A 72,089-nucleotide genomic window follows, 5' to 3' on the forward strand; every position below is an offset into this window, starting at 1 on the left:
CTTGCTAGTGGACCCAGATGGCTCCTGAGGAAAGAGTTTAGCTGCTGACTTTGCACAGTCTTGCCTCACTTAAATCCAGTTTACTTGCAAGTCAAGACAATGCCTTCCTGATGACATTGGTTCTCTTCAGGAACAAAGGACGGGGGCAGTGGTGGTGCAGTGGATAAAGCACTGGCCCTGGATTCAGGAGGACTTGAGTTCAAATATGGCCTCAGACACTTGACACTTACTAGCTGTGTGACCTTGGGCAAGGCACTTAACCCTCATTGCTCCACAAAAACAAAAACAAAAAGAAAACAAACAACAAAGGACAAACAACAACAACCTAACTGGTCTGCTAAGGGTCCAACTCCATATCCACCAGAGCCTACCAGAAGAAATCGGTAGATTTGAGCTAGAATGTTAGTAGAGCATAGTTGTGTAGTAACCAAACAATACCCAGATAGGCAAGGATGAAACTATATCTCTACTCTCTAGTGGGTTGATCTCACTATACTTGGGATTTGGCCACATTCCCTGATCAAGGCTTAAATTTTGGAGACAAATCTTCTAAAATGATGAATTAACTAGACTACCATTAGCGTCTATAAGTTTACATTCTTTAAATGATTACATTATGATTGGCATCAGATTTTTGTTAAAATTTGTATTATAGCACAACAATTTTGCAAGTATACATGGCTCAAAAATAAATGTTTTGAGAACTTCGTAAAATTATTTCCAAGTGGGAACATTTTGTAGTTTTGAAAAACTGATAGAATGAGTTTAAAGATGTGGCACTCTTAAGTAAATACTCTGAAAAATTAATTTTTTATAATGAAGATGGGGAGAGGAATTATTTATGGTATATTTTGTATAAATTAGAAAACTAGTTAAGAATTCTCTTATTTTCTAGAGGAACTGTATGAAAATGTGGTCTAATACATCAAAAATCCTTTGTGGTGATAGAGAGTGAACCTGTCTTGATATGCAAATAGTCAGAAATTCCTGATGACAAGAAAAACAGGTACCAAGCAGACTTTTGCTGAGACATTTGGGAATTTTTAATCTGTGAAGATACCTCTCTTCTTTGTGACCCTTCCCCTCCTCCCCCTAGCTCTTCAATTCCCCAATCACATTGTTTTCTTTCAAGGTTGGAACTGTCAGACTGATTTGCCTTGTGCATATGGAATTAAGAGCATCTTCTTGCAAACCAGGAAGTAAGGAGTTAATCAATTTAGGACTGACTGACATATCAGTAAATCTCAACTGTCCTGGGACTGCACAACAACCCCCCCCCCCCCAGCCCCAAATGTTTAAATATCTGCCTTCCCCAGGTTAGAGGGAGCCATTCTGAGAAGCTCCTATAGGTGTATGTATACAGGTGTTTTTTGTTTGTTTGTTTGTTTTTAAGAATTAATGATAATAAAATGGATGCTTGCCTTATTGAGCTGTCCACCCTGTTTTGTGGGGCTTTTTTTTTTTTTAACATTCCTCATTGGTTTGTGAAGGACACATTTTTTTGACTTCTCTTTGCTGTGGTTCATGGGGAACTTGGGGTTTCTAACTCTGGTTCCTAAGCCATGAGGGACACCTCACTCTGATACCATGAGTACACTTTAATGAACTGTGTTTCACTCTGGTTGTTGCTTACTCTGGGTTACCATGGGGACATTTTTATTTTTGAACAGTTTTAAATACCTGATTAGCTTCTTTTTGCTCTTAAACAAGCTTCTAGGTCATATTTCCTTTCTTATTTAGGAATGCGAACTAATTTGAACAATGATAATCAAACAATGATAATAAAAAATACATTTCAAAACTATTTTAAAAAATTATGCTGCTGCTCTCTCCAATTAGCATGAAAAACCAAGAGCAGACTGTATTATCTTAAGAATTGCTAATTTTAAAAAAAATTAAAGCAGAGCTTTTTTTGTTTTGTTTTTCAGTTCCAAATTCTCTCCTTTCCTCTCCTCCTCCCCTCCGCCACACAAGGAAGCAAAAAAACAAAACAAAAAAACCCCCCAAAACCCACCCCCCCAAAACCTATTAGAAATATATCTAGTACTGAAAAACAAATATTCACATTAACCAGGTTCCTTCCCGCCCCCCCCCAAAAAAAAGCAAGCAAGAAAAAAAAATGCTTCAATTGCCCTGAGTCTATCAGTTCTTGTTTGTTTTTTTGGTGAGGCAATTGGGGTTAAGTGACTTGTCCAGGGTCACACAGCTAGTAAGTGTTAAGTGTCTGAGGTCGGATTTGAACTCAGGTCCTCCTGACTCCAGGGCTGGTGCTCTATCCACTGTGCCACCTAGCTGCCCCTCCATCAGTTTTTTATCTGGAGGTGGATAGCATGTTTCATTATGAGTTCTTTGGAATTATGGTGGGTCATTGTATTGATCAGCACTGTCTTTTAAAGTTGATTATCAAAGATGATGGAGGACAGTCAGTGACTCCTTGGAGTTCTCCCCCAAATCCCTCCAAATCCCTTCAAATGTCATAAGACAATACCTGGAGCAGTAGAACCCACAAAAGGACAGGGTGAGATTATTTTCCAGCCAAATGCAGCTTAGAAGGTTGGCAGGAGGGATCTGCTGTGCTGGGGTGGGAGTGCAACCCAACCCCAAGGTCACACTGACATAGATCCAGCCTCAGGCAGACTGTGCCAGAGAAAGAGGACCCCCCCCCACCCCCCTTCCAGCCTCTGAATCAGCTGCAGCCCTGGATTCTTCTGGAACTAAGCTCACAGTCTGGTGAGAGGGCTGAGAAGTTGGCTGGGGGGAGATTACAGGGGTCTCTGCTGGTGCTGAGGCAGAGCTTGGTTGTTTTACCCCTGCTGGGAACCAGGAAGCAGCCCAGGTGGGAGAGGGGAGCAGGCTTGCCAGAGCTATCAACCCAGCAAGAAAAAATTTTTGTTTTCTGGTTAAAGAGCAAGTAGGCCTGGGGTTATTTACAGACCAGAGCACAGGCCAAGCGAGTGAAGAACCTGCCACTCCTTAAATTGTACCATCTTAGACCCCCTGAAGCTTGGGACAGTGTAGCCTGGAAGCAGTGCCCCACTTTAAGTAGGAGTTAAAAGTCAAGAAATAGGTGGGCTAGATGAGCAGACAAAGATGAGGACCATAGAAAGTTCCTTTAGTGACAAGGAAGATGGAGGAGCACCCTCAGAAGAGGATAGCAGCATCAGTGTTCCTATATCCAAAACTTGCAAGAAAAATATAAATTGATCTCAGGTCACAGAGGAGCTCAAAAAGGACTTTGAAGATAAGAGAGGTAGAGGAAAAAATGAAAAGAGAAATGAAAGTGATGCAGGAAAGTCATGAGAAAAAGTCAACAGCTTGAAAAGCCAAACAGAAAAGCTCTGCGAAGAAAATAATTACCTAAGAATTAGGATTGAACAAATGGAAGCTAATTACATTATGAAAAACCAAGACACAATAAAGCAAATCCAAATGAATAAAAACATAGAGGGCAATGTGAAATATCTTCTTGGACAAACAGCTGACTTGGAAAATAGATCCAGGAGAGATAATTTGAAAATTATTGGACTACCTGAAAACCACAATCAAGCAAAGAGCTTAGATTGTCAGAGAAAATTGCCCTGATATTCTAGAAACAGAAGGTAAGATAGAAATTGAAAGAATCCATTGACCACTTCCTGAAAGAGATCCCAAAAGGAAAACTTCCAGGAATATTATATCCATATTCCAAGGCTCCCAGGTCAAGGAGAAATTATTGAAAGCAGCTAGTTAGTACAAGTACTGTGGGGTGGTTGGGGTTGGGTGGCATGCCCAGGGTAGTGCAATGGATGTCTTGTGTCTGAGGCTGAATTTGAGCTTGGGTCCTCCTGGGTCCAGTGTGGGTGCTTTATCCACTGTTACCTAGCTGCCCCATCATGACATATTTAGGGTAAAATTGAGGGGAGAGAGGATTGCACTGGGGAGGGGGAAGAGGAGAGGTAGAATGTTGTGAAACCTTATATGAAAGAAGCAAGAAAGGGCTTATGGAGTGGGAGAGATGAGGGGGAGACACGGGGGTGAAGGGGAGAGATAGGGGAGGAGTGGGTCAGTGAATGAGCCTTACACTCAACAGAATTGGCTCAAAGATCTTAATCTCATCAGAGTAGGCTCAAGGACTCAATTGGGTGAGGTAATCTAACCCTGCAGGAAAGTAGGAAGGGCATAAGGAGGGGTGAAAGAAGGGAAGTCAGAATGGGGAAGGGAGCAGTCAGAAGCAAAACACTTTTGAGGAGGGATAGGGTGAAATTAGATAGAAAATAGAGTAAATATCAAGGGGGAGGGAATAGGATGGAGGGAAACAGTTAACAATAGTAACTTTGAAAAGTTTTGAAGCAGAGGCAAGCCAATGTAAGATAATGATGATTGATGGATTGATGAAGATAGATTGATGATGAGGACTGTGATGATGGTGAGGATTAATTGGTTAAATGGGGATTGACTGATGATGATAATTGATGACGATGATGGTGATGGTGACATTCTCTGATAGACTGGAAGCACCTCTGGGGCAGGGGCTATTAGCTAAAAAGCCTTTTCCTCTAATTTTCTTAAAATTTTTCCAATCTGTAATTTCTTATGGCACAATAATATTCCATTACATTTAACACAATTTGTTTAGCCATTCCCCAGTAGGACAACCCCTTAGTTTCCAATTTTGGGCCCTCTTGAAAAGAGTTGCTATAAATGTAGATACATATGAATCCTTTTCCTCTTTCTTTGGGGCATAGGTCTAGTTGAGATATAGCTATGTCAGAGTTGTTTCAATTTGTATTTCTCATAATGGTGAATTGAAGATTTTTAAAATATGATTTAAGCTTGGATTTCTTCCTTTGCTATCATTTGACCATTTGTTTATCGGAGAATGACTCTTCAGTCTTATAAATTTTAACCAGTTCTTATGTATCTTGGAAACACTTCATCAGACAAACTTGTTGCAAAGATTTTTCCCTATTTCCCTTTTTTTTAAACCATATTAAATGTTTATGCAAAAAACTTTTTAAAGAATCTTGTCCATTTTATCTTGTGATCCTATCACTTGTTTAGTCATAACATTTCCCCTTTTCATGGATATGAAAGGTAATGCCTTTGTTCTGCTTTGCTTTATGTCGATTTGCATTATGCATATTTGACTTCACATAAAAAATCTCGTTAAGAAATCCCATATTCCAAAAAATACCTAACTTTATCGTGCTCTGCCCCTCAGCTAGACACTCCAAGGCTTCCCACTCCCCTTCACAAGAACAACAAAAACTAAACTAAAAACCCCTTCTAGTGAATGCAGAAGATACCACCTCCAGTACTTCTGACTGGGGCTTGGCTTGAGACCCACAGTGCTGTGAGACCTTTGCTCTGTTCAGTCCACCAGCCCATGGTGCCATGTGTCCCTGCCCCCATGTTCTTTCTCCTGCTCTCATTCTCTGTTCCAGGCCACCATATGTCCTAGACCTATGCCAGATCCCTCCTTCCATATGCTCTCCTTTCCTGCTTGCCCCCTCCCCCCCATATCCTTGGGCAAATTCACATTAAGCAAAAAATCACTTTACATAGAGTTTTGCTGAACAGTCCACTTTCATAGAGCAGTAACTGTCTGCAGTTTGTGAGCATGAGCCTTTAATGTGGAGGTCACATATACATATTTGGAGCTTTTGTGGTATGTGGTCCGAGGAGGTAATCTAAACCAAATTTCTGCCAAACTGCTATCCTGTTAAGGTAGTAATTTTGTGAAGTCTTTCCCCACTCAGTAAAGGGGGTCATTGTGTTTATCAAGCATCATGCTGTGTTTGTTCATTTTTGTTGCATGCTTTTGTGTACTATTCCATTGATCTTCCTCTTTTCAAATTGGTGCCCGAGAATTTAAACGAATACTATCTTTTTTTTTTTTTTGCAGGGCAAAGGGGGTTAAGTTACTTGCCCAGGGTCACACAGTTAGAAAGTGTCAAGTGTCTGAGGCTGGATTTGAACTCAGGTCCTCCTGAATCCAGGACCGGTGCTTTATCCATTCACCTAGCTGCCCCAAATGAATACTATCTTAAGGTACTCTTTGAGATCTGGTACTGATAGACCCCCTTTTCCTTCCACTTTTTTCATTATTACCCTTGAAATTCTTGACCTTTTGTTCCTCCTTCCCTATGAATTTCATTATTGTCTTTTAGCTCTATAAATATCCTCTCTGAGAGTTTGGTACAGCCATGAATAAGTTTATTAATTTAGTTGGTATTGTCATTTTTATTGTATTGACTCAATGTCCTCATGAACAATTTTTAGGTCTGTATTTCTGCACTGCAAAAACTTGATTGCAAAAACTTTGAAAATTTAGTAGTCAAAATTATCCATCTTAACTTTGATATATCATGAGTCATACTTTCCCTCCCTCCATGAGAATAAATATTTATTTTTTACAGCTTTGAGTTCATAGGAAAACTTCTAATTAAAAAATAAAAAGTTAGTTTGTATTAAGTTGTGCTAACAACAAACTAGCCACAAAGTTGCTCTTTCCAGATGACTTACCTTTGATTTTATTAATGCTGGTTGTTACATTTGAAATCTACTACATTCATGCATGAAGACTCAAAATTATCAGGAATATGGGATCAAAACTTTAGGGGAAATTCTCCATCTGCTAAGTTGGACATTAAAATTAACACTAATAAAGCATGGGGAGAGGGGAAGGAAACATACAAACTAGACAGAAATAAGGAATTTGCCAAATTACAAAGTTTTCCATTGTACAGAAGAAAATTCAGCAAATAAATATAATACTGCAAATAAAATTATAAAGTAAAACAGAGAAAAATGATCAATATAAACTAGCTTCTCTAAGCAAAAAAAATTCATGTTTACAGAAAACTATCATAACATACTTCTAAAGATAGTATTAGGTATATGATATAGTCATATTTCTAAAATATTTAAAGATAAATATTTTAAGAGTTACAAAACTGGCTCATTTTAAAATAAGTAAATTACATTATTTCAGTAATTTGCCAAAGATCAATAGTTAAGACTAAAAACTATTAAATATTTTAAATATTTCTAATCCTCATAGAAATCTATGATATATTTTTTTAATTCCCTGGTGATTTATGAAATATTTCCAAAGAAATAAAGTCCTATTCAGGTACTTCTTCACTGTATGGAGGTGAACATGAGTTCTCAAATGTTATTTAAGTCTAGTATAAACTTTGGCAGGTCTTGGAAGGTTTTTAATACAGATGTGATGGACTGAATGTCAACAAAAGACAATTAAATTCAGAGAGGCTCAGCAGCAGCAGCAGCAGCAGCAAGTTGGTCACTAGATAATTAATTTTTTTTAAACAATAATTCATGAAGAATGTCCACTAAGATGTGGAGGGTTTTCAGTTTTCATCAGAGAAAGAAAGGTATACTCATATGAAGTCATAAATGTTTGAAATATTAGACACATTTGTTTTTGTCTAATAAGAATGTAAAATCCTTGAGTGTGCAAGACTGCTTTCCATTTCCAGTTATGCCTTGAACATAATGGGTGCTTAATAAATGCTGGCTGAGTTGTTTTCCACAAACACCTAAATTAGGTTTTTAGTACTTTCAACCCAAAGTATGTTTTGACTTGGAATCAAAGGTGAACTTTCCTTGAAAGTGTTTATATTATTAGAATTTGAAATAGCTATCTATTGGTTGTAATAAGACAGACAGAAAACAGATAAAAGGTTATAAAAATGGACAGTTACAATTTTATTTATCGATTTCTTTCCACTTATAGAAAAAAATACACACATACACATATATATGTACACAGCCCAATACATTAACTTAGTTTTCAAACTATGCAACAAAGTCATGCTAGCATTAATAGCATTAAGTAAAACAGTATGAACAAAAAACATGTAACAACTTCTCACTGTGGGGGGAAAAAACAAAGGCACTTCCATTAACTAATGGCAAGGCCAAAATAAACATTAAAGTTTCACGAAGTTGATCCACAGAATTCTAAGACTTCTGTAATAGTTAAATATTAAAGGCACTATATAATATTTTTTCCTAACTCCTCTCCCTAAGGAAGTTTAACCAATTAAACTTGGCACAAAGGAGTTTTAATTATTGTAAAGTGCATCACTTGGCTAAATAAATACATTTTGGAAAAAATAGGCTATAATGCACTGAAACATCTCAGCTACACTGAAATAAAAATGCACTGCAATCAGGATCAACCTAGTTATTAACTTGGCAGAAAGTATGGCTTTTTCTTTTGGTTATAAATCAGTTATCTTTAGATAATCTAAAATACATTTTCAAAAGAGCATATCTTAATTAGCAAGAAGAGGTAGTATTTGGGGAAAAAGGCAAACTCATTAAGTCTACATTTCAAGAATGAGAAAGTGTTGAGTGAAAAATACACATATAATACAGACTTATAATAAGGGGTATAAATAATACAATATCTGGATACCAATGAATTAGTTATTTTATCAATAATTATTTTTACTACTACTTTCCTTTCAAGAACCCTCAAGGGAAAGTCAATTATAACTATTTCAGGTATTTTTAATTTGGTATTAACAAGCCTTTCACTTTTAATACACTAAAGTGATTTAATAAAAATTAAGGTACTTAAAAATCAATGTTTTAATTTAATTGTTCTTATTTTTTACAATAAATTCCATTCTTAATTTAACCAATTAAAATATGTATAAGACAGAAACAAGTATTTTCCACACATGTAGTAAATTTCCATTTGACTAACATTACTGGTGAATTTATATAGGTTTAATATATATAGCTTAAAGCATATTGGCAAAATATCATAATCATTTATGTACAGTATTTAAGAATACGGGTCTAGGTTAATATAATCCTAACTAGACCTTTTAAATATATTAAATGTAAAGGCTCGATAAAAGCAAATCAAAAGCAGCATTGAATATATTTCCTATGCCAATAAGTTATGATTTTGTTTATGTAAACATTTCACATGTGCATCCTTTTGTTTTTTTAAAAATAAATGCTTTACAGCTACTATTCTATTAAAAAAAAGTCTTTGCTTAAACATAATCCAGTCCAAATTGCTAAATCTCCACAGATTATGGCACCTGCTGCTGTTCTCTTACTCTTCTTCAGCAGCATAGGCCACTTCAGCTACCTCTACTTCGGCTACTGAATTTTCAGGTTCACAATCACTCCAGCCCGCCTTGGGAATCTTATCAGACCTAGAACAAAAGCAAAACTTACCTAATAAAGGAACTCAATGTATGGTATGTTCTTATCACCTTTAAAAGTCTTATCAAAACTGTTAAATGAACTCTCTAACACCACACTTAAGAGAGTACAAAACTACATCATGTATTCACTGCTGTGAAAGCAATTTTCTAAGTATACTAACCTTTGTTTTGCAAAGAACCTATAAAAAGAACTCATGTAACAGTAAAACTAGTCATATTTGACTGGTTAGCATGAAGCACTTTCTTAATTATTGGCACCAAAATATTAGTATTACCTTGGGTGCTATAATGCTTCAATGTATATTATGCATACATTTCACTTTAACATTCCCAGAATTCTTCTGGAACACACTGTTATAAAGTTCAGCCATGGCGCAGGCAGGTTAATTGTCCACATTTACAAAATTAACAAAAGTGAGAGTCAGAAGAAAATGCCAACACTTAAATTCTAATCCAGAGTTCTATATGCAACATCAATGATAAGAAGCCTATGACTTGTGGGCTGGATCTGGCCCCATGTGAAGGGTAGTATTCTGCTGGACAGGCCCTGCTCCTAAAGCTTCTACAGACTAAAGTGGCTGCCAATCCTGTCCCTTCAACTCCATCAGTGTTTTTCCCATTTTGTCAGATAATGGATCACTTAATTAAAACAGATAACTATTAATATTATTTAATCTACCCTTCCTTTGCTTACCTCTAGAATTCGTTGTTGTTGTTCAGTTGTGACTCTTCATGTCCCTATTAGGAATTTTCTTTGCAAAGATACTACAATGGTTTGCATTTCCTTCTCCAGCTCATTTTACAAATGAGGAAACTGAGGTAAGCAGGGTAAAGTGATTTGCCAAGGGTTACCCAGCTAGTAAGTGTCTCTGACCAGATCTGAACCACAGGAAGATGTCTTCCTGTTTCTAGCCTGGCACTCTATTCACTGTGGTGTCACCTTAGCTGCCTCTACTTCTAGCATTTAACTATGGGAAATAAACAAAAACCAAACTTCACTAGAATATTGTCCAAACAGTTATATTTCTGATATCAGAACTTTATTCAATATCTTAAGTAAATTATTATTTTTTTCCAAGAATAAAAATAATAGCTATTAAGATTAAAAACACTAATATTATAACAGTCCAGACCAAAATCATTCATAGCATTATGAATTAGATCATGCTCTCTGTAGCTGAAAAAAAAAACACAGCAAAATCATGTTTGTTCAGAAACCTCTAATGCAAAATTCATGACAATCTGAATAGACTGAGCTGGTATTTACCTTATTATTTCTGAAAAAATATTTGCTGAGCAACTTGCATACAAAATTTTTAGTAAAGTTTGTTCCTTAGTGAAGAAAAACTTTATTTACTGGCCTGAACAGAATATCAATCAATAATTTGGTTTAATAAGTATATAAACTATAAGAAATTATTATTTCTCTTTTGTATTAATAACTCATTATTGAATCAGAATCAAGGTTTGTCCCCTCTCCTCTACTTCCTCATTCAGAAATCAACCAGTGTGGGAAATCTGTCTCATAGCTTTACCTAGGCCGAGATCTGATCAGATAGTAAAAGAAATTCTAGGTTTAGGCTAATGGATGGATTCCTGCTCATTCTATTTACTCAGGTCTGAGAAAATGTTGATTCTCCTTATTGTCAAGATAAATGATATGAAAACTGATGTCTCTTTGACCAAGATTTGGATGATCCAAATCACGTACCCCAAGACCCTTATTATAATATAGCCCAGCCTCTCATTGTAATAGTCATTTTTCTCACTAATTGTTAACTAGATGTTAACTGGATGATATTAGAAATCATTCAGGGGGCAGCTAGATGGCGCAGTGGATAGAGCACTGGCCCTGGATTCAGGAGTACCTGAGTTCAAATCCAGCCTCAGACACTTTACACTTACTAGCTGTGTGACCCTGGGCAAGTCACTTAATCCCAATTGCCTTACTAAAAAAAAAAAAAAAAAAAAAAAAAAAAAAGAAATCATTCAGCCCAATTCCCTCTTTTTGAGGAAAACTGGACTCAAGGAAAGTGACTTGCCTATAACCAATGAGAAAAAGAAGAGCCCAGTTGCATAATGCTTGGGAGCAATTACTTCTTCCACATGATCTTCCTAATGTCATTATCCATTTATTCTCTTGTCCCCTGATATCAAGTGATAGTTTCTCCTATCTTAGGGCTAGCAAACATTCACCTCCTGCTTCCCTGGAAAATGTGATTCAGAGTTATCAGAAACTGAAGCAAAAACCTCTTTTCACTGGCCCCTGTCCCTGTGCTCTCATTCTTATCAGTTAGCCCAACCAGTTTCCCAGTCCCATCCTCTCATGTTTTCCCCTTCCGTTATAACACACGACACCCTCCTCTATTCTGCATCCTACATCTCTTCCTTTTATACTCTTTCCATAATCTTGTAGGCACAGAAATATGACTTTCTCTAGATGAAATTTCATTCTTGGCATCTTGATCTGGTGCTAGTTGCTTTTTCTTTATATCCCTGAAACACTGGACTGAGGAGTTGGCTTATTCTTTACACTGCACACATACTTTTTCGATTCTTCTGCTGTCATGACTCAGCAGTCTCTCCTTTCAGGTCCATTCCACCAAGCCATATCACTCTGTCCAATCCTGGTTTCTGAGAACTATTGACTCTCATCCCTTTCTCCTTTCTTTTTCAAGGAGATCAATATCTGACAGTCTTCTTTTCCATCCCAAATACTGCCTGAATTTCAACTGAAATTCCAAGTCTTTCTTCATGTCCTAAAATCAACATTAATATCCCTTTGAACATAATTGTTCCCCAGTTTATCAACTTCAGTTCCCAAGACCTATATTTCTACTCTGCCTCTGTCACCCACAGGGATTGTCAGACCTCAGACTTATTACTCCAGTCCAGATATGAAGAACAAATGAAATGTGTGCAAAATGCTTTGTAAGAGACTTATTTTTGTTACTTAACTCCAAATGTTTCTTCTTTATGATATACTTGTACCCTAAAATCTCCTCACAGAGATCAAGATACCCCTCTGCCTTTTCAGGTCCTTTTTCCTATTTATCTTTTTTTTTTTTGGCAGGGCAATGAGGGTTAAGTAACTTGCCCAGGGTCACACAGCTAGTGTCAAATGTCTGAGGTCAGATTTGAACTCAGGTCCTCCTAAATCCATGGCCAGTGCTTTATCCACTGCGCCACCTAGCTGCCCCCCTATTTATCTTATATAGTGCTTGTTAGTATATATATTTGTTTGTTGTCTCTCCCATTAAATTGTGAGCTCCTTGAGGGCAAGAACTGTCTTTTGCCTCTTTTTGTCTTCCCAGTGCAGTGCTTGGCACATATTAGGTACTTAATAAATGTTAACTCACTATCTTTTTTCCCTCAAAACCCTTCTTATTTTTAAAGGGAACAATTCATTCTCCCTGTCAATCTGGGGAAAGTCCTATTACCTTTTCTACTAGGAGGGAGATCAGTTTGCACTCTGACCATAGCAGTCATGTGGCCATGCTATAAGGGCATGTAATCACACACACTATGCAAATCATTTCAATGTCCCATTTGCCATAGAGTGTCAGTCATTTTTCTGTTCTTGTTGGGAAACTCTTACAAAATGGAGAATTCTTCTAAAATGTTTTACAATGTGGAATCACCTTCCTCTAATAATTTCTAATTAGTAAGGCCATATTGTATTATGTAGAACATACCTGTTTTTTTCATCCAAGGTATCTTGATCTGCTTCAATTGCAGAAGACTCTATCTTTCTGACACATTCACCTTCTCCTGAAATTCTAAGTGTTTCTTCATGTTCTAAAGACAATAACCTAATGAAATAAGTTGGCAATAAAAACCAGTTTATTCCTATCAATACTTAAAATGTATTTATAACTTCAATTGCAAAACACAAAAGTTTATCACCAATAGTTGTCTATGAAAGTAGGCCCTTTTCTGTTTAAAATGAGATTCCATATTTTCCACACTGAACCTTTTTTTCTGTTAAGAAAAATTTTTTTCTAAGTGTGTAAATTTGAAAACCTAAATTTGGAATTGAACATTTTAAAATAAATTATGCCATTTACTCATTTTTTTAAATTACAGTTTTCCAAAAGAGAGTAATACAGTATTAGTAAATGAGCTCTACCTTTTCCTCTTAGGGTTTCCAAAAACATTAAGGTTGTATGTTTCCCAGAACTGCAGAATGAAGGACTTCAGTTTTTTCCACTATCATGGGGCACAGCTGCATAAAGCTAATTGGTAATTTAAAAAACTACATGCGTATATGTTATGTTGGTATTTTTCTAGGATTTCTAGAAATCAAACTGTGGTAAATAACCTGGGAGAAGGCTTTTTTCATCTTTAAATGTTTTATTTTGGTTTTAAAATTAAGGGAGATGTTCTAAGGAGAAACATTCACAACTGTCCCTTGACCTTGAATAGGTATGACATTATATGATTATAGAGATTTATTGGTTATTAAGCCATTATTAGCATATTTAAAAACCAAAACAAAGCAAACCCCCAAACCCTATAAGAACTTGAGGATCCCCCCTTTTTCTAAGGTCTTGAAAAGAGGAGAAAAGTAGGTAGTGATAGTGATGCCAAAAATAAAAAGTGTCAATGAATGAAACTTTCCAAAATATATAGAAGAAAATAAAAAGACCCCATTACAAACTAGGCAGTTTAACTATTCACCTGTAAAATTTAATATACTTTAAACCAAAATGAACATAATAGAAATTCAGTTTCATATAAATTCATGTTTGTTAAGTTTTATCAAGTTCATAATAAAAATAATATTTTTAAAAAGAGTAAGAGAAGTTAATGTGGGGCTAGAGATAGGAGAAACTGCACTCGAAATTCTACTGTACCTCCCCAAAAAGCAACCCTTTCTTCCAAAACACATCCCAAGACACTTTTTAGTATTTAAAATATAACATTTTAAAAACTCTATAGCATGTTCCAATAAATAAACAATAATAGGGATATGAACCCTGGAAAATTTATTCCAGCTATGATCTTCAGAATTGGAGATGTTTTTAAGTGTTCCTTTTCAAGTTACATACAAATAATTATTCATTACAAAGAAAGAAATGTATTGTATTAAGAACATTAGAAATGCTATTCAACAACATATGGCATTATAACTTACCTAATTCTGTTCTCTATAGTGTCTATATGAAGTTGTTTCTCATTTAACAATTTCTTTAGTGATTCTACCTCTTTTTGTCGTTCAAGTAGCTCTTTTTGTAATCTATAGTTTGTTTCTTCTAGAGTTTCACAGAAAGCCTTAAACAAAAAATGTTGGGGAGGGAGATAAGTTTTTTTATGAAATACTTGTTTAATGAGATATAAAAATGAGGAGTACCAAGTTATGTGGATAATTTAAAAACAGTAGAAAATCCAGACTCATACAGTTTCTGGCCTGGCCAAAATAACCAAGGGACATACATAGATCAACAGGTCTATGTGGTATCTGGTACAAGTATCTACATTATGTGCTATATTCTAGATACTGGGTATATCTGAAACACTATAATTCATAGTATCTTCAAAATAAGATTTCTTACCTTGAAATAAGATTGCAGTATGTTTTTCCTATATGCAATTTTTTTCCCCAAAGAGGAATGGAAATGATTTATTGCTTTTTTTCCATATAAATATTTTATTATTTTCCAGTTACATTTAGAGATGATTTTTAACATTTGTTTTTATAAGATTTCTAGTTTCAAAATTTTCTCCATACCCTCCCTTCCTCCCCAAGACAGCAAGTAATCTGATATACGTTAAACTATATGCAATTTGTAAATTAATCTTGCAGTGAACTTGGTTTTTAATTAGGAAAACAACCCCCACTATGGAGATTTAACCCAAATATCATACTTCAAATAACTAATATATTTCTAAAAATGTATCATTTTCCATAAAATCATGCTGAAGCAGAATATATGTAAAGTATTTCCTTTAATTTCAATCTTCCTATTAACTATTAATTTGCTTTGAATATTCAAAAGGTCCAACTGAAAAAAATATTGTGCTAAAAAACCTGAGTTAAATTTGCAAATCTACCACCATATTGATTTTCTTTTAAACTGCCAATATAATCCAACAAACATTTAAATGATTACTATGTATACTGAGACATTATGCACTGATGTATAAACCCAAGACAAAAGTAGTCCCTTGCTCTTCGAACTTACACTTTACACATCCTGTTCTGTATAGTGTGGGATCGTAAAAACCAGGATTTCTTGGCAAGACAAAATTTTCTATCCTGAAGTTCACCCGTACAGGATGTTTGGTTTTGCAGAAAGTAACAATAATAACAGAAATTGTTTAAGTCCATGTATTATTTCATGCTGGGAATAAAATTGACTTGATTTACTTTACTGGGTTTCTTTTGTTCTCTTTCCAGTAAAACTTATCTGTCTTCCAAACTTCCTTATTTCTCTCAAGGTTGCCACTATTTGTCTAGTCACCCAGGTTTGAAACTTTAAAGTCATAGAAAATTATTAAGTCTGTCTCTCCTCTTGTTTACCACCATAATCTAGGCTTTATCACCTTGTAATAGCCTCCTATTTTATTTCCCTGCTAAAAATTTTCCCCTTCTCCAATCCAATTGCATGAAGCAGTGAGGGTTAAGCGACTTGTCCAGGGTCACACAGCTAAGTGTCAAGTGTCTGAGACTGGATCTGAACTCAGTTCCTCCAGAATCCAGGGCCGGTGCTTTATTCACTTGTGCCCTAGCTGCCCCCCAAAAGGGTATACATTCTTTGAATTGATAGCCTAAAGCTTTGGGTGATCTGGTATAGCCCTTCATTTTAATATAGCTCACCTCCAATTAGTTAACCAATTAGATTTGATTGCTGTTTGATGAACCACCTACTGTTTTTTTTTTAAGAAAGAACAAACATTTATTTTTTCATTTTTATTTTATTTATTTATTTTTGGTAAGGCAATTAGGGTTAAGTGACTTGTCCAGGGTCACACAGCTAGTAAGTGTCAAGTGTCTGAGGTCGAATTTGAACTCAGGTACTCCTGAATCCAGGGCCAGTGCTTTATCCACTGTGCCACTTAGCTGCCCCACCACATACTGTTTTGAAGTCTACAGGTCATGATTGTCTTTGGTTTGAGAGAGACATACAAGTGGTTATCTTTTTGTTAATAACCTTGCTGGACTTATTAATAAAATGATTAAATTACACAGAAACTATTTCTCAACTTTTTGATCATCACAGCAATCAAAGCTGTTCACAACCTACCAACTTACCCTTATAGTCTAGTTATACATTATTTTCCATCACACATTAAGCCGTCCATCTCACTAATATAGCTTCATATATGTCATTCCGTCTCCTATTTCTGTGCCTTTGCATAGGCTGCCCCCTTCCTTTTAATCACTCCCCTTGCCAAAAGCTTGGAATTTACTCATTTGTATTTCTCAGACTCCTGAGTTTCCCTCAAAGCTCACCTCAAGGACTGCCTGCTATAGGAGGTCTTTCTTGATCCTTCCAGATACCAATATATGGCCCCCCCATTGGGGGCCTCACTGCCCCAATACACACACCCATGCCTTTATACCCCTTCTCCTATAGTATGCTGTTTCTTAAGGGAAAGGACTATTTTTATTTGTATCCCCAGCATCTAACACAGTGTGTGGCATATAGTAGTTGTTTAATAAATGCTTACTGATTTCCAGGGAGAAAATATCACTATGATGTGGTACAAATTTTAGAAATAGCCATTTCATTATGGTGGGTTTAGGAGGTAAGAGAATCTTGGGGGAACCTATGGAAATGGAAAAATATACACCCCAGGCAAATAAATGTCTTTCAGTGAATCTGTCCTAATGAATAAGGCTATGTGGAAATGATCTGTGTATACAAATAAGATTTATTATATACTCAACTATCCTAATGAAGAGAAGCTACATTATAAATGATCTATTTTCCTCCAAATGAGTAGAGGATACTGCTCCATTAGCAGAGGGATTCAATGTGATATAAAGCCTCATGCTCATTACTTTTTATTTGGACTAACCTATGTGGGCTGGTGAAATTAGCCTTGGGCACCCCAACCAGGCCACCCCTCCCCCAGCGCAACTGCTCCCCTGAAACTGCCCCAGCCACACCTAACCCAGGACCTGCTCAGTGGGGATGCGCATGAAAAACCTCATGGACGTGCCAGCCTCCTCTGCCCAGCCCCCAGCCCTGGGAGTGCCTGGCACAGGGCTCCTCACGGCCTGGGGTGGCCAAGCAAATTAGCTTTGTATACCCAAGGGTCCAGTGAGAAAGAAGGGGTTTTATTCAGGAGTGGGGGTAGTGAGCAGGGGGAAGGTAGTGAAGATGCTACAAAGAGAGGCGAGATGGTAGACCTGCTGGGAGTTCGGTTGGTGGGAGAAGCACAGGAGAGCTAGAGTGAAGGAGAGTGCAGGTGGCAGACAGCCGGTCACCCACAGAGAGGGAGTGATCGAGAGTTCATATCGGCAGGAGAGAGGGATAGGCAGCAGCCGAGTTTGTTGGCTGAGGTTTCAGGCTGTATATCTTACTTGCCTGTATTCTTATTTCTAAATTGGTTCTCAAATAAACTGCTTTGCTTTAATAGAAAAGAAGTGTTTTAATCTTTTCCTTATCAGGCTGGGAGAGGCAGTGGGGGAGAGAGGGAGCCTCCCAATTGGTTCTTCCCATATTAAATTAAAAGCAATCAGATAGCCAGTCAGGAATTCAGATTTAGGCCCAGTTAAGTTAAATATTTTAACATTGAATGGCGACCCATATGAGACTTACAGGTTAGCTATAATTTTTTCAGATAGCTTAGAGATATAATTTTTCAGATTAGCAGTTATAGTTAATAATATTTTTTTACACCTACTACAATTTAAATTGCAACAGGAATCCAACTTCACTGTTTCTGATATGGGTTACCATATGTAGGACTTCAACTCATGGAAACTGAGTCACTCAGTTTTAGAAACTAGAATAATCCTGAAACGACTGAATATTCTGCAATGTAAAAAAATTCAACATGGCTTCTTGGAAATTGATATTATTAGCCAATGTAACAACTGGAGTGACCCCACCTGCTGGAGAGTTACTGTAGGAAAGCTCCGCCATGAGGAGGAGGAGTCTGAGGGCAATCCATGTGGTGTGCAAAGTCAGTTCCTTGGCGTCAGGAAGTGATGTTTGCTTGTGGGTACTGTCGATCAAAGCTACCAGCCAATTATCTTGGAGCTGTGTGTGCGTGTGGATGGGATGTTCCCAGTTCCACAGGAGGCTTGTGGGACAAAGAAGGGACAAGGCTAGCTCTCTCAGGCTCTTTCATGAGGACCTCAGGGGGGGATGGAGAAGGAGACATGGGCTCCCTGAGATAGACAGTTGAATCTAGGCCTCTTTCTCTCTCTTCACCAAATTCTTATTCTTCTTAATAAATGCTTAAAAGTCTAAACTCTTGTTAAAGCTTATAATTTACTGGCAACCACTCATTAGATATTTTAGACAGACTAGGTAGAATTTTAGCCCCTTTTAGCCCCTTACACCAAATATAATTATGATACTTACTAGCCAAATGATGATGAGCAAGTAATTTAATCTCTCTGTGCCTCAATTTCCTCATATGTAAAATAGGGATAATAGTATTTATCTCAGAGTGCTCAAAAGAAGTAAAATGGGGGCAGCTAGATGGCGCAGTGGATAGAGCACCGGCCCTGGAGTCAGGAGTACCTGAGTTCAAATCCGGCCTCAGACACTTAACACTTACTAGCTGTGTGACCCTGGGCGAGTCACTTAAGCCCAACTGCCTCACTAAAACAACAACAACAACAACAAAAAAGTAAAATGTACATTATGTAAATGCTAGCTATTATAAACACACATCTTATGATGGTATTTTAGAGGGTACCATGTAAATAATATCAGCATTTTTCTGACTTTTTTCTCAAACTTTAAAGTGCTGCAAAAATAAGTTATTTACACATTTCTAGAGAAAATGATGCTAGTACTACATATACCATATTTACTGACTTCTCTGAAAGTAAAGGGATGTCTTAAATATAATGTTAGTTAGGCATGACCTATTTTTTGGTACCAAGGATTTTTATTAATTTCAATGGGAATTCTGAGTACAACAAAATCAATTGTAGAGAGATAGTTATCTAATAAGTAGAGGGATACTATTCTATTTATTATTCCCCATTTCCCAAGGCCATATTTAATATAAACTTAGGAAGCATCTTTTAGCTAAATACCTGTAATACCCTCATGAAAATTGATAGATAATTGCTTATATAGCCAAAACCAATCATTTTTAATACAACTTGAGTTAAAAAAACCACCTTTTTAATTTAATGTCTTTCCATAAAATTAAAATAAACTGACACAGTAAAATCTTATTAATTTGTATTCTACTAATTTGAATTTTGAGATAAATTTGATCTGCCCTGGGCTGAAGTTAACCTTTAGGTATTTTCTATAATAGCTACTAGCTGTTATAAAGATCAAGCTTACTAAACAACTTCAGAAGAAACAAAAACCTTTAACATTATTAATTATTTCTATATAAAGTTATTGTTCATTATAAAAGCCTTATTTTAATCATGCACACAGGAATAAGAAGAAAAATACTTGGAGTTTATCAAAAGTTAGTTTCACTTAGTATTAGTTTCAATAATCCTATAGTTAAGTTTAACTCAATTTTGGAATTAAAAAAAAAGCTTTATATGACTGACATAGAAATGATATTGGGGGTGTAGAGTGGTTCTTAACTATCATGGACCCATTTGAGAGTATATCTATTCGATATATTTTTGTATAATTATAAGTTATCAGATTCTATAAAGAAAGAGTTAGGAAGAGTTAGGTCCTGTAGGCAGGATTCTTAACATTGAGTCATGATTAAAAAAATTTTTTTAACTGAATTTCAATATAATTGGTTTCTTTTTTAAATCCTATGTATTTTACTTAATGCATTTAAAAACATTATTCTGAGAAAGGAAAATATATGTCGGTATAAATACATACTGACACAATGACAAGTATACATAGTGGCCACTGAAATCCTTTTGAATGGTAAATTGATTTTTAAAAATAGTATGCTTCTCTCTCCAGTGCTTTAAATAATAGTTCTCCTCTCGTCCCCCAAAGTTGATATATAGAGTAGGAAGAGGCAGTAAGGTGGCACAGTAGATAAAGCACCAGCCCTGGAATCAGGAGGACATGAGTTCAAAATCCGGCCTCAGACACTTGACACTTACTACCTGTGTGACTCTGGGCAAGTCTCTTAACCCTCACTGCCCCACAAATAAATAAAGAGTAGGTGCATGGACTAGTTGTCCTCTAGAGTAGAGTGGTTCTTAACTGTATCATGGACCCATTTGACAGTATGGACCCTTTCTCTTTCTTTATAGAATCTGATAACTTATAATTATACAAAAATGTATCAAATAGATATAATCCCCAATATTGACTCAATCACCTATAATTGCTACTCATTAAGGATGTGCCTAGTTTCATGAATATAAGTAAACAGTTCTACTGTAATATGAGAAAACTTTTAATTTAATGGGAACCAAAAAAAGAAAACTCTTACCATGGGCCAAGAAACTGGTGGAATTGAGAGGGCTAAGTAAACAAACAACCCATACACTCCTACAACCCCATGCTTGAATGCAAGAATGCTTGAAGCTAGGAAGTTTTAGTTACAGATCTGAGGCAAACTGGAGTTAAGTTTGTTTCTGGGTGGGATGGCCTGAGACTGGACTGGGTTTGGACAGGAAGAATATTGAAGGGAGTTAGTTCTTGACACTTAGCAGGGAAAGTCTGAGGCTCAGGGAACCTCCTTGCCAGCAGCTTTTATTTGTTTTTATCTTCCTGAGCTTCTTTGTGGTTACCTTGAGAGCTGCCTCTACCTCTGGGTGCTGGAACAGATTTTAGTAAAAGAGTTTTTTGTTAGACCCTGGGGCTCCAAATGATCCACTGTACCTGATGTAGAGTACCAACCTGGGACTTCCACCAAATAAGCATAGTAGTCCATTTCAAACATGTAAAACATTGAGAAAAGAGTTGCATTTACAAATAGGTGAGTGACCATTTAGATGTGCCACTTAGCCAGATACTCTATTATTACTAAATCTGCTCTGAGAATCTAGTTATTGTTTAAAGATGTGTCACTGAGACAGACGTCAGTTAAAGTAACTTGAGTCACACTAGGGACAAGTTGAATTTATAAGATATACCACTATTAACTTCCCTAAAATTAGTGTTTATTGCTGTAATCAATGTTCATTATTTTGGCTACACAGATGAAGAAAAATCCAGCATACAAAAGAGGATTTAAGTACAATTCTTATATTTTTATGTGGTACTCATTTTCCCCTTTTGTAAGATCCAATTTGAATTATGTTGCCTAGAATATATACCAATCCCCAGGGTAGTCTTCCTTTCTCAAGGAGTTCAGCACCTGGCTCATCATATCTTCCTCTTCTCCCAACTCACCTTACACTAGGAGACTAATATCCACAGATACTCCTTTAAACTCCCAATTTCTTAGCCTCCTTAAATCCAATTACCTATACCAAAGTTTCTTAAACTTTAGGTTGTATAGATCAATGTGGGTATCTTGAAAAATTTGGCAGTAAATATTTGTATACCTATTTTATATATTTATATACCTAGGGTTGTGTAAAAATTTCTTGGATGAAAAGGGGTGGTGAGTAGAAAAAGTTTAAGAGCCACTCTACTTCAGTCACACAAATATGGCCAAACACTTGATTTCACCATTACTGACAAGTATTCTACTTCCATAATTAGAAACTGACATTACTGTAACTGAACACAATTTTATATAATTCTACCTCTCCGTGTCTTCATTTCTTCTAAACTTATTCTTTGCTCTCACTGAAAAATCCAGTACCTTCCCTTTCTCCCCAGTACTTTCTCAAGTCATTACCCCAATTCTGAATTTTCTTACATCTGCAACCTCAACTCAATTTAACGCCACCTCATCTTCTTACTTCTTAATTCTTACCCCCATGTCTTATCACTAACCATCTCTTACTAAACCTCAGCCCTTGATTATTCTAATTATCTGATTCCTCTCTTCCTAAACACAACCAGAACACAACTGGAGGAAGTCTCATTGTGATGATTAAGTTTTTTACAAAATTATGTTATCTAACTTCAATTCTTACCTCCATTGCAGCAAGGAAGTCCTTTCATTAGTACCTAATTCCTAATTGGTACCCTATCTCACTCTCCTATAAAATCTATTCCAAACCTTCTCTTCCCTCCTTAAATCTCCCATGCTTCACTGTCCACCCACCCCTCAGCTGAGGACCTTGCCTCCTATCTTATTGAGAAAACTGAGGCCACTTGCTGTGAATTCCTTTCTCCATTCTCTTCATCTCAGTAGCCTTTGATATCATTCCTAACTCTTCCCTTCTTTCTTCTTAATCTCTGACAATCTCCATGCCAAGATAGAACTCCCTCTACACATGTAATTGGACTCTATGCCCTTTTATCTTGTACAGTAGATTGCATCCTTAATAATTATCTTCCTTGTTCAAGTCTTCAACTTCTCCATATCAACTAATTTAAAATATGTCCAGGTCTCCCTTCACCTAACTTTTACTTCTCCTTCAATCCTATATTTCCCCTTCCCTTTTAAATCAAACTCCTAGAAAAAGCTCTCCATGCTCACTGCCTTCACTTCTCCTTCATTCACTTCTCAATCCTAGTTTATGACCTCATCATTCTACTGAAACTGCTCTGTTCCCAAAGTTATGAAATCTGATGATCTTTTCTCACTTCTCATCCTTGACTACTCAGTTATATCTGATACTTTTAACCACTCCATTTCCTAGATACTTTCATCTTTCCAGATTCATATTTTTAAAAATATGATCAATTACAGTATTAATTTTCTACTCAGAATCATAATTTTAAGAGATGGAAGGGGTCTTACCTGCCCTACACAAATAAAAATACAATCCCCGACATATGGTCATCCAGCCTCTTCATGGAAACATTCAGTGATAGAGAATTAATTGGGCATACTAAACTAAATGCAGTACCCAACATATTGTGTGATCAGGATAGAGGGACTATTCTCCTGTGCTCTTGATGCTCAATTTTTATTACCCTAGTTTAAGATTCAATTTTATCTTTGGAGAACAAATAACACTCTGTATTATACAGGTGACTCATTAAACTTGTGGGCTGCTAGAACCCCTACATCTTTTTTTTCCACATGAAGTTCAGGTTAGCCATGTCTCCCCATATCTTATACTTGAATAGTTTTTTAAGTGCAACATTTTTACATATTTGAATAGATTTGTGATTATTAATATTAATGTTCTTTCAATGAAATAGTCCTATGACCTGAACAGTAAATATTTTCTGCGAAAAACTATCACCACAATAAAATTTGAAAAATCATATCCTGGGTTTTTTTGGCACAAATCTTTCAGGCTAGTGTTGGAACAATATGGTTATTGTACTTATTTGTTGTTTTTTTCAATGTGACATATAATACAGCACTTACCCTGCTTTCTTCTAAGCTATCAAATGGACCTGGTGGATCATCCAGACAAAGAAATTCTCTTACTGCAAGGCTTTTCAAAGAAAAAGAAAAACCTATCAGATGGAATATACCAAAATTCATACAAGACAGAAAAACAGATTTTGTTACATTTTATACATGCATACATACACACACTCAATGTATCATGATATAATGCCATTTGTTTCTTTATTTCAGGTCATTATACTACATTACCCCTAAAAAAGCAAGCCAACTTACACATGGCCTAACTTAATGTTTTCATATAACCATATCTAACAGAAATATGAAAACCTTCCACCTTAAACCACACACAGAACATCTTGGTAACCAAAATATACATTATCTGATAATTATGTTTGAGAGTCATCTGTATTTGTATCTTATCCCTCTATAAACTCCACATCTACAGGGACCATCCTCCTCATTTAAACTTTGTATCTTTTCTAGTGCTTACCACAATAATCTGTAGTACAGAGATTGGTTCAGACATGTGGTTTTACTGGTGTAGGAAGCTCCTTATAAAGAAATGCCCTCAATGAGTACAGATTAGCAATTGAACTGCAATTTATAGTCTAAAAGAAAGTGGCCTAAAGCAGCAAGAGGTTAAATGATTTGTCCAGAGAAACATAGCCAGTATGTGTCAGAAACTAGATTTGAACCCAGTTATCCTTATTCTGAGGCTGACTCTATACACTAGGCCACGATGCACATATCCCTCAACTTGCCCCATACCTCTATTGTCCAACTTCCTGATCTCTCCACTTTTGTAGCGTGTATTGTCCAGTTATAACCTAAATTTAACCGAGGCCCCCCACAGCAGCAACTGGAAAATTTCTCACTCTCATGTCTCAGATTACCTCTGCCTATGGTAGGTTTCTTTTAGAAGGTGGGCTTTGGCTCCTAGGAAGCTCTCTTCTTTTCATTAAGGGTGGGACAGAGTGAGTTGGACAGCATAAACAAACATGGATAGATATCAATGTGTGGCAGGACTTAGAACATTATCTTTCTCCCTAAACCCACCCCTATTCTAAACTTCTCTATTTCTGATGAGGGCAACACAACGCATTTAGTCACTCAGGTTCCCAATCTTGACGTCACCCTTGATAGCTCTCTTGCTTGCTCATTCCACATATTTTATCACAGTAATTTCCAAATCCTTTAATTTTCTGCATATCTCTTGCCTCTGTCCACATTTCTCTACCCATACAGCCAGCCACATAGTTTAAAACCTAGTTAGTTCTTGTCTGCACAACTATAATAGCCTTCTAACTGGTCTCCATACCTCAATTATCTCCCCATTCTAATTCATTCCCCCACATAGATCTGAGACTATATTATTCACCGCAATAAACCCCAGATATTCTTACTAACTCCAGGATTAAAATATTACTTCATCTTTACCTTTTCCTTTTAGAATTTTAATTTTTTGTATGTTTTATAATTATAAGCACATAGTACATTTATGTAATCTATAAATAAATATACACTTAGTGGGAATCTCAATTTTTTTTTTTTTTACTGATGGGGGACTATGATCAAAAATAGTTGGTGACCACTGTTCTAGACAACTGTCAAATATCTTAAGTTGCAGAAAAGTTTACTGCGCCAATGAAATCAAAGCTTCAGTTTTGACAAAGGTTCAAATAGGATCCTAAATAATTATGTGAAATCAAATAATATTTTCCCTTTTATTATTTTATTTAGAACTGTCTTATATTCATTGTTGACTAATATCTAATTGGGAGATGCATCTTAATTGTTCATTACTAAGTTTTTGTTCCAAGACTGTAAGAATAATTAATGATCACTTCTGATGACGTTTAAATCCATTAGAACTGTTATTTTAAAAGGAATTCTGCAATTGGTACTTTATTAATAGGTAGCAAGTCACTTATTATCATTTGCCTCAGTTTCCTCATTTGTAAGATAGAAATAATAACAAACTTTACCAGGAAACACTTGATTATTCACTAGGCTCAAAACTGCTTGGTTCTCAGAACACGTGCAAAGCTAATATGACTGAGGCATCCCTCAGACCGGAAACAAGAACTTAAGTGGAAATAAAGAGCCAATATGGAATCTAGGCTTTGAAAAAGTTAAGAGAAGGCCATTCATACATAGCAAGACAATTGGAAGAGAATGCTCTATTGCTGGTCAAGGAATGAAGTTGTTTGTTACCCAGACCATAGGACTCTCTAGGGAAATTAGACCCTATTGCTAGCCCAGAACATTAAGAAAAGCCAGCCAGTGAACTATTTTCAGGCCAACTGAAGGGAAAAACAAGAGAGAGAGAACCATGTCAGTATAAAATGGCATAAAGTTCAGGGTAGAGTCTGGAATCATCTGGTATTAAGAGTCAGAGAAGAGCTATCAAGAGCCAGGAGTTATGGAAAGTTCCAGGAGGGACAAAAGAAGAGAATACAAGGGCAGCATAGAATGGCTTGATGCCCAGGGGAGGAATCTGAGGGAAGGATGGGGGGAGGGGAGGAGGGGGAAATGAGAAGAGAAGAAAGGGATAGATGGGAGAAAAAAGAGAGAGAAAATATATGTGCAGTGGAGGCCAAGCTAAAGATGCATTCCTTAAGAGAGACACTCAGTCTCTAGAGATAAGAGCAGCTTCTAAAAGGTGTTGAAAATCCTTGCATTGGAAGTGACCCAAATCTACTTCTTACTGTGAGACCTAGACCTTGGTCTAACATTCAAATGAGATAAATAGTATGACAAGATGACAGGAGAAACAATTAAGACATAAGATTAGAAAATTTTTTCTTTATTTATGATCTTATAAATCAGTGGAGAAGGGAGCCTATGACTGAGACACATCCTGTTTTACATTGACTCCTGGAAGCCTTTAGTATTTTGTCTTTACTTTGTAATTTATTCTTTTTCTTAATTTTAAAATTGTTTTCCTAGTTAAAAAGAAGGGCTCTGAAGTTCCTGCAGGGAAGCAAGGTAATGCTGAAGTTCATAATCCATTTGCATCATAATAATGCCTCAAATGGGGGAACCAAGAATTGTTGATGTTATCTGATAATTCAAACACTTTCTGGTTCTCTTCTAGAGAACTATTAAGGAAATAGGTTTCCCTTTCCCTAACGTTATTAATGTTCCTTTCACGCAAAGATCGGCATCCACTCCCAACTATGGTGTGACCTGAGCTCTGATGGGGGCAAATAAGGTTTGCTGTTTGTTACCAAATCAATGAGCATTGTGTAACAATGTTCTAAGTTCATAGTTGCTTCTGAAGTCTCATGTGACAATTATGGTCAGAAGTAACATTTTATGTCCACCACAGATATTCTTCCCAGTTATTTCAGGATACTACCTCTATTCTGATTACTCAGGCCTAATATACACTTTCCTTTAATTCCTCTATCAAATAAACAAATTCTGTCCATTTCTTTCTTTTAAATCTCTCTTCCTACATTCTAACACCTATCTAGCCCAAGCTCTCATGACTGGATTTTTTGGGAGGGTAATGAGGGTTCAGAACAGTGATTTTATTAAAGTAGGTAATTCTGCTATAAGGTCTTGTGATGCTATGTTAGCCCTCCATTTCTGTTCCTATGCCTCAAATGATCTTCTTCCTGACTTTCACCTCTTTGAATCCTTAAAGACTTGGATCAAGCACTACCTGAATGAAAAGTCATTGTGGCCCTCACAGATGTTAGTACCTTCTTCTCCAAGGCTACCTTGAATTTCTTTTATATGTACCTTGTCTGTACTTACATACAAACATGTTGCCTTCTTTGTTAGGTTGTAAATTCCCTGAGAACAGGGACTATTTTCACTTTTTTGTTTGTATCATCAGAAGTCATCATAGTGCCTGGTACATTGTATTTAATCAATACATTTTAACTTACTGATAAGGCTATGAAATCATATATAAATCTCTATTTCTAAATCCTCACTACTGGACTGCTATTTTTCATTTTTTATACTTATTAACTTTACTTCAAAACTTTATGTATAGTGTATAGCTTGCAGCAACATTAAACATGACTGACTACTGAAACTCCCAGAGAAGGCAAAAAACCTAATTTCTCAGATTGGTATGCCTCACTTTTGCAGTTTGTATTATCTTGTATTATACTTACAAGTAAGTTCCTTTCATTTATGATTTTTTTTTTTTTAGTGAGGCAATTGGGGTTAAGTGACTTGCCCAGGGTCACACAGCTAGTAAGTGTCAAGTGTCTGAGGCCGGATTTGAACTCAGGTACTCCTGAATCCGGGGCCGGTGCTTTATCCACTGCGCCACCTAGCTGCCCCATTTATGATTTTTATTAAAATACTGAAGCAAAATCTCTATGGGCAAGAGTAATCCTTCAAGTTCCCCTTCAGAATTTACATGGCAAAAATGTTACACAGTTTAATCAACTGTCTAGAACACTATATTTTTGCTTTCCTATTTTCACAAGGAAAACACTAAATATATTAATTCCTTGAAAGAAGGAAGCAATTCCTTATCACTAACACAAACCGTGACTATACTTGGCTACTGGAATTCAACATTATTTTTTAATTTTTGAAAATTCCTTTGAGGTATTTCTGTATATCAGAACGTTTCTAATAAATTTCATTTCTTTAACAAGTTACATACCAGTTAGCAATGTCTTTGTGAGCTACTAAATTCTGTAAGAATGCCTGAAGTCCCAACTGTCTATCTTCTAAGAAATCAGCATTGTAATTGTCCTTGAACCAGCGTTTTGGTGGAAGGGCCAGTCGAAAGCCTGGAAACATTTCTTTTAACTAGAAAAAAAAGAATATAATCCAGCAAAAAAGAAGTTAAGAAAAGACTCAATATGACTTTAAAAAGTCATCAATAAATGAGGTCTAATCCATAACATCACAAAATATGCTCAAATATAAAAATAAAAATTACAAAGGCCTTTGTTATTCCTAGATAGTAAAATAGTCACAATGTAACCAATGGTTTAAGTAAGAAATTCATAGTAAAAAACTCTTGGAAGAAAAATGAAAAAATGACAGGACAAAAAGATCTGAATATGTAAGATAATTTTATAAGCACAGCATGATATAGCGGAAAGAGTACTGGTTCTGCAGTCAGACAACATGGGAACTCAAATCTCATACCTGATGATGCATATATGAAACTGGAAAAATCACTTAAGCTCCCCAGGCCTTCATTTCCTCATTTGTAAAATGAGAGGATGGACTAGGTGACCTGGTACCTTTCAGTTTTAAATCTATGAACTCCTGAAAAAGGCTGTGTCAAGATAATGGAATGTGATAGATGAGATTAAGCAGATATTCAGGGGCTCACCTGGAGATTGGTTTAAACTGATTGAACTGGATGAGGCAACTGACTGTTGACTGGATTACTGGTTTACTTCTAGTTAACTAGTTAGTAAGCACATCTGGCTGGTACTTAAGAGTACTTAAAGATAGTAATTGTTCTCAGAAGCTAAAAACTTTGAACTTTAAATCGTGACCACCTTCTGGTCCAGTGAACCAATGAATTTGAATGACACTAGCCAATCAGCTTGAAGAATCTCCCATTTCTGGGAGGGGAACATGAAGCAGGAAGCAGACACTGGGGAGAGAGTTCTTCCTCTTTGGCTGCAAGACATCCGGGTGGTGAATTTTGTATGGTGTGTGGCTTATGTCATTTTCTGACAATATTCTGATACTCAGCATATTTCCCATTTTTCTTTCTAAATTTACTTCTATTTTGATCACATATGCTGAGCAAAATGTGTGAGGAATGCACATATAAGTTCTCATAATGAATTATAAAACTATAGTCACAAAATAACCAAAGGAAATAAGGATTAGTTTCATTTACTTCAGTGCTAAAAAATTTAAATATGCTGATACTTTAGATTAAGTACAGGATTCATAACCTCCTCTCTTCTAAACATCTTTATTCTGACTGCCTGCTCCTCTGTACTCTGTCTGTGTTACTCTATCCTATCCTGTTTTTTGTCTTTTGAGGAAATGAAGGTTAAGCGATTTGCTCAGGGTCACAAAGCTAGTGTCAAGTGTCTGAGGCTGGATTTGGACTCAGGCTCTCCTGACTCCAGAGGCAGTGCTCTATCTACTTCACCACCTAGTCGACCCTCCCCCCATCTTGTTTTGTTTTTTCATTTCATTTGTTGTCTCATTATGTTAATGTATTGTTTCTGCAACATAAAGTAAGTTTCCTGGAGGCATGTCTTACATATGTTCTTTATCTTTTAAAGCGGCTAAGCCCTGTGTTAGACACATGAACTAAGAAAAACTTGATTAATTTTTAAAACATAACAACAAAGGTTCTTGTGACCTGTGGCCAGAACTAAATAGAATTCCCCTATCTTTTTATGAGTTATAAGGAGCTCGTTAGAGTCTCTGGCAGTCAAAATGATGCTATAATAGCAAAAATAATAGGCAATATGTAGTTGAAAGATTCCTTATTATTTATCTAGCTGGTAACATGAATATTGTGTGCCTATGGCAGAGAAGCAAGTGGTTTTTAATGTTTTAAGTTATACTAATATCTTTCTTCAAAAAGCTTTAAAATTTTTTTGAAACTTGAATTTGCTTAGGTTTAAAGGTACTCTGACAATGAAGATTAACTTGGTTGGATATTTAATAGTGGGTAAGCCAGGAAAAGGAAATGGACAATAAATATGAAAAGATTAAACAGCTTTCAAACGGGCCCATTTTATCAAGTTCTGTATGACCCAATAAAATTATTATAACTACATAAGAAAGCTCATGATTAAAACTCCAATTCTATATTAGATTTCTAGAAAAGACATAAATTAGTCTGTTACTCCACAATAAAAGACCCTCATCAGGACAAAATTTTAGCTGTATAAAAAGTCTTTTAAATGTTATCGAAACTCAGAAATGTAATGAAATTTCACACAGAACAGATGCTGTCCCAAAACATTAAACATTTTCTTTAGGATACACCTTGTTTATTTTAATGCCAATGTTAAAATACATCCAGAAAGGAATGTTAAGAAAAGGTTTTGTCTAAGTCAGAGTGCTTCAGGTGTTCTAAAATAATGTGGTATTCAAAATGATATCTTTTCTCTTAGATTCTGAAGTAGAAAGAAATATTTATCTGAAATAAGAAATAGTCAACAAGAAAGATTTCCTTGGTAGCTAAAACACAACTACCAGCTGTTTTAAGTGACCCAGAAGTTTGGCTGATAGGTATTTTTCTTCTACCTTGAAAGTTAACTTCCAAGTAATTTTAAGTATGTGAGACAGTAAGTGAAGAGAATTGGATTAGGAAAAATGGTTCTGACCAAACATATGTTAGTGTATATGAAGTAACGATTTAAAAGCTGATCTCAGCTGCTAAGGCTCCCTACAATATTCCAATTGGTGAGGGAATTTTTTTGGGATTACAACAATCTCCAATGATGCTAGCATTAAGTAATCTACATTTGCACACTGTTTGAATATAACAGAGAAAAAAGCCAGTTCTTATTAAAACTGGTCTTATCTTGGGGCGGCTAGGTGTCGCAGTGGATAAAGCACCGGCCCTGGATTCAGGAGTTCCAGAGTCCAAATCCGGCCTCAGACACTTGACACTTACTAGCTGTGTGACCCTGGACAAGTCACTTAACCCCATTGCCCCATTAAAAAAAAAATTGGTCTTATCTTGTTTATGTGTTATTTTGGACAATTCTAGTATCATGATAAAATTTTAGTGAAAATGAAGTGGTGCTAAACTAACAAGCAGTGGGAACATAATGAGAAGGAAAAATACTATATATTTTATTTTAAAGACAAAAAGGAGCTTCTGCTTAATTTGATTGCAGCCAACATTTGTTTTCCATAGCAAAAGGCTCACTTGAATTTGCTCATTAGCATTAAAAAGAAATGTAAAAGTAAGCTAAAGAAACTACTACAAGATAATTCACAGTAAGTTAAAAGTTTGTTTCAGGAAAGAAGCAGTTCAAATTACTTACTTTGTCATTCAGCCTAGAAAAATCTGTATACCTTCGGAAAACTACCCAACTTTCTTCTGGGCTTCTTCTTATTAGCACTTTATATACCTGTACACAAAATAGCAGGAAAAATATGAAATTTCCAAGTACAAATTTAGTGAAAAGATATATTTCAAAAGTATAAAATGTTAAGGCTAAGGCTTAGTTGTTAAAACAGAAAATTTTGGTATATGACACTGAGGAGGAAATGTGAGCTCTAGTCCCAGCTCTGAAACTAACTATATCTAGCTTCAGGAAAAATCACTAGCTTCCATATCTATAAAAGCACTGGATAAAATAGTCATCTACTTCTAAAATGGCATGACACTGTGAATGCATTATTGTTTGTTTGTTTATTTAGAGGCAATTGGGGTTAAGTGACTTGCCCAAGGTCACACAGCTAGTAAGTGTTAAGTGTCTGAGGCCGGATTTGAACTCAGGTCCTCCTGAATCCAGGGCTGGTGCTTTATCCACTGCGCCATCTAGCTGCCCCCATGAATGCATTATTTATATGTCAGTCATTAATTAACTGCTTCAATGTTGCCTATTAAACAGTTAATAAAGGGAGAAAAAAGGAAAATTTAAGATCAATTTAGCCCAAAATTGCTAATAGTGGACTTGTTAGCTACGTTAGTATTTTAGGTCAACATTTAAATTAAAGATAAAAGAAGTAGTGATACTTGGAGGAGCTTTGAAAGAAACAAAACTATTTCAATACTTTCTGAACATCAGTTTTCAAAAAACATTTCAATATTTAAAATAAACCTGGAGCCTGGGAAAGAAAGTATATTTACTAGATTAATGCTTTTGAACCTACAAAGTAGCAAACTATGCTACTCAGTAATAAAACTTGAGTAACGTAAGGCAACATATTTCATCAAGTAAACAAAATTAAGTACAGTTTTCCAGTTACATGAATATAGAGAAAATTCTGTCCCATAAATCAGTTGTCAAACACAGGATCCTTTACTTCTACCTAGCAATCCAGAATAATTTTACAATGACAGAAGAGATTAGCCTTTTGTCTTTCCTTCCATCACGGAGGCCCTTTTTCCTTTTAAAAGAGAGATTTTCATTGCTACTTTTAGTTTTTATATCTCCTAAATATCCCCCTGTAACCGTTTTCTGTAAACCATAACCCAGTATTCTCTCCCCTCAGTAATTTTTTTTAAAGGAAAAGAGCATTAGAGGAAAAAATGAGCAAAATACATCAAAATACATCTAAAAAACCTGACATCATAAACAATTTTCAACACCTGTGGACCTCCTGCCTCCATAAAAGAATGGAGGGAGGGGTCCTCTTCTTTGGGATCATACTTGTTCCTTATAATTTTGCAACATTAATTTTGATTACTTTGTGGTTGCCTTTCTGTTTACATTATTTCCACCAATGTAAATGATTTGCAAAGTATGTTGTTTTGTATGTTATTTTCTTGGCTCTAATTCACTTTGCATCAGTTCATATAGGTCTTTTTATGCTTCTGTTTTCATTGTATTTTGTTTAGCCATTCTCCAATTAGTGAGGTTCTACTTTATTTTCATTTCTTTGCTACCACAAAAAAATGTTGCTATAAATATTTTCCTTTAATATGAAGCCTTTTTTTAATTGTCTCTTTGTAGCATATACCTAGCAGTAGAATCCCTGGATCAAAGGGCCAGCAACACTGCTAAGTATTGTCCAAGTCAGATTAAAATGTAATTGAAAAATATTTAATAAACAAAAATACAATAAAACATAGGTAACACGACATTCTAAAACTAAGTCAATATGTGGCCTGCAAGGATCCTTATGCACAAATTAGTGGCTTCCATTTCTATTGGACACCACTGTTATAGTTTTGTCACTTTGTGTAAATCTGAACTGCTTTCCAGAATGGTTTTGATAAATCATAGCTCCACAAACAATGCCTTAGTTAGTATGCCTGTCTTACCACAACCCTTCTAACACTATTTCTATATTTTATCACGGAAGCCTTTCTTTTGGACTATTCAACTTCTCTACCAAAAGGTAAAGAGAGGAAGAAAAAGGAGGACACCAAGTCAGTTCATAACCTAGACCAAATCATTTGGACATCTTTTGGATCTCTAACAACTCCAAACTATAGCTAACATGGAAGCCTGGTAATGATGGTTCTAGTTCCAGATCGCCTTTATATTATTCAATATTAAAAACAAACTAAAAACATTTCCAAAACCACATGAAATAGATGAGATTCTTAACAGAGTCTAGATGACTTGAATATGGTCACATAGTATCAGAGGTGTAATGAGAATCCAGGTGACTCCAGATCAGCAATCTAATGGCTCTACTATACCACACTGCCTCTCTAAAGCTATGTGACTGTCCTGTCAAACTATGAGCTCCTTGGGGACAGGAACCAGGTTTTAAAACTTTTCAACTCCTAGGGCTACTTCTACAGTAGAGCACTATGGAAGTTTCAAAATATATTTGCTAAATAATTAAAATTAAAATCCTAATTGAAAGCATTTTTCAAACAGAAATCAAGGGTTTGCCTATAGTGATTTATGTATTTATTTTCATTTCTTTTGCACTATTATAATGGTATCTTCAGATTTAAAGTACTCAAATGCTTTTACACAGGAATTTCTTACCAAGTAAATGTTATTTATATTTGTCAAAGCTATTTTGAGCTTTTAAATAATTTACTACAGTTTAATATTAGTTCTTTGTAGTAACAAGTGTCAAATTTTTATTTTTGCAGTTTTCCCTCCATTGCTTTTTTCTTTTTCTTGACAATGTCCTTTTCAATGACATTCTCAAATCTAACCCTAGGGTTACTGTAGTATCAGAATGGGTGGTGGGATTGATATGTATTATCTCTTTTAAATGTTTTTCATGAAAAGGTTGGGTTCTAGTCAAGTACTACAAGTGTAGACTTGAGGGAAAGGGCTACAAGAGCCACTTAACACAATGAGTTAAATCAGGAATTCTTAACCTTTTTGTTGTGTTGTGGACATCTTTGGCAATGTGGTGAAGCCTATGAGCCCCCTTTCAGAATATTTTTAAGTACATACAATAAAACACATCATCACAAAGGAATTATTTTGAAATGCAGTTAGCAAAATATTAAAAAACTATGTTAGATGACACCGCCAGTAAGGTGAGATCTATGACAGCTGTCCAATGTCTGTTGGCATAAGGGAGAGTGTCAAAATCATAAACAGAAATGAGGGAGAGAACCTCATTCTGGGGATAGCAAAAGAAAAAAAATTTAAACAATGAAGCTATTTTCCTAGTCAGAATCTTCACATGGGTAAAAATATTGGAATATTATTTTACTAACCATTTCTGTTTCTTTATCTCATTCTTTCATTTCACTTTTACCTATAGCTTATGGAATGATTTCATTTTTATATAAATATTAAGTCTAACTAAAGTCCTAATCAGAAATCACCTAGTAGTGTGGAGAGGACCCCAGGTTCTAAGTAGCCCTTTTAGCTTATAGAGCTGGTAGCCAACTGGTACTAGAAGTGCTACAAATAGCACTTTTTTAGACTATGAACATTTATGTGGTTAATCAAAACATGAGATCCTTTTCCAAAAGATCAACCAGTTGATGTCTTACTGAGGGAACTAAATCATTAACCCAGAGGAAAGTCTCCAGCACACTGGGTGAAAGATTCATGGAAAGGCAGAGATAAAAGTTACACAGGATAAGCAGTAGACATAGATGGTTTGTAATTTTCACTAGAGGAAGTACATAAAATTGATTTATCAGTCAATGAAATATAAAATATCTTAAATTTAAAATTATACCTAATTTTCTCAGTGTTCTCATCTTATTATCTCATTTGGTCCTCACAACAATCACATGGGATAGGTAGGATAGTCTGATAACGTTTCTGTCTCACCATAACAGAAAGTTCCTCAGCCAGATTCCCTGTGCTGTTGGTCTAAACGAACTTTTTCATGATACAACTTAAGAGTATAAAAGGTGAAAATTTCTTTTGTAATGCCTGATATACTCTCCTAATCAGAAATCACCTGGTAGTGTAGAGAAGTCCCTAAGTTCTAAGTAGTCCTCTTTAGCTCCTACAGAGATGGCAGGTATTAGAAAAGATAAAAATAACACTTTTTCAGACTCTGAACATTAACATTTTGAATTAGCTTTTGATTACATATGAGGTAAGAATTAAAAGACTTTTGAAAATTGCTTTCCTCTAGACCAGAAATTCTAAACCTGGAGTTAAAGCTCACAGGGTCCATGAACTTGGATGGGGAAAAAAATGCAACTCTATTTTCACTCATCTCTAATTGAAATTTAACACTTCCTTCAATTATGAATTAATGTAGGCAACAGACACTACTCTTCAAAGGGGTGAACAGGCTTCACCAGACTGCCAAAGGGTTCCATAATTCAAAAAACAAAACAAAACAGTCTTTTTATAGCAAAATATAATTCAGATCAATGGAGAGAAAGATTTCATGAATAGCAACTAGACATTGCAGCGAAGTCATTTTGGATATGCCTGTAGCAACCCTAACAGGGCTAAATAATTATAAGTTTATCAGTGGTAATCAGCTATACATTACATCAATATGTAACGGATTAATCAATTTATCCTAACAGCATTACTATCACAATTTACTCAAACTTAATCCCATTTGTGAGAATTGGAATGACACCCCCTGCTGGAAAGGACATTGTGAGCTCTGTCCATAAAAAGAAAGCATGTGACTTTAGCGTCCAAAAGTGACCTTTTCTGGGGTTTCTTGGGGTCACGAAGTGATGTTTGCCACCCATGGGTCCTGTCAATCAGAGCTACCAACCAATTAGCTTGGAGCTCTGTGTGTGTGGATAGCCCTGTTTCCTGTTTCACAGGAGGCTTCTGGGAGGAGCAAGGCCTTTCGTTTTGGAACCTTGGCTTGGCAGGAGGACAGATGTTGGGCTCTCTTAGTTAGATGAAGTTTGCTTTTTACCTCTCTCTCTTCACTAACTTCTGATGCACTTTAATAAATATTTAAAAGTCAAAACTCTTGCTAAAGCTTCTAATTTAAGGTGACCATTCATTAGATATTAGACATTATAGCTAGGATTTTAGGCCCTTACACATTATACTTAATTCACTAATACAATCAAGTGATACATACTTATCAAATCGAGTAGGGGTAGCAAAATTATTCTCACACATATAAGTAGGCTGATTACAGAGCAAAAGTGAAGGATAACAGATGGACAACTTCAGTGCAGCCCTGGTAATCAAGAAATATTACAAAACCCAGTAGAAGGCTTCTAGTATGTTGGGTGAATACTCTGTAGAGGATATATGGAAAGATGTTATGGGAAAGCAAGGAGACATGGTGAACTGTACCAAATGGACAAAGTATCGCACTAGTAAAATCATGGATTTAATGCATTCAATGAAACCAAGGACAAAAGATCAGTTCATATAGCCATGTAGAAGAATACAACTATACTTATGGAAAATTCAATAAATATTTAATTTCCAAAAGCAAAGACTGCTGATTATAGCACCATTATGTAACTCATTGAAAACACTGGGATAATTATCATCTTGAATCCATACCTCAAATAAACTTTATAATATTGGAAATAAAATGGGCAATCAAATGAAAATATTTTTGGGATCCCAATATATTTTTTCCCCTTTTCTCTCAAGTATTCTCAATACTTACAGTAAATTTAGCCCTTTCTTCCATCACCTCATAACCCAGTATAGTAGGTGTAGAGGGTCTTTCTTCCCAATTCACAGATTCTGTACTTTGTTCTTCATTTTCTACTGGCCTAGCAGAATATTCAATGGAAGATTCTATACCTGTAAATTTAGTCCTAATAAGGGGACTGCTACAGACAGATGAATTGCTGTCCATTTGATCTGGCATTGTTGTCTTTTTGTAACTACCCACATTAGAGTCTTCTGGTTGGCCTTTGGAAGAATTTGAACTTGTTGAAATACTCCCAAAAGAAGAACTTCTTTGGCTTCTGTTTGTTGTAAAATTTGAAGAAGAATTTCCTACAGGAATAGGCACAGGGACATAAGGAGTAGCCATCCTCTTCAGCAATACTGTAGCAAATCTATCAACTTTTGCATCCAGTTAAAGAGAAAGTAATACAGGTGCCATCGTTTTCTTCTCAAGAATTCAATGTCTAGAAATGACAGAAAACACATATTGAAAGATTAATAGGTGAACATTAATTTTGAAAGGTCTTTATTTTCAGAAAAATAAAACATTATTATAGCCAATTGTTTGATTAAGAGATTATACCTTGTAAAATTCCTCCCTGATTCTCCCAAAGACTCTCTGAGGTTCATAGTGCTACATAAATGCAAGATTTTACTCATACATATAAAGCCAAAATTATTTCAAAAGTCAAAGCCAAGTACACATAATTTTCCCCCTTTCCACTCCTTTGTGGGTGCATGTTGTCCTTTTGGGACTTCACTGCTCATTCTAGGCTACTGATATTTTCACCTGATACATAAAAACACAGAAATAAAGCAATATATAAATTTCTTTCTACTAAATATAAGTTATTTTCATTGAGTTTTTCCCCCCACTGACTGCTCTGTACCAAACTGCGGGAACTCAACAAATAGTTATGAATTATACTATCTCCCTTGTTTTTCCTTTCTTTAGTGCTGTTTTTAAAGATACCATAAGACTCTCAAATGGGGAAAAAGAGAAACCCAAATATTTACCTTTCAATTTATGGAAGAATATAGTAATTAATCATACATAGCAAGGGGCAGATAACACACCTTAAACTACGCTGAGGCAAACTAGCTGCCTCAAAGTAAGCGAGGAATCAAGCCCATTCCAGCTGAACTTGCAGGTCAGTTCTGCCGGCAATTTATAGATTCAGCGCCTACTGCGGGCCAGGAGCAGGGCAAAGAGCTAGGGGAATAAAGAAAAGCAAAGGACAGTTCCTGCTCTCAAGGAGCTTACGGCGGAAGGGGGCGGGGGAGTTACACTAGGTGGCATTTACACAGGGCTTTCATAAGTTTGCAAAACTTTTTTTTTTTAGTGAGGCAATTGGGGTTAAGTGACTTGCCTAGGATCAAACAGCTAGTAGGTGTTAAGTGTCTGAGGCCAGATTTGAACTCAGGTACTCCTGACTCCAGGGCTGGTAGTCTATCTACTGTGCCACCTAGCTGCCCCTAAAACATTTTACCTATGTTAACACAATTGACCCGCAACTCTTCCACACTAAAGACTAGAATTTAAGGGGTGTGTATACGCCCCCCCCTTCCCCCAGCTACCTTCTCACTCTTCCAAGACCCGCCCACAGGAGCTGCTGAATCATACTGAACAGCCAAGGTCTACGCCAAAAGCAAACAGAAAACCACCCTCAAACGAACCGTGGCAGGAGGTCGAAGCATCACTTCCCCACCTCAGGAAACTGAGGCAGGCGGGGTAAGGGAGTGAACACCATCCGGGGCGGCGGTGGGTGAATGGCGGGGGCCGGGACAAATGCTCGGCCACCAAATACCGAAGCAAACATAGTAAACCCCGGGCTCGGTCCTAGACGCCGTGGGGACGGCTCCGGCTGCACCTTGGGGCAGGTGACCCCGAGTGGGGCGCTCATCCGGACTGGGCAAATGGGGCTAGACCGGGGTTGGGGGCGGGGGGAGAGACCAAGCTCCGAGGGGGCAGAACAACCCGACCCCGCCGAGGACACTCAGGTCGCGAGCCCTGCCCGCCCGGGCCCCACGAGGGGTTCCCCCACGTGGTGCTCAGCGCGGCGGGGGCTCGCGCAGCTACGGCCTAGCCCGCAGCCAACAACCCAGGTGGGGGAGGGGGGGCGGGGAGAACAGGTGCCGCGCTCCCGAGCCCGCTCTTCCCCTCCTTTCCCGCTCCGTACCTAAAAGGGCCGCGCCGCTCCTTCCCCACAACCGTTAAACGGCCTCCCGGGCGGCGGCTGCGCCGAAGCTCTGCCCTAGCCGCCTCACGTGACCCTCAGTTCGGGTCCCCCTCCCGCGCCGCTCTAGGTCTCCAGCTCTCGGACTACAGCCGACCGCGGCCGGCGGGGCTAAGACGTTGGAGGGAACCTCCTGGAGCTCGGGCTGACACTAGTAGCAGTGACGCTACGTTCGAGGGGCGGGTCGTGGCCTGAGAGAGAAACAGCTGACGCTCGGTCTCTCGTGGGAGGTGCCTAACGTCTCTAGACCCAACGTTTGTTTTGATGATCAAGAGCCTCAGGCAGGTGAAGACTGCAACTCCCAACTCGCCCTTGTAAACGACCGGAAGACTACAGCTCCCAAGATGCCATGTGGCATTCGTGCCTAACCTAGGCTGATTTAATGACTTTTTTTTTTTAAGTGGGAGGTGTCGGGTGTACAGTGAGGCAGAGTTGCTCTTTGTGCTCACAAATCCACCCAGGAGGAGGGCGAATGTTAGTTTGGAAGCGATGCCAAGCTTAAGTGATAGGCAAGAAACTTCTCATGGTTGAAATGAAAATGGGAGGGACGTGAGAAATGTGGAGGAAGAATCAATAAGCCTTGGTGATTGATGGGGTATAAGAAGTGATGCAGAAGAGTCAAAGATAACACCAAGGCTTTTCACATGGGTGACTGATAGTCCACTTAACAAAAAATGTCAAAAGGAGCAGATTAAGGGGGAAATTTAACAAGCTCTGTTTTGGACAGGTTGAGTTTGAGGTGATGTGAGATATCCTATATTGGAGATGGAGATCCTCTCTATTCATTCACTCTAAGGCAATGGCAGAAAAAATAGGATAGTTATGGTCATTTCAAAACATAAGCTTTTTTTTTTGGATAGGCACATCACTGAAATTTCATATCAAGTTTGCAGTTCATTGAAATCTAGATCTAGCACCTCAAGCTAAGAATCCCTTTGCCAACGTTTAATAGCCACATATAGGCAAATCACTAAACATCTCCAAGCCTATTTCCTCATCTGAAAAATGGGAGTAATATCTGTAGTATATACTTTCTCGGGTTGTTGGGAGCATCGAATGGGTTGGCGTGTATAAAGTGCTTTGCAAACCTTACATGGGAGGTAGCTGTTTAAGAAGGTGGTATCTTAGAATGTGGATTTCTGGATCAAGGCTCAATTTACAGGAACGACAGGCTCCTGGCCAGGGATGCAGTGCCCGTTAAAAGTGCTGACAAGAATGTATTTCCTTGTAGTCTTGGAAATCTATTCACAAGGGCTTTTAACTGAGAAGGAAGGAGAAGGGGGAAAATTACTTACCTATAACGACCAAAATGGCAATCTTTACAGTGTAGAAAGAATAGAAATAGAAATGCTTACAAATACACAGGAGACAAAATCCGAGAGATAAGCCACTCATGAAACCCGAACATTCACAAAATGTGACCAAGGGGCAAAGTGAACTTGCATAAGAAGACACATTTAACCCCATGGATATTACTGAGACTTGGTGTAATGAGGTACATGAAAGGACTAGATAGTTCTGAAAGGGTCAAAAGGAAAAGATTGGACAAAGTGTGGTGGGCAGAGTTGCAATGTACATTATGAAGATAAAAACTCAGAACAATGAATCCAGAAAGGGGGTAGAATGAGGTAGGAAGCATGGTGATGACTGTGAAGTTCAACAGAGGGAGAAACAGAAGTAACATCGGAGTATACTACAGGTCACCTAAACAGAAACAGGAAATAGATGAGTTCAAAAACCAGCTCATATGTCTGGTGCAGAAAGATGATACAATGATAGGGGACTTTATTTTTTTGTGTGGTCAATAAGAACTTTGTCAAAAACAGTAACTAATGATTTTTTTTTCAACTTGCCTTAATGATAATTTTCATCCTTTAAAATCTGGGGAGGTCAATTAAAGGAATTTCTATTCTGGTTTTAATCCTCACTCACAATGATGGAATTTGTGTTGGGGCAGAAATCTTAGTGTAGTACCTCCTTCCCTCAAACTTTTCACATAGGTCCAAGATCCTGGTGGAATTCCCTGCAACTTGGATATGAGTCCAATATAGCATGCAGGACTAACCCAAAATTGTGCATAGGTCCTACTAGTTAAGCCAGATTCAAGGTCCTCTATGAGGACCTTGTGTCCCCAACAATGTGTTTACTTTTACTAGTTATCCAGAGGGCACAGTTAGTTGAGGCGCGTTTTTGAAGTACTTACTTCATTGACATCTAGACCAGAGACCTGCTTTAGAGTTTGGCCCCAGAATTTCTAGCCTGGGGCTCTGCTTTCTGAATTGATAGGTGTCTTTTTTGGCTGGCTATTTCTGGCAAGCTCCATAAGGTTTCTTTTTGCCCCTGGCCATCTTTTTGATAGGCACTTTGTCACTCCATACTATCTCTCTCCCATTTCTCTTCCCCCCCTCCCCCCTCCCCTTTTTCCAGAACCATGATATGAAAAACAAAAAACTCTGCCATTACTCCTGGAAGGGGTGTATTAATCTCCTCCTTTACAGCTCCACACTCAGTGCAATAACTTTCTGGACCAATGTCCTTCCATAGCTATCAATGGAGGTTGTCTACTCCAATTAGAATGTAAACTCCTTGAGGCAGGGCCTGTCTTTGCTTTTGTATTTATATCTCCAGCATGTATCTTAGTGCCTGGTACATAGTAAGCACTTAATAAATGCTTTTTCCATTAATTGACAAGAAGAATGATAAATGTATCCCTATCATAAACTTGGGGCACAATTCTCCCACAAATATATCTATATATAAAGAAAAGTGGACATGCCTGAGGAACATAGTTGAAGGGTCACATGTGGAGGGGTGCAACTGTGGAAAACATGTGCCCAGGATACACCGTGGAGGGACGTCTTATACCTACAATGTAATAGGGATAGGGGGCAGCTAAGTGGTGCAGTGGATAAAGCACCAGCCTTGGATTCAGGAGTACCTGAGTTCAAATCCGGCCTCAGACACTTGACACTCACTAGCTGTGTGACCCTGGACAAGTCACTTAACCCCCACAAAAAAACAAAAACAATGTAATAGGGATGCTGATATCTTCTGATGATGTCATCATTCTGCTCCTGACCCTTCTCTCGCTGGTCTTGTGTGGAGTTTAGTCTCTGCTATGTGTTACTCCCTAATGGACTCTCAGGATTTCTGTTGGACTGTACTTTATTGGTCCAGTGGTTATTGTCTCCTGCTTCCAGGTGTTGTTTTACTGGGCATAAGATTGATTTTATTTCTACACTCTAGTTTCTGTTGGAGTCCTTAGCTAAGATGCAACCTCTTCTCTGTAAGAGAATGAGACTTAAGTTACAGCTTTTTTTAATTTTAGGTTTTTTTTTAATTTTTTAGACTGGGTCTTCAGACACAGGATTAGGGGAAAAAATGCTTAGTAGCTTTTCTGCTCACTAAGAAGAATTTGTGAGTTCTAAGAAGTTGGTTATAATAGCTTTTTTTTTTTTTCTTAAAGGAGATTCTTTGCCCCAGACATCAGGCTCTTTGGAACATAGAACATCCTGCCAAATAAACAATGCCCAAATTTCTGCTCATGGAGGGCTATGTCTATGACTGTACCCTTTATCTGATTCAGGATTAGGGTGTCTAATTGTACCCATTCAGCATCATTTTAGAGTCTTCCTTTCAAATAAACCACCAAAGGCTGTCTGGTTTGAACACTAACGGTTACCCCTTTCAATTTTCTAAGTTGCAAAATTTGTTTGGTCTTCCAAGCAAATAAATGGGACCAGGATGAAAAGAAACAAAAAGCTCTGATCCACTTGGGGGGAAATGTTCTTGTCCTGAATCATGTGTTTATATTTATATGTGATCTGGTTCAACCCTTTTCAGACTCTTGAGCTAACCCTATATTGAAATGTACAGTAGAAAAGGAGAGAAAAGCTGGACAGTGTTTTACATGCATCCTAGATTTGGGGAGAATAGATTTCAAAGGGTTTAGCGCAAATATATATTGGCTGGCATGGATATGTGTGATATAGGAGGAATCATCCCACTGGGGACAAAAAACTAAAGAATTTTTTCCAAAGAGACATGAATGCTGGATACAGATGCCTTCTGGTCAGAATGGAAATCTCCCAACATTCCCCTGCTATGCCCTTTAGCTGTTCTGCCCCTGGACTGATACATCTGATGTGGTTTTTTTGTTTGTTTGTTTGTTTTTTACTGACAAATCATCCTTCAACCCAAAGGGTTAGAAAAAGGGTAGAAGCAACTTTGTGAGCAAACTGGCCAGGAAGCAAGGAAAAGTGCCTATGAGCAGATAAGGCCACTATTACTGGTATATTGTGAGTAAAGGTGCCTATTTGGGAGCTATTGGGATATGACCATTCCAGAGACAGGGAGCCCTGAAGAGTGAATGCTGGGACACCAAGATATGGACTAGATGACTTGCCTGCTCAGGATCCAAATGGAACGGATACTGATTGCTGGAAACTTTTAGACTTCTGAGAATAAAGCTACTGATTTCTCACTTCTCTGACCTTTCTGATCCCAGCTGTTCCTTCTAGAGATAGAGGTTTGCTTGCTCCCCATTCTCTGACTCTTAAAGAGTTTTTTTTTTAATGTTGGATTTTTGTTTTAAAATCATTTTAAAGATAAATAAGGTTAACCCTTTCATTGTTGATCTATGTGTTTTATTACTCAAACGATAGAGAATATGGCAATAAGGGAAAGACCCAAAAAGAGAGGTTTGGGAGAAACAGAACTGGAAAGAGAAAGAGAAATGAATTTCATAACTGTAGTGCTTGAAAGAGAAACCACGTTTTGCCTGAGGTACTAAGATATGGAATTTATCTTTGAGAGAAAGCTACCCCAGAGAGAATGAGGCAGAAAAGGGAAAGAATGTAAATGTTCATAGGAGGATAGAAGCCAGAATAAGGGAATTGATGGCCTGTCTCAATGATACTATCTCACACTAATGCCAGAAAAAGAATTCTGATAAGAAGGAAAAGGAGCAACTGTTAAAAGAATGATGTGGGTATACAGGAAACTTCTAAACCAATTTAGTTTTTCAAAAGGCATCTACAGGGGGCAGCTAGGTGGCATAGTGGATAAAGCACCAGCACTGGATTCAGGAGGACATGAGTTCAAATCTGGCCTCAGACACTTGATACTTACTAGCTGGGTGACCCTGGGCAAGTCGCTTAACCCCCATTGCTCCGCAAAAAAAACAAAACAAAAAAAGGCATCTACAGAAGATAGAGCAAGTTATGGAAGATAAATGCAAAAGTATGACATAATCCTGTAACCATGGTATCAAAAGTGCTAAAGCTCAGCATGAGATAAAATTAGCAAGGAAAGCTAAAGACAATAAAAAGGATTTTTTGTTTTGTTCTTTAGCATATTTATATTGTGGAAATAAGGCTAGCAGAGGTGATAGAATTTCAGCTGACATTTAAAATTCAAAAAGTTGATGTTGTTAAAGTGTTGTACTCAATATGCCAGCAAATTTGGAAAACTCAACATTGGTAACTAGGTTGGAAAAGATCTATTCCAGTCCTGAAGAAGGGCAGTGCCACAAAGAAGGTTCAAATTGCCCAACATTTGTGCTCATTTCTCATACCAGCAAGCTTATGCTCAAGATTTTGCAAGCTAGGCTTCAGCAATATGTGAACTGAGAATTCCCAGATCTGCATGCTGGACTGGAGACCAAATTGCTAACACTCACTAGGTTATGGAGAAAGGAATAAAGTTCTGGGGAGGGGAACCTAACATCTGCTTCATTGGGAAAGGAGTGGGATATTGTCATCTTATTTAACTTATACTGAGACTACATCATGTAAAATACCAGGCAGGCTCAATCAAAAGTCTGAATTAAGGTTGCTTGAAAAAATAGCAATAATCTCAGATATGTAAATGATACCACTCTATTGAAAATAAATAAGAATTAAGAGCTTCTTGATGAGAGTGAAAAAGGGAAATGTAAAAGCTGGCTTTAAATTTAACATTAAAAACAACCTAAAATTATAGCAACTGGACCTCTCACTCCCTGGAAAATTGTTGTTGTTTGCCCTTCATTCTCTAAGAGGACCATGACATCAGGAGGTGATATCATGGCTTGCAGTGATTTAAGTGAGGGAGGGCTGTGCAAAGTCACCAACCTTACTCTTAACTCCAGAACCATCTGGGTCTAGTGGCTATATATATATATAGTGTCTATATATATATATACACATACATATATACATATATATTATATAATATATATATATATATATATATATATATATATGTCAGGATGACTGGAGATGGCCCTGGATGTTTAAGACAATTGGGGTTAAGTGACTTATCTGGGTCACACACCTAGTAAGTGTCTGAGTTGAGATTTGAACTGAGGTTCACCCCAACTTTAGGGCCAGAATTCTATTCACTGTGCCACCTAGCTGTCTCCTGGTAAATAGAGGGAGAAGAAATGGAAACAGCATCAGATTTTTATATGATTGGGCTCAAGGATCACTGCCGATGGTGACTGCAGCCATGAAATTAAAAGATACTTGCTCCTTAGAAGAAAAGCTCTGGCAAATCTGGACAGCATACTAACAAGCAGAGACATCACCTTGCCAACAAAGGTCCATATAGTCAAAGTGATAGTTTTTCCAGTAGCAATGTATGGCTGTGAGAGTTGGACTATAAGGAAAGTTGAGCACTGCAGAATTGACCCTTCCAAATTGTGGTGCTGGAGAAGACTTTTGACAGTCTCTTGGACAGCAAGGAGATTAATCAATACATAAAGAAATTAATTCAGCCTATTCACTGAAAAGACAAATACAAAAGCTGAATTTTACTTTGGCAACATAATGAGAAGACAGGACTTGTTGGGAAAGACCCTGCTGTTGGGAAAGATTGAAAGCAAAAAGAGAAGGAAATGAGATGGATAGAAAGTATTATGGAAGCAATGAACATGAGTGTGGACAGACTTCGTGAGATAGTAGAGGGTAGAAGGTCCTGGCAGTCAGTCAAGGCTGAACAATTGAACAACAGCATATTGTGGAAAGGGGCTAGAATCAAAGATATGACTACTGCTGTGAGTACATGGAATAATGATAAATTACTATAGAGAGAATGCAAATTGCTCAAATCTTACTTTATTTATGTTTTCCATACCAAGGAAAATAATTTTTGGACTAGGAAGAAAAGTGCCTAAAAGGGAATTGATACTTAAGATAAATAAGAACACAGTAAGAGAGCACCTAACTCCTCTGATGTCAAGTAAAAACATCCTTTGATACTAAAAGAAGTGGCATATAGAATTCTTGAACTATTGTTAGTTGTCCTTGAAAGATAATGAATTAGAAAATACAGAAGGATTTGGAGAAAATAAAATAAAATATCCCAATAAAAAAAAATTGAAGGCCATTTAGGAGAGAAGAAAAAGCATTTCTTAAACACCTACTATGTTCCAGGCCCTATTCTAAGTGCTTTACAAGTGTTATCTCATTTGATCCTCACAACAATCCTATGAAATAAGTGGTATTATTATCCCTATTTTATAGTTAAGGAAACTGAGGCAGACAGAAATTAAGTGACTTGCCCAGGGTCACAGAGCTAAGTAAATGTCTGAGGCCAGATTTCAACTTAGTCTTCCTGACTCTAGGCTCAGCACTCTAATCCCTGCACCACCTAGCTGCTTCTAGTCAAGAAACTTCAATTTCAAACAAAATTAAAGAAAAGCTTTAAGAGATGATTTATGAATATGTGGAACAGGCAGTAGTGATCACAAAGATCCAGCATGACTTCATGAAAAACAGATTGTGCCAGACCCTCAGTCCTTTTTTTAAACAAGATTACCAGATTGGTGAATTAGGGGGATGCTATAGATATAACCTATCATGATTTTAGGAAAAGTACATCTATTTTTAATGGTAAAGATGAAAAGAGTGGACTATATGACAATTCAAATAGGTTAGTTGGGAACTGTTTGAATGGCCAGACCCAAAAAATAATTATTAATGATTCTGTCATTGCCAATGCTGAAATGTTTTTCTTGACCGTACATGTTTGTAATAGGGGGATTATTTTTCTTTATTTTTCATTTGGGGAGGAAGGTGGGAAGGTGAGAAAGCAGATTTTTGTCAGCTTAGTAGGAAGTCTCTATTGAAGTATCCCAGGGATATGTCATTGGCCTTGTTCTGTTTAATATTTTAAAAAATCAATGACTTGTAAAAAGATACAGCTTATATATTAGATTTGTGGCTGACTCAAAACTGGTAGGGATAATGAAAACAGTGCATGACAGAGGTATGATCCAAATTCAAATAAATTCACTTCAATAAGCATTAAGTGCCTACTATGTCTAAGGAACTGTGTTATATACTGGGACTTTTTTGTTGTTGTTTTGTTCTTCTTGTTGTTGTTCAGACCTGTGATTTCAATGATGTAGTGAATTCCTGGTGAGTAAATCTCTATCCATGCAGATCTTTAACTATTCTGCAATATTAGTACAAGAGACAGAAAAAAGATAAGTCCCTGCCTTCAAGGAACTTACATTATCCTTGGATGGTACAAATAAGCTTAGTAAATACAAATAATGCACAAAGTAGTAAGGACAGAGCTCTAGGGAAAAGGAAAAGCTTAATAATGGAGGAGGCAACATCTTAGCTGGACTTTGAAGCAAGGTAGGGATTACAAAAAGCAGAGGGGGTAAAAGACACAGAAAATTCCCTGTGTGAAGGGTCCAGAAGTAGGAGATGGAATGTCCTGCACAGGTGACAGATTTCAGACAAGTTTGTCTGGAACAAAGAGTATTCAAAAGAAGTAATATGAAACATATTGACTAACCAGAGTATTGGGCCAAATCTACTTAGATTCATTAGGGGTATATGTAGTCATACATTTGAATTCCAAAAATCAATTTTACAATGAGGTACAGCTAGACAACAGTTAATCTGACTGAGATTTGGGGGTTCTGATGGGCTGTAAGATCATCATGGTTAATAGTGTAATATTTCAAACAAACTAAAAAGCAGTCCCTCTTCCCAAAACAAAACACTGTCCACCCCCCTCCCAACTAAAACAACACTCTTTGGATGCATTGAGGCATAGAGTCCAGGAAGTGATGATCTTGTTCTGATAATGTTCTCTGTCCCAGTGGACCACACCTGGAGTATTGTGTTCAGTTCTGGATATCACATTTTATGAAAGACATCGATAACCTGGAGAGCATCCACAGAGGGGCAAACAAAATGGTGGAAGCCCTTGACATCGATGCCATACTAGTATAATGGAAATATTAATTAATTGGGTGGGATTTAGCCTACCTAGTTCCTGATGAGGTTGTGATTTCTAGCTTTGGGGAAACATGGACCATGTTGAGAGAACAGCTAGTTCCATATGCCTGTGACTGACTCCATAGAGGTCTCCAAAGTTGCCCCTTGCCTTGTCTTCTTCCTTTACTACCTATCTCTTTTTCCTCAGATTCATTGCTCTCTGGTATGCCATATAAGCATCTTGGGTTCAGAAGACTCAATGCCAATCAAGAGTCATGTCTCTCAACATATAGCATGCAGCATTCATAAACTGAGGAATAGAGAAGTCTTACGGGGGACGTTCTACCTGTCTTCAATTCTTTGAATGACTGTCACATGGAAGACAAATTATTCATTCAACAGTATCAGACTTTTCTATTTGACTCCACAGAACAAACCAAGTAATACTGGGTGAAAGTTACACAGAGGCAGATTTCAGATCTAAAAAAAAACAAAAACAAAAAAACCCCAACTCCCTAAAAATTGGAATTATCCAAAAATGAATTGGACTGCCTGGAGAGGAAGTAGGTTTTCTTTCACAGAATATCTTCATATCAATGATGAAAAATAACTATTGGGCATATGTAGAGGGTGATACTTTTTCAGGAATAGTTAGACTAGATGATCTTTGATATCCTTCATTTTAGAGATTCTTTGATTCTGTAAATATAGCTCACTTGAATTGTCCTCTAACCATGTTTCTTCCATCCTTCCTTTTGTACAATTGATTTTTTTGAATGAAAGTGCAAGACTATAGATTTATCCCTATTATATTTCATCTGGTTAGCTTTAGTCCTCTGTTCTAGCCTGCTGAGATCCTTTTAGATCCAGTTTCTATATTGATTACCTCTCAAACTATATCTTGTCCATATATTTCATAAGGATGTCATTTAAGTCATGGCTAAAAATATCAAGCAAAGCAAGGACAAGTGTAGGACTCCATAAAATTTCCCTCCCTCTAGGTTTTCATCAATCCATTGATCATCACTCCAGTCAATCTGACAGCTCTGTACTATCATACATTTAGGCAATACCATGTTTTATATGCATATTTCTAGTATGGTTAGCACAGGATCTTGAAAGCCAAGCAGAATAACTGAATTGATGTGTATATTCTCTCTATATACTAATTATGTGCATGCTGCCTCCCTTGATGGAATGTGTGCTTGTTAAAGGCAGAGACTTTTATCTGCTGTGCAGAGTACAGAGTCTGGCACATAGCAGGTACTTGGTGGCAGATGGCTAAGTGGTATGATGGATAGAGAACTAGGTCTGCAGTCAGAGAAATTTGAGTTCAAATTCATCTTCAGACACTTAACTGTGTGACCCTTGGCAAGTCATTTAACCCCTGTCAGCTTCAGTTTCCTCATCTGTAAAATGGGCATAATGTAGCACCTACCTCTATGGGGTTATTATGAAGATAAAATGAGCTAATATTTGTTAAGTATTTTGCAAATATTAAAGTGCTATATAAATGCTATTGATTGATTGATGTGGAAATCACTGAAGATTTCTAAGCCAGGGAGTGGCATGATGAACATGGAGTTTAAGAAATATAAGTGTTAAAAATGTCGTTGGAAATTTGTGTTAAAATTTGGGAATTTTATTTTCAATTTTCTGAGATAGATGTAATCTGAGAAGATTAAAGTTATCAGATAATCTGGTGTTTTTTTTTAAAGGGACATCTCACCTGGCCATAATTATGAATACTTCTAGGTACTTAATTTTAGTGTAAAAATTAAATGTCAAGGGCAAGAAGAGAAATTTTCACAAGGCTTGGTCAAAGGGAAATCCCTTTTTAAAGGGATATAGCAATCTACACCCAACCTTGTGTACCCAATGTAAAAGTGAGATAAATGTTGCCTATCATAAGAAACCGACATTTTACTTGCTCTATCAAATAAAAACAGCCAGTAACCTGTTATTTCTATAGCTTTCAGTGCTTCAATGACAAATTATTGCAAAGGAAATTCTATTAAGAGCTTATGATAAAGTTTGTGGTATTTGCATATGATATAAAACACTTTCACAGTTGTGAACCTTTAGGTTGTAACCCTAAGCTAATTTAAACATTGTTTAAATCTAAATTTCCATTAGCATGAGTGTAAAAGCAATTGTGAAACAAATGCTCTTGCTCCAGAAACTTAAAAATATTCTGCAAGAGGAGTTGGGCAAAACTTCATGTGTCATCATTATGACAAATTCAATTAACTACCCAAAAAGGTTGGTTCTTAGTAAAATATTTTTATGACATCATTGGACTTGTGTGAAAGTTTTTGAATTTGATGCCCTGCCAGGTGGGAAATAGACAATTACATGATTATTTTCCCCCTTGAATTGCTGAAGACTTATTGATTGTTGTTATATTAGTAGATTCAATTTCATTGAATTCAGGAACATTAGGCATTAACTGTGCTCTGCTACATGCTTGGGATATAAAAGAGTGCTAGAAAAAAAGAAAAGAGTGCTAGATTTCAAATCAAGGATTTGGGTTCAAATCCTAGCTCTACTATCTAATATCTTTGTGACTACTTATCTGCTAAAACGAAGGGTTTGGACTAAATGTTCTCTCAAGTTGCTTCTAGGGCTTAAATATATTTTCTGTTCGAATCCTAGCTCTACTATCCAATATCTTTGTGACTACTTATCTTCTCAAAAAGAAGGGTTTGGACTAAATGATCTCTCAAGCTTCTTGTTCTTAAGCTACCAATGCTGAAAATTAAGATAGTAACAAACAAGTAGTCATTTAAAGTTTTCAAATCATTTTCTGTAGGTTATCTCATTTGAACTCCACAATATCCTGGTGAGGTTGATATTATAGGTATTATATCCATTTTACAGATGGAGAAAGTGGGGGTCAGAGAGATTAATTACTTTCCCACCGTCACACAGCTATTGTCAAAGGAAGGTTTTGAAACTGGTTCTTCTTCACCTGAATTGAAATCCAGCACTCTTATCTACTAAAACAAGCCATATCTTAAAAGAACTTATCATTTATTACAAGTGGATATAACGTACACAAGTAAGTATAAAATATGGTAGCATGTGATAGGATGCATAGGAGAAGTGTTTTAGGAAAATCTGGGGAGGGAAATTTCCCTTTCAGGTTGGGGTGGGGATAAAGGTGGGTTATAAGGAAGAGACAGCATCTAACTAAAGCTGAAAAAGCAAATTAAGATCTGGTTGTGCAAGGTTTTAAATTTCAATTCTTCACCATAGTACTCTTCTAAGTGGCACTAGAACTGGAAAGCTGGGCCCCCAGAAGGGCTACTATCATCAGGTAGGGGTAAGAATGTAGGTATCTGTTATTATGGCTTACAATCAACCACTTGTGTTATTCCCATTGTTATGGCATGATTGTAACAGAAAATACTCAGCCAGGTACTCCAGGTAGAGAGAGAGTTTATTACACACGGACCCAAGAGGGGTTTCAAGCCTCCAAAAATGGGCCCTGAGGCTTGTAGCCCACCTGGTTAAATACAAAAAGAGTAGGTGTGGTATAGTAGCAAGTTTATCAAACGAAGATGAGGTCAGTTATTCACTGAACAAAGGGTGCATAGTGGCACCTGGTGGTTTAGTCATCATTACAGGAATACATAAGAATGAGGTCAGTAGTTAAGGGGGACTTGTTGCAGCTGGGGTACCTCAAGGCCAGAGCCTGTCTGAGACAGACTAGGTCAGAAGACAGAGATTACAGGCCTGCAGCTGTAGCTGGAATACAGCAAGGCCAGGGTCTGTTTGAGACAGACAAGGTCAGAGGCTTTGTATGAGTTTTTACATCACCTTTAGTCAGTAGACACAATTAGTTCTTAGCAAAGATACAAAGATGTTATAATAACAGTAGTTACAAAACATTTCTTTCATAAACTGAGGGATACTTTTCCACACATACAGCATGCATGAGTGGGCTCAAAGGTATAGTACAAAAAAAAAAGGTATAGTATAATAGTAGCAAGGCACACATGCAGGATACCTATATGGCAAAAGTATAGCTCCTGGTACTTCAAGCTTTGGAAATCTTTTTCTCTTCATAGTCTTTATTTATCTACCTTTTGTGTAGCATCTTTGCTAGCTGTGTTGGCCAGCTAGGGTCCTGGTATCTACAGGCATACCTTGGAGATATTGGGAGTTTGGTTCTAGGCTACCACAATAAAGTAAATATTGCAATAAAGCTAGTCACATGAACTTTTTTGGTTTTCTAGTAAAAGTTATATTTATACTATACACAATACATTAGTATTATGTCTAAGAGACAATGTTGCCTACTTTAATTAAAATATTTTGTTTTATTGCTAACAAATGCTAACCATTATCTGAGCCTTCAGCAAACTGTAATCTTTTTGCTGGTGGAGGGTCTTGCTTTGATGTTGATGGCTGCTGACTGGTCAGGGTGTTGGTTGCTGAATGCTGGGATGGCTGTGGCAATTTCTTAAAATAACAATGATGTTTTCTGCATCCATTTACTCTTCCTTTCACAAAAGATTTCTCTGTAGCATGTGAGGCTGTTTGATTGCAATTTAAGCACAGTAGAACTTAACTTCAAAATTGAAGTCACTCCTCTGGAGCCTTGATGCTGTTTTATCAACTAAGTTTAAATATTGTTGTGTCTCAGGAAATAGGGAGGCCTGAAGAGAGGGACATAAGAGGAGGAATGGTTGGTAGGGGTAGCAGTCAGAACTCAATATTAAGTTCGATGTCTTATATGAGTGTGGTTCGTGGTACTCCAAAACATCAAAGATCAATGATCAGAGACCACCATAACAGATAAAATAATAATGAAAAAGTTTGTAATATTTTGAGAATAACTAAAATGTGACACAGAAACATGATGTGAGTACAAGCTGTTGGAAAAATGATGCCAATTGATTTGTTTGACCCAGGGTTATTACAAACCTTCAATTTGTAAAAAATAAATGCTGTATCTTCAAAGTGCAATAAAATGAGGTATGCCTATACTCTTTTCCGTGGTCCAAGTCTTATTTCTGCTACTAGGGGATCACTCTCCCTGAATGTGATTCTTTACAAAGGAGACTATATCTTTGTATTTTTGTTTTTCTAGCATGTGTATCTATGCTCCATCCTTGATATGTCTACTACTAGTCCAGGAGCTCTAATGACATGGCTAATGGAGCAGGGAGGAAAGATACCTTCTTTACCCTCTTGTTGCATTCTGCTATAGGCACAAAGATCTCCTCCACAACTGCCTTCAACTGTCAACTACAACTTCTGGATGATTTGCTTTTTTTTCTTACCTATATAACCCCATAGTATGTAACTGATTCTCCAAGGCAATTGCTAGATGTTTGGTATGTTGCCTCCATCCAATGGCCAAATAATCTGTTTGATTATCCTATCAAATCCTATCCTAAGAGTATTGATTTGATCATCCTATCAAACTGATTAAGAAACTTCTTCATATGTCGATATAGAGGTGGAAGAAAAATGCCTTTATACTTCCTATATACTTCTTGGCACTGTGTGATTATATTTTGGGCCTCCTGTATCTAAATCAGTTGAGGTGGGTTGAGGGAAATGCCTTCTCTTATACAAACTAACAAATATGTATTTTATCCTATAGGATTCTGGTGATTTTTCAGATACGTGGCTTCCCTTCCAAAACTGAGATGCTGTGATTTTGTGGTATTAGTTGAAATAGTAAAGTTAGGAGGAGGGATATCATTTTTGGGGGGTGTAGAGAAATAATTGTTTTGGATATAGTGTTTGTTTTGTTTTGTTTGCGGAGCAATGAGGGTTAAGTGACTTGCCCAGGGTCATACAGCTAGTAAGTGTCAAGTGTCTGAGGTCGGATTTGAACTCAGGTCCTCCTGAGTCCAGGGCCCATGCTTTATCTACTGTGCCACCTAGCTGCCCCCTGGATATAGTGTTTGAAACTCCACTGGTATATTCAGATGGAGATGTTAGGAAGGGAGCTGGAGATGGGAAAGTTCAAGGGAGATATTTAGGGATTATCTGTATAAATATGATGATGAGATCACTAAAGGTTAGAATTTGGAGAAGAAGCACAAAGATAAAATTTAGGAGGATACTTGGTGAGTGAGAAGAGATTAATAAAAGGAGTTGTCAGACAGAAGAGAAATGACAGAAGTCAAGGTTGATTAGAGCACCTAGGAAGGAGGGGTAAGGTCAATAGCATCAAATAGCATAGAAAGGTCAAGGAGAATGAGGAATAAAAAAATGGATATCGGATTTTACAATTAAGAGGTTATTGAGGGGCAGCTAGGCGGTGCAGTGGATAGAGCACTGGCCCTGGAGTCAGGAATACCTGAGTTCAAATCCAGCCTCAGATGCTTGACACTTACTAGCTGTGTGACCCTGAGCAAGTCACTTAACCCCAATTGCCTCCTCTCTCCCCCCAAAAAGAGGTCATTGGCCATTGGCAAACCCTGAATGGAATAATTTTAATAACTAACATTTATGTAGTACTTTACCATAAGTGCCCTCTTTCCTTGCCTTCCCTCTTTGCCTTGGCTGCTTGACTGCTCATGGGGCTAGGGTGGCAATCAACAACTCTAATCCTCTTGATGAGGTAAAGAATCAGGGTCATTGTGATTACCATTTGCCCTCCCTCCTAAGATCTTCCTGACCTTATTATCTACCCTGTCTCTGGGGTCTACAGGCCCTTCAGCCCTATCATCTACTTGTATAAGAACTTCTGGGCTTCACCATCTGTCCTACCACAGGACTTTCAAAGGACTTAAAGGCCTTTCCATCTGCCTTGTAGTTGAACTTTAATTTGTTGAGTTTTGCAGTTGGAGTATAAGGTCCTGGAGAGTACAGACTGTATTGATTTTTCTACTTGTATCCCCAGTGCTTAGCACAATGCATGGCATCTAGTAAGCAATGAACAAATGCATTTTCATTCATTCGTTTGATCCTTAAAACAATGCTGGGAATTAGATGTTATTATTTCCATTTTCTTATTTATTTTTATTTTTTAAAGACCAGGTCTCCTTATTTTGCTCAGGCTGGAAATGAATGAGCTACTCACAGGTGTGCCCACTCTCATCAGCATGGGAGCTTTGACCTCCATTTTTCCAACTGCTCACGTTTTCCCCTCCAGCAACCTGAGTGCTGTCTTTTCCCATGTGCTTATTACTATAGCATTACTCAACATAGTTCTGAGACTTGATCAATTTGGCCCATGTTAGCTCAGAACTCCCAAGCTCAAGAGATCCACTAATTTCAGAATTTCAGCTGATAAGGCTTTTTATACATTTTGGAGGTTCAAAATGTACAAGTTATAAGAATATCTTCTTAATTGTGTTAAATGACTACAGTGTTCAGGGAGGATCAGCACCTCTAGTGTGATGGCTTGCCAAGCCTTTTTCTGGGCTGCTTGTCTACATTTGGTGTCCACCTGGCACTGAATGCTCACCTGTAGCTTCAAGAAGCTGTAGCAGACCACACTATAGTAAAATCATCTGGGCAGACAGGCTAAACCAGGTTGAGGATAACCAACAGGCTTCAAACCCAGTTGAGTTATGGGGGTGTCTACCCCAAACTTGTGAAGAATTCCCTGGCAGAATGGTTGGTTGAGAATGATTTGTTCCAATGGCCACGAAGGCAGCTGAAGCAGGGACGGTGGAACACTTGGTCAGACATAGAAGGCACAATGGTCTTCCACTACATCCCAGGCAATCACCAGTCATCTTTTTTTGTTTGGCACTGAACTTCAGTGCCTCTGAAAGAAAATCGAGGCTGACAACTCTGTGCAACTCTGCCTCACTTAAATCCAATTAATGAGTAAGTCAAGATATCATCCTGTGATGTTATTGGTCTTCTTTGAAAATGATGAACAACAATATCAGGATTGGTTGCAAGGCACATTATGTAACAACTGCACTAAATGCATTTTTTTTTGTTTTTGTAGTTGATGTGGACGATACTTTAAAAATATTAAACATTTATCATTTACTATGGACTGAATTTTGTGATTTTTATCAATTTTTTTATGGTTTTAATATTTTGTTTCTTAGATAGCCATCATTATCCCTCATATCCCTCCTTCCCCTTTCTAGAGAGTTGTCTTATATGACAAATGGTATTTTTTAGAGAGAAAAAAAAGCACTATAACACTGAAAAAGTCCAAAAACATATGCAATGCATAACATCTCCATGAAGGGTTAGGTTTGGGGTTATCATTTCTCTTCATTTGAGTCCTGCTTGATCTTTATAATTTTGTTACATTTACCTTTGATTTTTTGGGTGTGTAATTGTTTTTTTTTCCATTTATATTGCTGTAATTACTGTAAATATTGTTTTCTTGGCTCTGTTTGCTTCATTCTGTATCAGGTCATAGAACTCTCCACTTTTGGAGAGCTCCAAATTTGCTTCCCTGTCTTTATCACACATATAATTTCTTTCTTTTTTTTTTTTTTTGCAGGGCAATGAGGGTTAAGTGACTTGCCCAGAGTCACACAGCTAGTAAGTGTCAAGTGTCTGAGGCCGGATTTGAACTCAGGTCCTCCTGAGTCCAGGGCCCATGCTTTATCCACTGTGCCACCTAGCTGCCCTGCACACATCATTTCTTACTCCACAGTAATATTACATTCATGTAACATAGTTCGTTTAGTTATTCCTCAATTGATGAGCATCTACTTTGTCTCTAATTCTTAGCTATCACAAAAAATTCCCTAAACAACTTTTATACTTCCATGGATCTGTACCATTTTTAATGTGGATTTTCTCTGATGTTGTAGATCAAAACCCCCCACAGATCCCTGCCTTTTCATCCTATGAGGATTTTGTTTTTATCCTCCCTTAAATCTCCAGATGGGAACAACCCAATAGTTTTGGTACCTCCTACTGTATCTTTTGGCATTGTTTTGATAACACATAGAAAACAAATTACACCACATGAGAAGGTATAGATGGATTATAATTTGTACCACTGGAGTGAATAACAATGCTGATGAACTCACAAAACCATTGGAAGTACTGAGCTTTTTAAAGTGTGAGAATATTATTATCAGGGACCCCCTGCTGAGTGAGCATGGATTGACCTTTCTAAGGTTCATTGTCCTGAAGTTACCTCACATCAACATGAGACCATTCTCAACCAATCAGCTTGAAGCAGTGTGGAAGGCAGTTCGTTTTTTGTCAGTTGTTTTTGTCAGTTGGTGGTTGGAACCTCGTGGGGTCGGCTGCTGAACCAGGAGAGGGGGAAACTCTGATCCTCCTGGAGGGTAGTTAGGTTTTCGTATTCTTTCAGAGACACTTGTTCTCTCTTTGTTAACCTCTAATATATTTTAATAAATGTTTAATACCTAAACTGTTAAACTGTTGTCCTAGTAAGCTTTCCCCACACAGGGGACAGGTAGGGTAACCACACACATTTAGTTTTACCTGTCACAAAAAAAAGAAATAAATTTTATATCCTTTTATTTTCAGTTAACAAGCATTTATTTTCTCTTCTCACACTTCCCCCCTTAACTGAAAAAGAAAAAAGAAATCCTTGTAACAAATATTTATGCTCAAGCAAAATAAATTCCCCCATTGGCCATGTCTAAAAGTATATGCTTATTCTTGATTTTGAGTTTTATCTCCTCTGATTTTGGTGCTATACTTCCTCATCACTTCTCTAAAATTTTTGTTTGTCATTGCATTAATCAGAGTTCTTTAAGACTTTCAAAGTTGTTCATCTTTAAAATATTGTTGCCATTGTTATGCATACATATAATTATTGTTATATATATATAATTATTACAAATTATTCTCTTGTTTTGCTCACCATACTTCACAGAAGTCTTTAAGGTTTCTCTGAAATGATCTCTTTCATCATTTCTTAGAGTCCAAGAGTATTCCATCACATTTATATAATTTGTTCTGTCATTCTGCAAATGAAGGGTACCCCTTAATTTCTATTTTTTTTTTTTGCCACCACAAAAGATTTGCTGTAAATATTTTTGATCACATGGGTCTCTTTCTCTCTTTGGCAAGATTATGTAATGGTATCATTGGGTCAAAGGATAAACACAGTTTAGCAACTTTTGGGGAAGAGTTTCAAATTGTTTTCCAGAATGACTAGACCAATTCACAGCTTCACCAACAGTGCATCAATGTCCTATATTCTTGCAGCCTCTCCACCATTTGTAATTTTCCTTTTCTATCCTTTTTACCAATCTGATGGGTGTAAGGTGGAACTTTGGACTTGCATTAATTAGTAGTGTTTTGGAGCTTTTTCCATATTGTTGTTGATAGCTTGTATTTCTTCATTTAAAAACTACCTGTTCATATATTTTAACCATTTGTCAATTTATGAATTACTCTTATTTTTGTCAATTTTAATCAGTCCCCTGTATATCTTGGAGATGAGAAATTTTCTAGTTAACTGTTTCCTAATTTTAGCTGTATTAGTTTCCTTTGTGTTTAGATTTATTTTTATTTCAAAAAAGGTTATTTTGTAGTTGTAGCCATATAGTTCCTGTGTGTCTTGTTCATAGACCCCCTAAGTGTTTTTTACATTCTGTAGTTATTTTAAATGGAATTTCTTTTTTTTTCTTGAAAGAATTTTTGGTAATATACAGAAATGCTGATGGTTTCTGTGGATTCATTTTATATCCTGTAACTCTTCAGAAGTGATTGTTTTTATTAATTTTTTAATTTATTTTTTGGTTGAATTTCTAGACCTCGTTGTCTATGATTATTATTTTTTTAATATTGAATAAAATTTTATTTTCCAAAATATATGTAAAAACAGATTTTAACACCAATTTTTAAAAAACTTTGTGTTCTGGGGCAACTAGATGGTGCAGTGGATAAAGCACTGGCCCTGGATTCAGGAGTACCAGAGTTCAAATCCTGCCTCAGACACTTAATACTTACTAGTCCCTGGGCAAGTCACTTAACACCAATTGCCTCACCAAAAAAAAAAAAAACCAACCCCAAAACCCAAAAAACAACTTTATGTGCCAACTTCTCTTCTTCCTCCATTCCCACCCCCCACCCACTAGAATTCAAGCATTTCAAAATAAGTTATACATGAGTAGTCATGGAAAACATTCCCACATTATCTAGCTTGTGAGAGAAAACAGTAAAAAAAAAAAACCCAAAACTTCAGATTGAGGAATTGTCAAAGAAGAGAAAAAAAAATGGAAAAACAATGTGTTTCCATCTGTTTTCAGATACTACCAGTTCTTTCTCTGTAGATGTGTTGCCATTTTCATAAGTTCTTCAGGGTTATATTGGATCATTGCCTTGCTGAAAATAACCACATGCTTCCCAGCAGACCATCTTGCACTATTGTTGTTATTTTGTATACAGTACATTTCACTCTGCTTCAGTTCATGTAGGTCTTTCCAGGTTTTTCTGATAATATCCTGTTCATCATAACCTGTATATAGTACTTTAAACTTGACAGAGAATTTTCTTCATAATAGCCCAGCAAGGTAGGTACCATATACTTTGCCATTATAATCAATCATCATAACTATTTCCCTCCATCCTATTCCCTTCCCATGATATTTACTCTATTTTCTATCTTCTTTTAACCTATTCCTCCTCAACAGTGTTTTACTTCTAACTGTCCCCTCCCCTGCTCTGTACTCTCTTTTTTCACCCTTCCTTTCTTATCTTCTTCCCCTCCTACTTTCCTGTAGGGTTAGATAGATTACTCCTCCCAATTGGGTGTGAATGTTATTCCCTCTAAGAGTTCACTCTGATGAGATTAAGGTCTTTGAGCTAATTCTGTGTTCTAAATTTTTCTTCCTCCCTCCCTCCTCAACTCTCCTTATGAAATCAAGCCATTCAATATGTCATACTTGTGCAATAATGCAGAACATCTTCACCTTCCTCGAAAGTGTTTTGCTTTTTACTGATCTCTCCCCTAATCTGTCCTTCCCTCCTTCCCCACTCCCCGCCTTATCTCCTTCCCCTCCCTCAGGGCAAAAATATATTACTGTACCTACTTGAGTATGTATGTTAGTCCTTCTTTGAGCCAATTCTGATGATATTAAGGTTCACTCACTCCCCAATTCCTTCCCCCTCTTCCCCTCCCCTCCATAAGCTTTTTTCTTTTTTCCTTCATGTGAACTACCTCTCCCCAGACCATCTCTCCTCTTCCCCCTCCCCCAGTCTATTCCTCCTACACCTCAACCCTATTTTAAAGATGTCATCATGGGTTAGTTAGGTGGCACAGTGGCCAATGCACCAGCCCTGGACCCAAGAGGCCCCAAGCCCAAATCTGGCCCCAGACATAAGACACCCCACCCTGTCTGTCCCACAAAGAACAAAACATAAATGTTTTACAGATATCATCCCTTCTTATTCAGTTCAGACCTGTCTCTTCTGTGAATTCCTTACTGAGATAGTTCTTATGAGTTTGAAGTATTATCTTCCCATGTAGGAATGTAAACAGTTTGATCTTTTAATATCCCTCATGAAGTCTTTTTCCTGTTCACCTTTTTATGCTTCTCTAGGGTTTTGGATTTGAAAGTAAAAATTTCTATTCAGTTCAGGTCATTTCATAGCAAATGCCTGAAAGTCTTCTTTCTCTCTGAAATTCCGTTTTTGCCTCTGAAAGATTATGCTTAGTTTTGCTGGAATTTTTGGCTGTAGTCCCAGTTCCTTTGCCCTCTGGAATATCATATTCCATGCCCTCCGGTCCTTTAATGTAGAAGCTGCTAGATCTTGCTTTATCCTTATTGGAGCTCCACAGTATTTGAATTCTTTTTTTCCAGCTGCTTGCAGCATTTTCTCCTTCACCTGGGAGTTCTGGAATTTGGCTATAATATTCCTGGAGGTTTTTCTTTTGGGATCTCTTTCAGGAGGTGATTGGTGGATTCTTTCAATTTCTATTTTAGCTTCTGCTTCTAGAATATCGGGCCAATTTTCCCTCACAATCTCTTGGAGGATGGTGTCTAAGCTCTTGTTTTGGTCATGGTTTTCAGGTAGTCCAGTGATTTTCAAATTATCTCTCCTAGATTTGTTTTCCAGGTCAACTGTTTTTCCAAGGAGATATTTCACATTACCCTCTATTTTTTTATTTTTTCATTCAATTGGATTTGCTTTACTGTGTCTTGGTTTCTCATAAGGTCACTAGCTTCCATTTGTTCAATCCTAATTCTTAGGCAGTTATTTTCATCAGACAGTTTTTTAATCTCCTCTTCCATTTGGCTTTTCAAACTGTTGACTTTTTTCTCATGACTTTCCATTCTTTCCTCTCTCTCTCTCTACACCTTCTTTCTATCTCTCCTACTTTCTCTTCAAAGTCCCTTTTGAGAGCTTCCATGGCCTGAGACCAGTTCACATTTTTCTTGGAAGCTTTGGATGTTGGAACTTTGACCCTGTTATTATCTTCTTCTTCTGAGGATGTATTGTGGTCTACCTTTCCCCCAAAGAAGTTTTCGATGGTCTTCTGCTTTCTCTGCCTACTCATCCTGGCTTACTATTTCTTTGCTTTTAGCTCCTTCTTAAAATGTAGCACTGCTTCCAGGACACATTGTTCGTGCTACAGTGCGGCCCAGGAGGTGATTGGGCTTCTTCTCAGCTTGCCTGGCCTGTGAGTAATCACGGCTGCTTTCTCTTTGACTGGGAAACAGAAGTCTGATTGAACTCTGATTCTCTGTGGTCGGAAGCTTGGTGTGCTTTTGCCCCTCCCCCACTGGGCCACCACCACTCGATTCAGCCCACTGGTTCAGACCCAGGGCGCTTTGCCCCAACTCCAGTAGATACTGCCTCCACTTCACCCCGGCCTACCACCGAACCTCCTCACCAGTCCGTGATCAGAGCCTCAGAAGCTGCTGGTGCTGAAGACTCTGATAGGCTCTGGAAGTACTGTCCCTGGCTGAGTCTGGACTGTGTGCTGAGCTGTTCAGCCTGATCAGTAGGTAATCGGAATTGCCCTCTTTTGCAGAAAAATAGTCTCACTCTGTTCTTATGTGCAGTAGGCTGTTCTGGGTTTTGTTTTTTTTACTGCATTATTTGGGCATGAGTGGAGCTCGTGGGAGTCACAGCCTCTCTTCCACCATCTTGGCCCCACCCTGTCTATGATTAATCTAATTTCTTTTTCTTGTATTATTGCTACAACTAGCATTTCTAGCACTATATCAAATAGCAATAATGAAACACCTCACTCCTAATGTAATTGGAAGGGCTTCTAATTTATACCCATTACATATAATGCTGGCCATGGGTTTTACATAGATACTATTTACCATATTGGAGGCAGTTAAGTGGCTCAGTGGATACAGCACTGGACCTTGAGTCAAGAAGACCTGAATTAAAATCTGGCTTCAGACACTTATTAGCTGTGTGACCCTGGGCAAATCACTTAACCTCTATCAGTCTTAATCCACTGGAGAAGGAAATGGCAAATGACTCCAGTATCTTTGCCAAGAAAATCTCATGGACAGTGTTTTTGGTATGCTATGATCCACTGGGTCATGAAGAGTTGGACATGACTGAACAACAACAATAACAAATTGACCACATTAAGGAAAGGTCTACTCATTCCTGGGTTTTTAACAAAAATGGGTATTTTTGTCCAAAGATTTTCACTAAATCTATTGATATAAGCATATTTTTTGTTCTTGTTACTATATGATATATTTTATTAATAGTTTTCCTATTATTGACCCACTCTTGCCTTCCTGATATAGATTCATATTTATATAGGTTTATAATATATTTTATAATATATTATATATAATAAATATAATGTATTTTATATAATATATTATATAAACATAATATATTTATAACATTTTTATAATATATATTTTGTGATATGTTGCTATAGCCTCCTTGCTAATTAATTTTTTTTTTTTTGCTCTAGTTGTGGCAGCAACCCTTAATCACTAGCCCTGCTTCTAACATCTGTGGATATTACAGACACAACCAAGTAGAGGCTCAGAAAAGAAAGATCTAGCCACTGAAGATTTTAGTACTGTCAAGTCATTCAGTATCAGAAACTGGTATGCATTTATCAGTGGAAATGGCATTAACCAGGATGTATTTGCCTCTTTCCCCTAAATGCCATTAGCCCTTTAAATTTGAATTCTGACTTGAAACCTTGCGTGTTTTATCTACCATTAGTGAGTTCCTTGTGATAGCAGGGACTACCTTACTTTTCTTTTTCTATTCCCAGCACATTGCACTATGCTTTGCACATAATAAGCACTAAATAAATGCTTTTTCTTTCATTAGGGTTATTAGCCTATACTTTTCTTTCTCTGTTTTGTTCTCTTCCTGATCTAGATTACAAGACCATATTTGTGTCAGAATAAATTTTGTAGAGCCCTTTGTTTCCTTTTTTGCCCCCTTTCAAACAGTTTATATAATATTGGAATTAATTGCTCTTTGATTTGTTAAATTTGCTTGTAAATCCATCTGGTCCTGGGAGTTGTTTTAAAGGAATTAATGTTTTCATTTCTTTGACTTTTCTTTCTCATATTAGGTTTTAAATCTCCATTTTTGTCTTATATTTATAAAATATTCATGCATTTCATTTAAGTTGTCACTCTTATTAATGTGTAAGTGGGCAAAAGAATTTCTAATAATATAATTTCTTCTTTATTTGTTATGAATTATTTTTTAATATTTGATATTGGTGATCTGATTTACCACTTTAAAAAAATCAAATTAGTTATGATTTATCCACTTTTTCAAAAATTTAGTGTTTGTAAATATAAATTATAAATTTTCTCTAAGGATTACTTTGGCTAGCCTTCTGAAATTTTGGTATCTTGTCTCACTGTTGTCATTACCTTTGGTGAAATTATCTGTTGTTAGTATGATTTCTTCTTTGACCAGTTTTCTAGAATAAGGTTATTTAGCTCTAATTGCTTTTAATCTTTTCTAATTACTTTTGTGTGTGTGTGTGTGTGGGGGGGGGCATTGAGCATTAAGTGACTTGCCCAGGGTCACACAGCTAGTAAGTGTCAAGTATCTGGGCCTGGATTTGAACTCAGGTCCTCCTAAATCCAGAGCCCTTGTGCTTTATCCACTGCACCATCTAACTGCCCTCTAATTACTTTTAATCCTTTAATCCCCATCCCTCCCCTTTTTTTGCATTCTGATAAGTAAGGGATATGTTTAATATTTCTATTTTTCTTCATTTGTGAGGTTTTTATGCCCTAGTAAATGGTCATTTTTTGTAATTGTGATGAAGTGATGAAGGATATTTTTTCTATATATTTTCAATCTATTATTTCTTGCATTTCTAAAATTCTATTTAGATGTTACACTGATTTCTTCTTTATCTTTTGGTTACATTTGTCTATGTCTGAAAGAGGTACATTGGGGAATCCCCTCCCCCACCATATAGCCTTAGTATCTATTTTTCCATATACATAGTTTAGTTTTTCTTTTAAATATTTTGATGCTATACCATTTGGTGCACATATGTTAAGTATTGAAATTATTTTGTGGTCTTTAGTGCCTTTCAGTAAAATGTAGCTTCTCTTTATCTATTTTAATCAAATCTATTTTTCTGTTGCCTTGAAATGTTTGTGAGTTTTCTTTTCTTTTCCTTTTTTTTTTTCTGGTAAACAACTTTGGATTCTGCCTTCTAATTTGTTCTACTATACTCTTCCCCTTGTGGGTGAATTTATCCCATTCACATTCTTAGTTGTGATTATTAAATATACTTTATACTTTTCCTTCTCCTTGCTTCCTGCTCTCAAAAAAAAATCGAGAATAGTGAGAGAGACTGTGGTCAATGTCAGTCCTCTATGCTTGATGAAATCTGCTTCCACTTCCTTGTCCCTCTTCTTTTCACCTCACCCAGACCCCAATCACATGCTCTTACCTATTTTTTTTCTGTTAAACCCTTCTCCAAAATCTAGTCTCTGAAGTTAGTTTTTCTTATCTCTCTCTCAATCTACCTTTCATCATATTTTCCCTTCTTCCCATCCTCCCTTTTCCTGTTGAGTTTAATGTATTTCTAAAGTCTTTATATATGTGTATGTTTATGTATATTTTATCCTCCTTAGATGAGTTCATATGGAAGTGAAGTTCAAGCGACTCATTCCCTTTATTCTTTCCTCCTTGTTTACTATAGTTTTCTATATGTGCATCCTGATCAGGTATATATGTAAATTTTTTTTATGCCCTTCCTTGGTCTTTGTTGTGGTAGGATTGGTTTTTTATAGTAGTTGTTAAAAGGACCTAGATTGTACTGATTTCTTCTACTTTTTCACCTTTGTCTGTCTTAGTAGTGAACTTTTTAATTAACTTTGAATATCTTATTAAATACTTGCCTGCTGAATGAAATACGTTTCTGGCCTGTTATTATTTCTGTGATGACTGCAGATGTAGAGGAGAGTAGTCTTTTATCTGAATTAGTATTCTTTTAATTATAGTAATAATATATTTATATATATATATATTTTTTTTTGCAGGGCAATGGGGGTTAAGTGACTTGCCCAGGGTCACACAGCTAGTAAGTGTCAAGTGTCTGAGGCCGGATTTGAACTCAGGTACTCCTGAATCCAGGGCCAGTGCTCTATCCACTGCGCCACCTAGCTCCCCAATAGTAATAATTTTTAGTTATTCTTAATAAAGTTGATTTCTTTCCATTGAATTTTACAGTCAATGAGTATTTTGTATTTTAAACCTAAGCCTGAGTTATGGGATTGGTTTGAATAAGCCCTGGCATAGAATACATATATTTCATCTTTTTTCTCCATGTTTTTGTACAAGCAATCTCTCGTGTAGAATGTACTTCCTCCCTGTTTCCAATTTGTAGAATCCGTAGTGTCCTTTAAAACTTAATTCAAGAGTTTCTGCATTTTGGAGGTCCCTCTTGATCCCCATTCCTCATACCCAGTTGCTAGTGCCCTTCCCCTAGAAATTAGTTAATTTTCACATTGTATATATTTGTATTTATTTATGTGTATTCATATTGTTCCTTCCTCCACAATAATAGAATATATGACCCTTAAGAACTAGAACTGTTTTCATTTTTGTCTCTATTTGCAGTGCTACCACAGTGCCTTTAAATTTAGTAAGTGCTTATTGAATGAATATTAAATGAATTATACTGGTGAATTTTATATTTCTTTTCATGTAGTTTTGCATTCTTTACAGTAAGAGCTTTTAAATGTAGAACTATATTCCTTGGAGTGTAACCAGAGAAAGGACTAAGCAAGGGCTATGACTTTAGCTCTCCCTGGATTGTGGGAGGTAGAACCAACTTACACAAGTTTGTTGGTAGAAATGGCCTAGAATCAAGCGAGGGTCCTATGAATATAAGTGCTATATTTGTCTTATGTCAACTTTAACTATTTGAACTTATAAAAAGCAGTCAGGAGATAAAGATCACCCCATAGATGTAGCATGCTTTGGTACAGTAATGGGGAATGTTGGCCTCTGAAAGGCATAGTAGGTCCATTTGAGTCATAAGCTTTTATTTTTTTAAATTATATTTTACTTCTTAAATATCTGCAAAAGTCTGCCTTTTCTCCCATGTGGCTATGTCCAAAAATGTGTCTCATTCTGCACTCCGAATCAACTATTTACCTGGAGATGGGTAGAATTTTGTATCATTAGTCCTCTGGAATCATGATTGGTGATTATATTGATCAGAGTTCCTAACTCTTTCAAAATTGTTTTCCTGATTCTGTTCACTCTGCATCAAATCATATAAATCTTCCCAAGTGTCTCTGAAACCATCTTCATCATTTTCTTATAGCACAATAGTATTTCATTACAAAAGATTATAATCAATAACTTGTTCAGCAAATTCCCAAATTTATGGGCATCCTCTCAGATTCCTATTCTTTGCCACCTCAAAAAGAGAAATGTTTTTGCACATCCTTAGAGTTTATTTTGCTTAGGACTAATCCATCCCTTAATCTCTTTCTAATTCCCCCCCTCCCTTCTCCTACTTTCCCATTAATTGAGATGTATTTTTGTACTCACCTGTGTATGTGTGTATGTATAGGCTTTCCTCTTTTTCTGATCTCTTTGTGATACAGACCTAGGAGTGGTATTGCTTGGTCAAAGGATATGCACAATTTTATAGCCTTTTTGGCATAGTTCCAAATTGCTTTCCAGAATCGTTGGTTCAGTTCACAAATCCACCAATGATTAATTAGTGTTCTAGTTATTCTTCCCTCTTTTGACCAAATCAGATGAGAGTGAGGTTTTAATGTCAGCTATTATTCCTATAACCCTTTTCTCCTTATTTGTATAGATGTCTACTTTTGCACCCTAATTTTGTGTGATAATTTTAACCTTCCTTTGTCTTCCCTCCATATTATATTACTTTTCCCCTCTTTCCATTCTTCTTTTAAGGTCATCAAGACATAATAGAACTACTCCCAAGACTTCTGTCACTCCTGATGATAAGAGTTAACTGGGGACATATGTTGTCATGTTTCCATATTGGAATGTCTTTATCCTTGTTTAGTTTATCATTATTCACTCATGTTTACCTTTTTATAATAATGATCACTAATATGTTATTGTTGTTTGTCCATTTTTGAAGAGGACCCATGATATCATGGGACAAGGATTTAAGTGAGGCAGAGTTGCACAAAGTTGTCAGACTCACTTTCCCTTCCAGAGTCATTGAAATCCAGTGGCAAGGGGCAGCTAGCAAAGTGGATAGAGCACCGGCCCTGGAGTCAGGAGGACCTGAGTTCAAATCAGGTCTCAGACACTTAATACTTACTAGCTGTGTGACCCTGGGCAAGTCACTTAACCCCAATTGCCTCACTAAAAAAAAATTAGAAATCCAGGGGCAAGACAAAATTCAAGCTGATTAGTGATGGTCCAATGGCCTGGAATGCAGTGATGACCTTGGCATCTTTTATATATGGCCAAGCTCTAAATGCTCCACAGTACCTGCTTCAACAGCTTTCATGGCTTTTGGAATAAATTGTTCTTATCTGCCCATTCCACCAAGTCTTCACATGCTTGGGGTAGACATCCCCAAACTCACTATTGGGTTTGAGGCCTGTACCCTCAAACTGGTTTAGCCCATCTGCTGAGATAGTTTTAACATGGTATGGCCACTGTGTCTGCTACAGCTTTTTGGAGCCGTGAGAGTTGAGTGCCAGGTGAACACAAAAGGTGGATGACCAGCCCTGAAAAGGGCTCAGCAAGTCCTTACATCAGAGGTTCTAGTATACCCTGAACACCACACAAACCCCAATATTTATGTAGCACTTACTATGGTTCAGGTATTGTGCTAAAAGGGACAAGTGCTTTAGAATTATTTTCTCATTTGATCCTCACAACAACCCTTGGAGGTAGGTACTATTGTCCCCATTTTACAGGTGAGCAAACTGAGGTGATCAGAAGTGAAGTGACTTGTCCACCGCCACACAGCTAATATCTAAGACTGGATTTGAATTTGAGTCTTTCTGACTCCAGTTCTAGTACTCTATCCATATTTTTATGTTTCTCTTGGCTTCTATGTTTGAACTTCAAAGTTTTTACTAAGGTCTGGTATTTTCATCAGGAATTATTGGAAGTCCCCCATTCCATTAAAGAGCTATTTCCCCCCCTTTAGGATTATATTCAGTTTTGTTAGATAAAATTTCTTGGATGTAAGCCTATGTGCTTTCTGGAATATCTTATTCCAAACTCCACTCCTTGATAATAGAGGATGCTAAATTGTATATGGTCCTGACTGTGACTCTTTTGTACTTGAATTCTTTCTTTCTGGCTATTTTCATTTTTTTTAAAAATGTGGGATCTCTGGATTTTTCTATTAATGTTCCTGGTCATTTTCATTTTGGGGTTTCTTTAAAAATTGACTGGTAGATTCTTTTTTTCCCCTACTTTGCCCTTTGGTCCCTAAGAGTTCTGGGTAATTATCTTATAAGATTTCTTGAAATATGAAGTATTGGTTCTTGTTTTGGTCATGGCTTTTCAAGTAGCCTGGTGAATATTGAATTTTTTCTCCTTGGTTTGTTTTCAGGCAGTTGTTTTTGCTACCAGCTATGTTATATTTCCTATTTTTTCAATCTTTTGACTTTAATATTTATTATTTTTTCATTGAGTCAATGGATTCTATTTGCTCCATTCTAATTTTCAGGTAGTTTGTTACTTGGGCAAAGTAATTTTTTTTTTTTTTGGTGAGGCAATTGAGGTTAAGTGACTTGTCCAGGGTCACACAGCTAGTAAGTGTTAAGTGTCTGAGGCTGGATTTGAACTCAGGTCCTCCAGACTCCAGGGCCAGTGCTCTAGCCACCTGGCCAAGTCTTAAACCTCTTGTGCAAAGCTATTAATTCCCTTTCCAATCCTTTCTTCCACAGTACTCATTTCTTTTCCATTTCACCCCACTCATTTCATTGACAGAAACATTTAACTCATTTCATCTTTTCCAAGAAGTCTAGCTGAATTTGTGCCCACATTGTGTTCTTTGAAACTTGTAGATATTTTAGAGTATTTTTTTTCTTTTTGACATGTGTTGAGTTGTTTAGTTATTTTAGTTGTGTCCAACTCTTTGTGACTCCATTTGGAGTTTTCTTGACAAAGATACTGGAATAGTCTAACATTTCTTTCTCCGGGTCATTTTATAAATGAAGATATTGTGGCAAACAGGTTTAAGTGACTTGCCTGGGGTCACACAGCTAGCAAGTATGTGAGGCTGGATTTGAGTTCAGGTCTTTCTGATTCCAGATCCAGCAATCTATCTGTTGTACCACCTAGCTGCCTGTATCTTGAGCATTCATACCTTTTACTATAATCATTTTTGTGTGTGTTAGAATTCTTTTTTTTTTTTTTTTAGTTTACTCATCCTTCCAGTCTACTTTCTGGCTTTGGACTTGATGTTAGGACTTGGCTTCATGTACTTTTTGAGGGAGGTCTGGGGATGGTTCTGTTGATACTCATGGGAGATATTGAGAGTTGTGTTATTCCAGGTTTTAAGGGACATCTCAGGCTGGAGACCTATATCCTTTCAGTGCTCCCAAAGTGGTTTGATCCAGGGTAAAGTTTGCTTGCTTCTCCCCCCTCATCAATCCCCCACTGAGTTCTGAAAATTCCTGATGCTGTTAGTGTCTGAGCAATAATAGATTGCTGGTACTGTATTATAAAGTGGTAATTATCAAAACAATCTTGTTTTGGCTAGGAAATAGAGTGGCAGATCAGTGGAATAGCTTAAATACATAATACATTCTAGTAAATGACCACATTAATCTAATGCTTGATAAATTAAAAGATCAAAGCTTTTGAGACAAAAACCTCATTATTTGACAAAAACTTCTGGGAAAACTGGAAAACAGTATGACAGAATCTAGGTATAGACCCACATCTCATACTGTATACTGATATATGGTCAAAATGGATACATGATTTATACATAGTGATACCATCAGCAACTTAGGAGAGCCTGTCAGATCTATGAATAAGGGAAGTATTTTAGGACCAAGTAAGATTTAGATAACATTATAAAATATTAAATGGATAATTTTGATTATATAAATCAAAAAAGTTTTTACACAAAACCAATGCAATCAAAATTAGAAGGAAAACAGAAAACTGGTGTGAAATTTTTAAATAGCAAGCATCTCTGATTTCTTAAATATATAGAGAACTGTCAAATTTATAAATTTATAAATTTATAAAAATACATGTCATTCTCCAATTGATAAATGGTCGAAGGATATGAAGAGGCAGTTTTCACATGTAAAAAAAAATCAAAGCTATCTATAGCCATACAAAAAATGCTTGAAATCAGTATTGGTTAAAGAAATGAAAATTAAAAGAACCGAAGTACCACTTCACACCTATCAGATTGGCTAATATGACAGAAAAGGGAAATGACAAATGTTGGAAGGGATGTAGGAACAGGTACACTAATGCATTGTTGGTGGAGTTGTGAATAGATCCCACCATTCTGGAGAGTAATTTGGAACTATGCCCAAAGGCATACCCTTTAAATCCAACAATACCATTACTAGGTCTATATTCTAAAGAGATTTTTAAAAAGAAGCTATCTGTACAAATTTTATATATACATATGTATGCAAATTATATGTATGTTATGTATATGCAAATTATATATATATATATATATATATATATATATATATATATATATATATCTTTTTGTGGTTGCAAAGAATTAGAAATTGAAGGGATGCTCATCAATTGGGGAATGGCTGAACAAATTGTAGTGTATGACTGTAATGGAATATTATTATGCTCTAAGAAATGACAAGCAGGATGATTTCAGAAAAACCTGGAAAGACTTATATGAACTGATACGAAGTGAAGGGAACAATTAGAAGAACATTGTACGCAGCAGCAATAATATTGTACAAAATAAAA

General features: G+C 36.9%; 1 protein-coding gene across 2 annotated transcripts; it reads right to left on the minus strand.

The window, feature by feature from the left end:
• Positions 1-7,413: 7,413 nt before the first annotated feature.
• SNX16 (sorting nexin 16) lies at positions 7,414-39,796 on the minus strand. Of its 2 annotated transcripts, none has more exons than XM_043978665.1 (8): positions 39,529-39,796; positions 37,341-37,812; positions 31,664-31,750; positions 28,336-28,484; positions 23,715-23,784; positions 14,332-14,468; positions 12,890-13,006; positions 7,414-9,182 (listed from the first exon to the last, which is right to left on the minus strand). In XM_043978665.1, exons 2-8 carry the CDS (start codon positions 37,713-37,715, stop codon positions 9,080-9,082), a joined length of 1,038 nt encoding a protein of 345 aa, XP_043834600.1. In that variant the 5' UTR covers positions 37,716-37,812; positions 39,529-39,796; the 3' UTR covers positions 7,414-9,079. The 2 variants fall into 2 exon arrangements, with proteins under 2 accessions (XP_043834600.1, XP_043834601.1); XM_043978666.1 differs by lacking the exon at positions 39,529-39,796 and adding an exon at positions 38,426-38,774.
• Between the last annotated feature and the right edge of the window lie 32,293 nt (positions 39,797-72,089).

The sequence above is a fragment of the Dromiciops gliroides genome, chromosome 1 (assembly GCF_019393635.1).
Source record: "Dromiciops gliroides isolate mDroGli1 chromosome 1, mDroGli1.pri, whole genome shotgun sequence".
NCBI classification, from domain to species: domain Eukaryota; kingdom Metazoa; phylum Chordata; class Mammalia; order Microbiotheria; family Microbiotheriidae; genus Dromiciops; species Dromiciops gliroides.

Excerpts from the sequence above, each read along its gene's own strand:
- SNX16 (XM_043978665.1), bottom strand. The coding sequence starts at position 37,715 with ATGGCTACTCCTTATGTCCCTGTGCCTATTCCTGTAGGAAATTCTTCT. Across the intron at positions 28,485-31,663 it reads TTTCTAGGCTGAATGACAAA|TTAAAAGAAATGTTTCCAGG; the intron begins GTAAGTAATTTG and ends TTTTTTTTCTAG. Across the intron at positions 13,007-14,331 it reads ACTATAGAGAACAGAATTAG|GTTATTGTCTTTAGAACATG; the intron begins GTAAGTTATAAT and ends TTATTTCATTAG.